This window comes from Triticum urartu, chromosome 2A, assembly GCF_056163025.1.
Source record: "Triticum urartu cultivar PI428250 chromosome 2A, HENAU_Tu73, whole genome shotgun sequence".
Lineage (NCBI taxonomy): Eukaryota > Viridiplantae > Streptophyta > Magnoliopsida > Poales > Poaceae > Triticum > Triticum urartu.
The window spans coordinates 183,636,115-183,708,203 of NC_141874.1; the positions used below are offsets into that span (position 1 = coordinate 183,636,115).

Genomic DNA, 72,089 nt, shown 5'->3' on the forward strand with positions numbered 1-72,089 from the left:
AAGAAGAGTAGTTTCATGTAAGAACATGGTGTGATAGACATATATAGTATGTATCAAAAACAGGAAAGCGTGTCATATTCACATGTATCATGTGTAAGCTAAGCAGATGCAGTTTACACTAATTAGGAGCAATACAAGCTAGACACCATATGCAACATGCAACCAGATATCACACTGCCAAGTTAGAGCAAGCACCTTGGATGGTGGAGTAGGGGAGCGGAGACTTGGAACTTGTAATGCACTAGCAGTACAAGGAGAATCCATACAGATGCTCCGTTTATGTTGCTGTAGAGGACCACCATCATCACCTTTCTTACTCTTTTCCTTTCTCTTTTTTGATTTTGCCTTGTCAAGTCAAACCCACAAGAAAAAGGAATAAAATTTGCTCTTCAGAACTCATTGATGCATGATACCGACGAGCACTACTTTCATGTAAGACATCTGCATGATGGGAGGATGGAATATGTATGAAAAAAGGACGGCATGACATATTGACATGTATGATGTATAAAGCGTAAACTAAGCACAAGGTGTTTGAACTAGTTAGAAGCAATGCAAGCTAGAAACCATATGAAAGATGAAACCAATATCACTCTGCCAAATTAAGAGGGTGGCCTAACAAATGTATTTGGCCAAATTAGAAGCAATACATTGCAATAGGCTAGAAATAATATGCAATATGCAACGAATAAAGGTGTCTCATCGTAAGTGATTGATGTAGGATACAGAAGAGAGGTAGTTTCATGTAAGAACATGGTTAACACATAGATGTAGTGTGTACAAAAAATAGGAAGGCATGTCATATTCACAGGTATAATGTGTAAACTAAGAAGATTCAATTAACCCTAATTAGAAGCATTACAAGCTAGACACCGTATGAAACATGCAACCACATATCACACTGCGAAGTTAGAGCAAGCACCTGCGATGGTGGTGTAGGGGAAGTGCGGTCTTCAAGTACAGAGCTACGTTAAATATCTTCAATTAGGCTTACTGGTTCTTGAGAATCATGTGGAGAGGATGAAACTGCACTCTTTATAAGAGTAGCGCGTCTCATACTAACCCACATGCGTGACTATCTCATCATTAGCGATAGATGCAGGATACACAAGAACAGTAGTTTGATGTAAGAACATGGTGTGATAGGCAGATGTAGTATGTACCAAAAATAGGAAGGCGTGCCATATTCACATGTATAATGTGTAAGCTAAGGAGATGCAATTTAACAAATTAGGAGCAATACAAGCTAGGCACCATATGCAACATGCAACCAGATATCACACTGCCATGTTAGAGCAAGCACCTGGGGTTGTGAAGTAGGGGAGATGAGATTTGGAACTTGCACTGTAGTAGGAGTAGCAGGAGAATCTGCAGAGATCATTTGTTTCGGTTGCTCCAGAGGACCACCATCATTCTGTGCCTTCGTTCTTTTAGATTTTGCCTTGTCAAGTAAACACACAAGAAAAAGGAATGAAATTCGCACTTCCAAATTCGTTGATGCATGATACTGACAAACACAACTTTTATGTATGAAAACCACATTGTAGGAGGATGGAATATGTACAAAAACGCTAAGCAGAAGGCATTTCAACAAATTGGAAGCAATGCAATCTAGACACCATATGAAAGATCCAACCAAAAATCACTCTACCAAGTTAGATGTGTCCCATTATAAGTGGCACTTAAACAGATTAGAGGCAATACATGTTTGAAATGATATGCAAGATGCAACCAATATTACATTGTCAACTTGAAGGTGTCTCCTCAGAAGTGATTGATGAGGGATACACAAGAAAAGTAGTTTGATTAAGAACATGGTTAATACAAAGACGTAATATGTACCAAAAACAGGAACGCATGTCATATTCACACGTATAATGTGTTAACTAAGCAAATGCAATTTACCCTAATTAGAAGCATTACAAGGTAGACACCATATGCAACATGCAACCATATATCACACTGCCAAGTAAGAGCAAGCACCTGCAATGGTGGTGTGGGGGAATTGCGGTCATCAACTAGAGAGCTACGTTAACTATCTTCATTTAGCCTTCCTGTTTCTTGAGAATCATGTGGGAGGATGACACTGCACTCTTTAAATGAGTAGAGCGTCTCACAGTAACCCACTCGGGTGACTGTCTCATCATAAGTGATTGATGAGGGATACAAAAGAGCATTAGTTTGATGTACGAACATGGTTAATAGACATATGTAGTATGTATCAAAAAACAGGAAGGCATGTCATTATCAAAGGTATAATGTGTAAAGTAAGCTGACGCAATTTAACCAAATCGGAAGCAATAAAAGCTAGACACCATATGCAACATGCAACCACATTTGACAGCGCGAAGCTAAAGCAAGCACCTGGGATGGTTGTGTGTGGCAATTGAGATCATCAACTCTAGAGCTACGTTTACTATCTCCATATGCTGGCACTGCACCCTTTAGAGCGCTGAGACGCTTAGTGGTTATGTTCGAATTACACTGGAGCGACTTCTGTCTTTTCTTTTTTGTATTCATCAACACTGCGTCAGAGTTTGAATACCCATGCATAAAAAACAATAGTGTGAGTATGGGTGAAGTGTGTGCACAAGTAGTACAGTGTAAAGGTAGCAGATAGCAGGTCGATGAGAAATAAATGATGGGAGACATATGATAGCTCTACAACATGCATGGCACACGAAATTACTAGATTCTAGGATTTTGAAATATGAGCATAGGGATGGCTGGGAAATGCAGATGCTCCTCCAGCACACCACAAGGTGTGGTCCTATGAAAATAACAGTCGACTGAAAACAAATAGGCCAGTCCATTTTTTCTGCATCGTCCGATGTACAAAGAACAGACAGATTGCCTTCATCTACCTCCAGCCAGTCAGTGTTACGATCTTCCTCGAAACGCCAGCGACCACCGGCCCAGTCCCCTACCTCCGCCCTCCCCTCGACCTCACCGCACTGCCGTGCTTGGCACCGCCCTAGCCATCCCTTCAAGCCCCGCCGACCTCCAGATCGGGCGCAAGCAGCTCCTGCGCCCCATACCCCTATGATAGACACCGATGCGTCGCTTCCCCGGCGAACATGTGGACTATGTGCTCTGCGCGCCTAAGCAGGTGCTGCTTCTTTTAATTGCGATTCGACTGACCCTGAATTGAAATCCAGACGGGCTACTGACCTCTAGCAAAGGTGAAATAGTAAATGGGAGGAAACCTTGTGCATTTAGTATCACAAAGAAGATGTAGTACGAAGCGCTCAACTAGTTTCTTTCGTGGGATGAATACGGTGTGAGCAGAGACGTAAGATTTGCACGAATAAGGGAAGAGGAGTACCTCCTTCTGCTGGCAGTGCTGTGTCCTCCTTCTGTTTTTCCAACAATCTTCTTGTGGTTCATTAGAAATGAGAAGTTGTGGAGGACGGTGGAGCCTTGGACGAACCCATGGCCAAGTTGTTGAGTGTGGTGCGGTGGTCGTTTGTCGGCGGCGGGGAACCAGATCCAAGGCGGTGAACGACGGTGTAGCGGGAACAGCTCCGGTGCGGTGGACGGTTGCGACAGTGGAGCGGCAGTGGTGAGGCACAGGACGGCGTGGTCGAAGTGGTTCTGGTACGGTGCATGTGGGCCTCGTGGAGGCAGCTTTGCCTCGGCTTCAGCTGCTAAGTCCTTGAGGGCGTTGCGGTTGCGTTGGACGACGGCGTCGGGGTACCGGCTCCAGCGTGATGGAGGAGGGCGGCGGTGGATTGGGCGCGATGGGGTGGAGGACGGAGGAGGCTGGGGTTTCGCGACTAGTGGAGAGGGCGTTTTGGCGCCCACGGAGTATGAATGGGGAAACAGAGGGAGGGGGGACTAAGGGTGAACAATGTTTCGGTTTGGGATGCGCTTGTTTGAAATTTGGGGAAAGTTACAAACTTTGCCCCCATCTAAAATTTTGGACATATTGCGGGTTGGGGGTAGGACAGTAATCTCAGGTGTCTCAAATGGTGGGCAGGATAGATTTTGGCCGAGCGCATGGGTGTTTAGGTGCCCACGGCGTATGAATGCTTCTAGGAGGCGGTTGAGACTAGCATGTTGGTGAAGTTACAAACCTACCCCGGTTTAGACCTTTGGACATCGGGCCGATAGGCTACACGTGCCAGAGTTAGGACAGTAATTTCCTACCACCAAACATTAGTCTCGCGTGGTTTCGGGGGACCAGAGGCTTATTTGGCGCTTCGTTCAATATTTGGGAGCAGAAGCATTAACGTTTTTGGTTCTCTTGAATTGAACTTTCAGGATTTCTAAAACTTCGCAAATCTTTACTCCTGAAAGTCCTAAAACTATGATTATTTTCAAATGGATGTGGTACATTTGAATATACATTGTACATGAGTATATATTAAAAAAATATGCAACTTACCTCAGTTCATGCGTGGTTCCAGATATAATCTCCTTGATTGCAAAAAAAATAGTTAGACATGCATATGAATATATAGCATGTTAAAACGCACAACAAAGATTGATGCCCCCTTTTAGATCTGATTTACAAATGTCGTTATCTCGGGTTCAAATAGATGAATGCACTTCCTATGAATTCAAATCTTCGAAACCCCCTTTATGTTGAATTCAACATGTATTCTATTTTGTAGCTAGCAATTTGGAATGTATCCATGTAAGCGATAAATGTATAAAGTGCTTCACACTAACAACATGGTGTGCACTAATTAATGTTTATATTTTTTGCGGGTGAATTAATGTTTATATATTAATTGCAAAAGCAATGCATTGCCTGTATTTCAAACCGATCTCACTCTATGGATTGATAATATGAAATAAACACATGCACATGTTAGAATTCAATAGAGTATGGGTGTCTGATAGACCAATTTTCGTTCATACGCAAATTGCAAAATTCATGATCTCATCCAAAAATAATAATGCCATTTATATTTTAATTTAATGCATAGAACTGCCTTTCACACGTAGATGCACTATGCCTCGGCCCGTTCTCACAAACGTGCAATATATCTCTATCTAACGCATAAGTGCACACACTTTATATACATCGGCATTTGTCTTTCACACATGCTCACAATCTCTCCTGGGGTGTCGGGGTGTCTCACGCACTCTCTCTCTCTCTTTCTGACTACTATGTGTTGGGGAACGTAGCAGAAATTTAAAATTTTCCTACGTGTCACCAAGATCTATCTATGGAGAGACCAGCAACAAGGGGAAGGAGAGTGCATCTACATACCCTTGTAGATCGCTACGCGGAAGCGTTCAAGAGAACGGGGTTGATGGAGTCGTACTCGTCGTGATCCAAATCACCGGAGATCCTAGTGCCGAACGGACGGCAACTCCGCGTTCAACACACGTACAGCCCGGTGACGTCTCCCATGCCTTGATCCAGCAAGGAGAGAGGGAGAGGTTGAGGAAGACTCCATCCAGCAGCAGCACAACGGCGTGGTGGTGGTGGAGGAGCGTGGTACTCCAGCAGGGCTTCGCCAAGCACCGCAAGAGACGAGGAGGGAGAGGGGTAGGGCTGCGCCAAGAAGGAGATGAACTCGTGTGTGTTGGGCAGCCCAAACCTCAAGTATATATAGGGGAAGGGGAGGGGCTGTGCCCCCACCTAGGGTTCCCTCCCTAGGGGTGGCGGCAGCCCCCTAGATCCCATCTAGGTGGCGGCCACAAGGGGGAGAGGGGGAGGCGCACCTGGGGTGGGCCTTAGGGCCCATCTGCCCTAGGGTTTGCCCCCTTCCCCTCTTGGAGGCGCCTTGGGACCTTGTGGGGGGGCGCACCAGCCCACCTGCGGCTGGTCCCCTCCCACACTTGGCCCATGAAGCCCTCCGGGGCTTGTGGCCCCACTTGGTGGACCCCCGGGACCCTCCCGGCGGTCCCGGTACGTTACCGATAAAACCCGAAACTTTTCCGGTGACCAAAACAGGACTTCCCATATATAAATATTTACCTCCGGACCATTCCGGAACTCCTCGTGACGTCCGGGATCTCATCCGGGACTCCGAACAACATTCGGTAACCACGTATATCTATTCCCTATAACCCTAGCGTCATCGAACCTTAAGTGTGTAGACCCTACGGGTTCGGGAACCATGCAGACATGACCGAGATAACTCTCTGGTCATTAACCAACAGCGGGATCTGGATACCCATGTTGGCTCCCACATGTTCCACGATGATCTCATCGGATGAACCACGATGTCAAGGACTTAATCAATCCCGTATACAATTCCCTTTGTCCAGCGGTACGATACTTGCCCGAGATTCGATCGTCGGTATCCCGATACCTTGTTCAATCTCGTTACTGGCAAGTCTCTTTTACTCGTTCTGTAACACATCATCCTGTGATCAACTCCTTGATCACATTGTGCACATTATGATGATGTCCTACCGAGTGGGCCCAGAGATACCTCTCCATTTACACGGAGTGACAAATCCCAGTCTCGATTCGTGCCAACCCAACAGACACTTTCGGAGATACCTGTAATGTACCTTTATAGCCACCCAGTTACGTTGTGATGTTTGGCACACCCAAAGCACTCCTATGGTATCCGGGAGTTGCACAATCTCATGCTCTAAGGAAATGATACTTGACATTAGAAAAGCTTTAGCATACGAACTACATGATCTTGTGCTAGGCTTAGGATTGGGTCTTGTCCATCACATCATTCTCCTAATGATGTGATCCCGTTATCAATGACATCCAATGTCCATGGTCAGGAAACCGCAACCATCTATTGATCAACGAGCTAGTCAACTAGAGGCTTACTAGGGACATGGTGTTGTTTATGTATCCACACATGTATCTGAGTTTCCTATCAATACAATTCTAGCATGGATAATAAACGATTATCATGAACAAGGAAATATAATAATAACCAATTTATTATTGCCTCTAGGGCATATTTCCAACAGTCTCCCACTTGCACTAGAGTCAATAATCCAGTTCACATTGATATGTGATTAACACTCAAGGTCACATCCCCATGTGACTAACACCCAAAGAGTTCTGGGTTTGATCATGTTATGCTTGTGAGAGAGGTTATAGTCAACGGGTCTGAACCTTTCAGATCCGTGTGTGCTTTACAAATCTCTATGTCATCTCCTAGATGCAGCTACCACGTCCTATTTGGAGCTATTCCAAATAACTGTTCTACTATAAGAATCCAGTTTACTACTCAGAATAATCTGGATTAGTGTCAAAGTTTGCATCGGCGTAACCCTTTACGACGAACTCTTTTACCACCTCCATGATCGAGAAAATTCCTTAGTCCACTAGTTACTAAGGATAACTTTAACCGCTGTCCTGTGATCCATTCTTGGATCACTCTTGTACCCCTTGACTGACTCATGGCAAGGCACACTTCAGGTGCGGTACACAGCATAGCATACTGTAGAGCCTATGTCTAAAGCATAGGGGACATCCTTCGTCCTTTCTCTCTATTCTGCCGCGGTCAGGTTTCGAGTCTTACTCAATGTTCACACCTTATAACACAGCCAAGAACTCCTTCTTTGCCGATCCATTTTGAACTCCTTCAAAATCATGTCAAGGTATGTGCTCATTTGAAAGTACCATTAAGCGTTTTGATCTATCCTTATAGATCTTGATGCTCAATGTTCAAGTAGCTTAATCTAGGCTTTCCATTGAAAAACACTTTCCAAATAACCCTATATGCTTTCTAGAAATTCTACGTCATTTCTGATCAACAATATGTCAACAACATATATTCATCAGAAATTCTATAGTGCTCCCACTCACTTCTTTGGAAATACAAGTTTCTCATAAACTTTGTATACACCCAAAATCTTTGATCATCATCAAAGCGTATATTCCAACTCCGAGATGCTTACTCCAGTCCTTAGAAGGATTGCTGTAGCTTTGCATACTTGTTATCATTTTTCCAGGATTGACAAAAACCTTCTGGTTGTATATCATATAACCTTTCCTCAAGAAAATCGTCGAGGAAACAATGTTTTGACATCCTATCTGCAAGATTTCATAAATAATGCAGTAATCGCTAATATAATTCCAACAGACTTTTAGCATCGTTACGTGTGAGAAAGTCTCATCGTAGTCAACTCCTTGAACTTGTCGGGAAACATCTTAACGACAAGTCGAGCTTTCTCAATGGTGACACTTACCATCATTGTCTGTCTTCCTTTTAAAATCCATATGTACCTAACAGCCTTACGACCATCAAGTAGCTCTTCCAAAGTCTACACTTTGTTTTCATACATGGATCCTCTCTCGGATTATATGGCCTCGAGCCATTTTGGAATCCAGGCCCACCATCGCTTCTCCATAGCTCGTAGGTTCATTGTTGTCTAGCAACATGACTTCCAAGACAGGATTACGTACCACTCTGAAGTAGTACACATCCTTGTCATCCCACAAGGTTTGGTAGTGACTTGATCTGAAGTTTCATGATCACTATCATAAGCTTCCACTTCAATTGGTGTAGGTGCCACAGGAACAACTCCCTGTGCCCTACCACACACTAGTTGAAGAGACGATTCAATAACCTCATCAAGTCTCCACCATCCTCCCACTCAGTTCTTTCGAGAGAAACTTTTCCTCGAGAAAGGACCTGATTCTAGAAACAATCCCTTATTGCTTTCGGATCTGAGACAGGAGGTATACCCAACTGTTTTGGGTGTCCTATGAAGATGCATTTATCCGCTTTGGGTTCAAGCTTATCTGCCTGAAACTTTTTCACATAAGCGTTGCATCCCCAAACTTTTAAGAAATGACAGCTTAGGTTTCCCTAAACCATAGTTCATACGGTGTCATCTCATCGGAATTACGTGGTGCCCTATTTAAAGTGAATGTGGTTGTCTCTAATGCCTAACCCATAAACTATCGTGGTAATTCGATAAGAGACATCATGGTATGCATCATATCCAATAGGGTGCAGTTATGATGTTCGGACACACCATCACACTATGGTGTTCCAGGCTGTATTAGTTGTGAAACAATTTCCACAATGTCTTAATTCTGTGCCAAACTCGTAATTCAGATATTCATCTCTATGATCATATCATAGATCTTTTATCCTCTTGTCACGACGATCTTTCAACTTTACCCTGAAATTACTTGAACCTTTCAATAATTCAGACTCGTGATTCATCAAGTAAATGTACTCAACATCTACTCAAATCATCTGTGAAGTAAGAACATAACGATATCCACTACACGCCTCAGCACTCATTGGACTGCACACATCAAAATGTATTACTTCCAACAAGTTGCTTTCTAGTTCCATTTTACTGAAAACGAGGCTTTCAGTCATCTTGCCCATGTGGTATGATTTGCATGTCTCAAGTGATTCAAAATCAAGTGAGTCCAGACGGTCCATTTGCATGGAGTTTCTTCATGCATATACACCAATAGACATGGTTCGCATGTCTCAAACCTTTTTAAAAAACGAGTGAGCCCAAAGATCCATCAACATGGAGCTTCTTCATGCGTTTTATACCGATATGACTTACATGGCAGTGCCACAAGTAGGTGGTACTATCATTACTATAGTATCTCTTTTGGCATGAACATGTGTATCACTACGATCGAGATTCAATAAACCATTCATTTTAGGTGCAAGACCATTGAAGGTATTATTCAAATAAACAGAGTAACCATTATTCTCCTTAAATGAATAACCGTATTGCGATAGACATAATCCAATCATGTCTATGCTCAACGCAAACACCAATCTCGATGGTAGAGGGAGCGTGCGATGCTTGATCACATCAAGCTTGGAAAAACTTCCAACACATATTGCCAGCTCACCTTTAGCTAGTCTCCGTTTACTCCGCAGCCTTTTATTTCGAGTTTACTAACATTTAGCAACCGAATTGGTATCTAATACCATGGTGCTACTAGGAGTACTAGTAAAGTACACATTAACACAATGTATATCCAATATACTTCTATTGACCTTGCCAGCCTTCTCATCTACCAAGTATCTAGGGTAATTCTGCTCCAGTGGTTGTTCCCCTTATTACAGAAGCACTTAGTCTCGGGTTTGGGTTCAACCTTTGGTTTCTTCACTAGAGCAGCAGCTGATTTGCCATTTCATGAAGTATCCCTTTTTGCCCTTGCCCTTCTTGAAACTAGTGGTTTCACCAACCATCAACAATTGATGCTCCTTCTTGATTTCTACTTTTGTGGTGTCAAACATCGCGAATATCTCAAGGATCATCATATATGTCCCTGATATATTATATTTCATCACGAAGCTCTAGCAACTTGGTGGTAATGACTTCGGAGAAACATCACTATCTCATCTGGAAGATCAACTCCCATTTGATTCAAATGATTGTTGTACTTAGACAATCTGAGCACAAGCTCAACAATTGAGCTTTTGTCCCTTAGTTTGCAGGCTAAGAAAATCATCGGAGCTCTTATACCTCTTGACGTGGGCACGAGCCTGAAATCCCAATTTCAGCCCTCAAAACATCTCATATGTTTCGCGACGTTTCAAAATGTCTTCGGTGCCTCAACTCTAAACCGTTTAACTGAACTATCACGTAGTTATCAAAACGTGTATGTCAGATGTTCGCAACATCCACAGACGACGTTCGAGGTTCAGCACACTGAGCGGTGCATTAAGGACATAAGCCTTCTATGAAGCAATGAGGACAATCCTCAGTTTACGGACCTAGTCCGCATAATTGCTACTATCAACTTTTAACTAAATTTTCTCTAGGAACATATCTAAACAGTAGAACTGAAGCGCAGGCTACGACATAATTTGCGAAGACCTTTTGACTATGTTCAGGATAATTAAGTTCATCTTATGAACTCCCACTCAGATAGACATCCCTCTAGTCATCTAAGTGATTACATGATCCGAGTCAACTAGGCCGTGTCCGATCATCACGTGAGACAGACTAGTCAACATCGGTGAACATCTTCATGTTGATCGTATCTTCTATATGACTCATGTTCGACCTTTCGGTCTTCTGTGTTCCGAGGCCATGTCTGTACATGCTAGGCTCGTCAAGTCAACCTAAGTGTTTGCGTGTGTAAATCTGTCTTACACCGTTGTATGTGAACGTTGGAATCTATCACACCCGATCATCACGTGGTGCTTCGAAACAACGAACTGTCGTAACGGTGCACAGTTAGGGGGAACACTTTCTTGAAATTATTATGAGGGATCATCTTATTTACTACCGTTGTTCTAAGTAAACAAGATGCAAAAACATGATAAACATCACATGCAATCAAATAATAGTGACATGATATGGCCAATATCATATAGCTCCTTTGATCTCCATCTTGGGGCTCCATGATCATCTTGTCACCGGCATGACACCATGATCTCCATCATCATGATCTCCATCATCGTGTCTTCTTGAATTTTTCACGTCATCTATTACTTCTACTACTATGGCTAACACTTTAGCAATAAAGTAAAGTAATTACATGACGTTTATGTTGACACGCAGGTCATAAATAAATAAAGACAACTCCTATGGCTCCTGCCGATTTTCATACTCATCGACATGCAAGTCGTGATTCCTATTACAAGAACATGATCAATCTCATACATCACATATATCATTCATCACATCCTTTTTTTTGGCCATATCACATCACATAGCATACCTTGCAAAAACAAGTTAGACGTCCTCTAATTGTTGTTTGCATGTTTTACGTGGCTACTATGGGTTTCTAGCAAGAACGTTTCTTACCTACGCAAAAACCACAACGTGATATGCCAATTGCTATTTACCCTTCATAAGGACCCTTTTCATCGAATACGATCCGACTAAAGTGGGAGAGACAGACACCCGCCAGCCACCTTATGCAACTAGTGCATGTTAGTCGGTGGAACCGGTCTCACGTAAGCGTACGTGTAAGGTTGGTCCGGGCCGCTTCATCCCACAATGCCGCCGAATCAAGATTGGACTAGTAACGGTAAGAATATTGAACAAAATCAACGCCCACAACTACTTTGTGTTCTACTCGTGCATAGAAACTACGCATAGACCTAGCTCATGATGCCACTGTTGGGGAACGTAGAAAAATTCAAAATTTTCCTACGTGTCACCAAGATCTATCTATGGAGAGACCAGCAACGAGGGGAAGGAGAGTGCATCTACATACCCTTGTAGATCGCTACGCGGAAGCGTTCAAGAGAACGGGGGTGATGGAGTCGTACTCGTCGTGATCCAAATCACCGGAGATCCTAGTGCCGAACGGACGGCACCTCCGCGTTCAACACACGTACAGCCCGGTGACGTCTCCCATGCCTTGATCCAGCAAGGAGAGAGGGAGAGGTTGAGGAAGACTCCATCCAGCAGCAGCACAATGGCGTGGTGGTGGTGGAGGAGCGTGGTACTCCAGCAGGGCTTCGCCAAGCACCGCAAGAGACGAGGAGGGAGAGGGGTAGGGCTGCGCCAAGAAGGAGATGAACTCGTGTGTGTTGGGCAGCCCAAACCTCAAGTATATATAGGGGAAGGGGAGGGGCTGTGCCCCCACCTAGGGTTCCCTCCCTAGGGGTGGCGGCAGCCCCCTAGATCCCATCTAGGTGGCGGCCACAAGGAGGAGAGGGGGAGGCGCACCTGCAGTGGGCCTTAGGGCCCATCTGCCCTAGGGTTTGCCCCCTTCCCCTCTTGGAGGCGCCTTGGGCCCTTGTGGGGGGGCGCACCAGCCCACCTGGGGCTGGTCCCCTCCCACACTTGGCCCATGAAGCCCTCCGGGGCTTGTGGCCCCACTTGGTGGACCCCCGGGACCCTCCCGGCGGTCCCGGTACGTTACCGATAAAACCCGAAACTTTTCCGGTGACCAAAACAGGACTTCCCATATATAAATATTTACCTCCGGACCATTTCGGAACTCCTCGTGACGTCCGGGATCTCATCCGGGACTCCGAACAACATTCGGTAACCACGTATATCTATTCCCTATAACCCTAGCGTCATCGAACCTTAAGTGTGTAGACCCTACGGGTTCGGGAACCATGCAGACATGACCGAGATAACTCTCTGGTCATTAACCAACAGCGGGATCTGGATACCCATGTTGGCTCCCACATGTTCCATGATGATCTCATCGGATGAACCACGATGGCAAGGACTTAATCAATCCCGTATACAATTCCCTTTGTCCAGCGGTATGATACTTGCCCGAGATTCGATCGTCGGTATCCCGATACCTTGTTCAATATCGTTACTGGCAAGTCTCTTTTACTCATTCCGTAACACATCATCCCGTGATCAACTCCTTGATCACATTGTGCACATTATGATGATGTCCTACCGAGTGGGCCCAGAGATACCTCTCCGTTTACACGGAGTGACAAATCCCAGTCTCGATTCGTGCCAACCCAACAGACACTTTTGGAGATACCTGTAATGTACCTTTATAGCCACCCAGTTACGTTGTGACGTTTGGCACACCCAAAGCACTCCTACGGTATCCGGGAGTTGCACAATCTCATGGTCTAAGGAAATGATACTTGACATTAGAAAAGCTTTAGCATACGAACTACATGATCTTGTGCTAGGCTTAGGATTGGGTCTTGTCCATCACATCATTCTCCTAATGATGTGATCCCGTTATCAATGACATCCAATGTCCATGGTCAGGAAACCGCAACCATCTATTGATCAACGAGCTAGTCAACTAGAGGCTTACTAGGGACATGGTGTTGTTTATGTATCCACACATGTATCTGAGTTTCCTATCAATACAATTCTAGCATGGATAATAAACGATTATCATGAACAAGGAAATATAATAATAACCAATTTATTATTGCCTCTAGGGCATATTTCCAACACTATGTACCACTCTTTTCACTAATCTCAGTTGGAAATACTATTTCTCTCACATGCATATATACACACGCACGGTCTCTACTAGCCCTCTATACGCACATATATGTGCCTACGTCTCTCCCGCATGCACATTATCTTTAGGCATCTCTTGCACACATCCCCCCAAAGACACACCTCTCTCTTAGTAGTTGGCAGATATGATTCCATCAGATCATCCGGTAGGATATCCCTAACTATTAGGCCGGATGGTAATACGAGGCAAGGTTTTACCCAAGTTCGAACCCTTGCAGTTGAGGAAAAAGCCTACTCCTGGTACTGTATACTAGTGATAGAGGTGTGTACAAAGTACACGTGAATACCATGCATTGTGCGTGTGTGTATACTATTGACGAACTAGCCCCCAGGCTTCTATAACATACTCGAGGCCTAGGGTTACAAATCATATATAGTCGGCTTATCACCAGTGGGGATAGAGTCCTCCACGACTCTGTTAGCTTTGTGTTGTACGCCGAGTCCTCCACATGGGTCTTCGTATAATGCGTCTCGGTCCAACCCATGTGGCGCAGGATGGAACCGACCCATGAGTCCTCATGTTGACCCCACCACAACTAGAAATGATGTGCCCACCCCAACTAGAAAATGATGTGCCCACCACACCAGACACGCAATCGGCCACTAATACATGAAAGTTAATTGCATGGTGCATCCAATTTTTTTCCTGCATTGTGAATGTTTATATTTTCTCCTAAAATATTAGTCACGGGAAAGAGAAACGAAGGGCATCTATCCTTGTCTCCACCGGACACCCCCTCTTTCTACACCACTTCAACGTACGCACACAAACTATCTCTCGACCCTCTAAAAGTATGCATGCCCATGACACTTTCACGCGTGACGGTGACTGTATTTCAAGAGAAAGCACTATACGGCCGGTGGACTTCAGAATATGCTCATTACGGTCACCGTATATATTCGCGTGGTGATCATACGGTATCTAGCTCACGATACGTCTCCATATTTTATTGATGACACTAACAAACATTGTATTTGATGCGTGCTCCGTATTTTGTTGAAGACACTTACGGTCATTGTATTTGAAGCGAAAGCACGATATGGTCACTGGACTTCAGAATAAGCTCATCACGGCCAGCACATACATCTGTGGTGCTAACCAACCTGTGGTTGGATGGTTAGGAGGACAGTGGTTTCTCGAGCCCACTAGGGTTAAAGTCCTAGTGCTCACATTTATCCTTGGTTAATTTCAGTATTTTTTCAGCGATATGCGTTCAGTGGGAGGAGACGTTCCACTCGACTATGAGGCACCTATGGTGACTTCGTAAAATCTCAAGATCATATGCTGGCTCACTCTCTCAAAGGTGCTCACAGGGGTAGGGTCTGTGTGCATGCGCTTATAGCGATGAGTGCTTGCGCGTATATATGAGCGCTTGCGTCTGTACCATGTTAAAAAATACATGTCGTGATTATACGGCCACTAGCTCACCTGTACAACTCCATATTTTGTTGATGACACAATCAATTGACTAGTCAAACGTTCCACGTGGTGCAACTAGTGTTGCATCATCGGGGCGCGTAACCGTGGGGCCCACTTGTCAGCGCGTATATGAAAGAAAGAAATGGTAGTTTGAGTTTGTATTGTGTTAATAAAATAAATTTTAGGGTGATCATACGGTCACTGGCTCACCATACATCTCCGTAATTTGTTGATGACACGATCAATTGACCAGTCAAACGGTCCACATTCGGCAGCGCACATTACCATAGGGCCCACCCGTCAGCGCGTATATGAAGGACCGAAATGGTAATAAATTAGTGGTCGGTGGGGATTCAAAGTTGTGAGACCTCTGGTTGGCAGTCGCCGGCGGTTGGGGGCGCGGTGATTGGGCGGTGGCGTGGGGATCGCCAGAGAAAAAGCTCGGCGGGGGGGAGCCTAGAGGGATGGCCGGGGCGGCGGCGGACCACCGGTGGGGAGTGGTATCGGGGCAGGCGGGGAGGCGTGGCCCTGTAGGCCAGCCGCGGGCAGCGGCGGCCGGCGGTTCGGCCGGCGATGGCTGGTGGCTCAGGGGGTGGAGGTTGAAGATAAACTGCAGGCCTTTGATTTCTTATCCAACGGCTGGAAAATCTACTGACCAGAGATGAAAAAGTTAGTCGACTGACGTGTAGCCTCACCCGGCACGTACACATGCACGCACACAACACTCGCACGAACACACGCACGCATGCAGGCATGCAACACTGACACATACACATAACGAACACACACACGGATGCAGGTGTGCAACACTGACATGTACACATGCACTCACGAACACACGCACGCACGCACACATGCATGCAACACTGAAACGTACACATGCACACACGCAACACTCGCACGCTTGCATGCACACCAGCGACACCGCACACGACGCAAGACACACGCTCAACCTATACATGCATGCACCCTTTGTTAAGGACATGGATTGTTACGGGTATTACTCAATCTTATCTTTTTTTGCAAGGTTTAATCAATCTTGTCCGTGATAAGCAGAACATTGATGTTTGTAGCGGTCTTTATGAATCACAACATATCGAACGGGCTATCAACATATATATGAAAATTTAAAAATTCTCTTACATTATATAGTAGGCTTATCTAGATGAAATATATAACATCACACTCAATGAACAATCATCGGTTTATGAAATGCCCGCTTCTGACTGCCCTGGCCCACCAAAAGTTCCTCTGCCGTGCGCTGCCTGCGTTGGGTCACTGACATGGAGGCCATGTACCCAAAGAGACCACATGTCAGTGGAAGAACGACGCGGTGTCTTACGTCAGAGTCGAGGGCGCCACTTGATGCATGCCCGGCTGAACATGCCTCCTTGCCGCATTCAAACGCCTCCATGAAACCCGTGTGGAAGCCGAGAAACCCACTCTGGACACACGTCCGTTCATGACCGGGCTGGTATTAAACACAACGCTGGCTGAGCTCCTCCCATCTGCCGTCTATCTAATCTCCTATTTAAACGAGGCCAAACGCCGTCCAAGAATCGCACCCCTCCGCCGCTCCCCTATCTCCTCCTTCACCATTTTGTCCACTCTTACAATGGCTTACGAAGAGTAGTTATCCTGCATCCTAAATGGCTGGGTGGCCCGCCGAGCCCGCTGGATACGAGCTATGTAGCTCGCTGATCCACCTCCCTCCCCACGCCCGACGGAGCCAGTTGCCGCCTCAAGCCGACGTGCGGTTCAGCAACTCGCCGCTCCAGGCCAGCTCGACGAGGAGCAGCGCACGGGCATCGTCGCTGTCGTCCATGCCGCCGCCTTGTACCGCGCCTCCCATGTCTGCGATCGTGTCTCCTGTTTCTATGTACGAGACTCCCATGCCGACGGCCACGCCATGTAAGTGGAGACAGAAGCCGGGTGCGCGGAGAGCGACGAGTCGGTGGCCAGCGCCCGCCGCCATCATCGATGTAACGCCCTGGTAGTTAAGCTACAGTAATCTCCCACTAATGATGCCACATCACCACGTTTACTGTTGTTAGACTCTCGTTGATTCGAAAACAGTTCAAATTCAAACTTAAAATAAAGTCAAAAATAAAAGTTTTCAAATGTCAAACTAAAATGTGCAAACTGTGGCAAATAAATCATAAGTTTTGTTGGTGAAGAAACCAAGTTTTTATAAAAGGTTGAAGTGTTCCAAAATGATTAAAACAGTGACTTAAACATTTATATAAATGCCTTTTATATTTTCTAAAATATCAAACTAAATTATTTGAGTCTCAAAATTTTTGTGGCAGAGGGTTAAACTAAAACACTAGTTTAGGGGTTGGTCTCATATTTTTACTACACTGAAGTAATGTGTGAATTAAGTAAAGTAAATAAATAGAAAAGTTAAAAGAAAAATAAAAGAAAAGAAAAACTAAAAACAAAACAAAACTCCCTCCTCCCCGGGCACATGGCCCAGCTGGCCTCACTGGCCGAGCCAGGCCCAGCCCACCTCCACTTGTCATGTTCCTCTTGCTACAGGAGGCTGGGGTGGCCGTGGCGGCCATCCACCGGCGGAGACCGTGCATGGCGGCCATCCCGCGCTCCCCCTCGGCTACTAGACCCCGGCGTCCCTCCTCTCGAACCCTACCCCCCCCCCCCCCCCCCCCCCCCGTGCTCCCACTCTCTCCCCCCTCCTCCAGATCCAACCGCGCCCGACGCCGTCGTCGCCATGGTTACCCTTGCCGGCGTGGCTACACTCCTCCCGGCGCCTGAGGACATGTCCTTCTGCCCCGCCGTGGTCTGCTTCGTCGCCTGGAACCACGAGACCCAGACGGAGAGCCCCACATCGCGGGGATCGAGCTCTCCTTCCTCCTTCGGACGTGGCCGTTCGTCAACGACTCCAGCACCGTCGATCCTCCCCGAGCCCGCCTTTGCACCCCTACAGGATCTCGGTGAGCCGCCCGTCCAACCCCTCTATCCCTCCCCTTCGTTTGCATGCCGTAGGCCGCCGTCACCGTCGTGCCCGAACTCCCACGTACGTGTACATGCGTGCAGCTGCTGCGCTGCTTGCTTGCCCCGCTGCTGCCCCTGCACGCCTGCCACTGCTGACCGCGTCCACGTGCCCCGCCGCAGCCACCCGCGCCGCACACGCCCTGCCGTGCGCCAGCCCGATGCTGCGCTTCCCGCGCGGGTGCTTGCCGATGCGGCCTGCTGCTGCTCTACTGCTGCCGCACTTGCTGCTTCCTGCCGCTTCTTGCGCTGCTTCTTCCGCTGTCGTTGCTGCCTGCGACGGCCACTGCCACGCTGCTCTGCTTGCCCTGCAACCGCGGCCTACCTCACACCTCGTCCCGCGTCGCTCACCGGCCCAGCCTCACGCCATGCAGCGCCGCGCCTCGCGCCCAACTCGTGTGCATGTTGTTGCTGCTCTACTGAATGTACTACTACTAGTTACTGTAGCTGGTACTAGCTAGCTTTGCTAAATCTACAATGACTAACCCTCTAGACAGCCCCTAAACAGTGGTTAAACAGTTGTTAACATTAGTGAAAATAATATGAGTAGAAAGTATACATGAAAAACTCCATTTTATCCCACTGGACCAAATCCCTTCGATGCCTGGATTAAATCCTACAAAAATCATAAAATGCTAAGTTCTGTTAAGTGAAAAACTGAAAAACAGCTTTATTTTTATAGCTACTTTAGTGCTGTTGATGATCAAGCTAATGAACTCTAATATGGATAAAAGTGATACTAACATGTAGATAGCACAAAAATGCTCAAAATTGATATAAGGCACAAAATCATACGAGCTACATAACAGTAGTTGTAGCCTTTGGAAAACAGCCAAGTGATGTTTAAAAAACTGTCGAATTCTTAGACTTAGCAAAATTTCAGGGATTTTTAGAATATTGCTAAAACTTCGATAATTCATAGAAAAATAATCGTAACTCAGATGAAAAAGTTTTATACATGAAAGTTTCTCAGAATGACGAGAAGAATCCGAATATGCGGTTCGTTCATCTGTCACATGCCCCTATCATAGTGAACATGCAATCGTCCCCCTCCGTTTCATCTGTCCGAAAATGCCTAACTTCGGGAAAATTCCCCGGATGTTATCCCCCTTCGTCGGTATCGTGTAGCACTGCATTAGAACACCCCTAGCACTGCTCATGCATAGTATTGCACTTGTTTGCTCTATGTTTACTATTTCTTCACCCTCTTCTCTCCGGTAGACTCTGAGACTGATGTTGCCGCTGTGATCGACTACGTCGACGACGACCCCTCCTTCTTTTCTGAGAAACCAGGCAAGCCCCCTGTCGATGTCAAAACCGGCGGATCTCGGGTAGGGGGTCCCGAACTGTGCGTCTAGGCCGGATGGTAACAGGAGGCAGGGGACACGATGTTTTACCCAGGTTCCGGCCCTCTTGTTGGAGGTAAAACCCTACGTCCTGCTTGATTAATATTGATGATATGGGTAGTACAAGAGTAGATCTACCACGAGATCAGAGAGGCTAAACCCTAGAAGCTAGCTTATGGTATGATTGTATGTTGTGATTATTGTCCTACAGACTAAAACCCTTCTGTTTATATAGACACCAGAAAGGGTTAGGGTTACACAAGGTCGGTTACAAAGAAGGAGATATCCATATCCGTACTGCCTAGCTTGCCTTCCACTCCAAGTAGATTCCCATCCGGACACGAGACGAAGTCTTCAATCTTGTATCTTCATAGTCTAACAGTCCGGCCAATGGAGATAGTCCGACTGTCCGGAGGCCCCCTAATCCAGGACTCCCTCAGTAGCCCCTGAACCAGGCTTCAATGACGATGAATCCGGCGCGCAATATTGTCTTCGGCATTGCAAGGCGGGTTCCTTCTCCGAATACATCACAGAAGAATTTGAATACGAGGATAGTGTCCGACCCTGCAAAATAAGTTCCACATTCCACCGTAGAGAGAATAATATTTTTGCAGATCTAATTTGCTGGCTTGTTTTGGCAGCATGACGTTATGTCATGGCCCGGTGATTATTCGAACCATTTCTTTTAACCAGCCCCGCACATAACCAGAGGCAGTTTCTCGACACGTCTTGTCAAAGCAGAGATCGTGTCCCCTTATTACGGGATTCTCATCAATACGGGCGTGGGTAACCCAACCGCGCCATCAATTGCGGCGCTTGGGGGATAAGCGAGTTTTACCAGGCAAGTGGGGACGCTTAGTTTCATCCGCCCATATAAAGGGATAAGGATCCACCTTTCTATCCACGCCTTCTTCCTCCTTTGCTCATCCGTTTTCGCACACTCGAGCTCTAGCGCCCAAGTCCGCACTTCCCACCTCGACCTTCTCCAATCATGTCCGGAGCGGGAGGCAAGTGGATGGTCTCCTCCATCACGGAGGGAGACATCAAGAAACTAAGGAGAGCCGGATACCTGCCCGACGACATCGCACACCGGCTCCCAGATGAGGGGTAGCTCATCCCCACCCCCAGGCCCCATGAGAGGGTAGTATTCCTCACCCATTTACTCCGTGGACTGGGATTCCCTCTCCACCCATTTGTCCGGGGGCTCATGTTATATTACGGCCTGGATTTCCACGATCTGGCCCCGAACTTCGTCCTCAACATCTCGGCGTTTATCGTCGTGTGCGAGGCCTTCCTCCGCATCAAGCCCCACTTCGGCTTATGGCTGAAGACCTTCAATGTCAAGCCGAAGGTGGTGGGCGGCCGCCAGGCGGAGTGCGGAGGCGCCATGGTGGGCAAGATGCCCAACATAACATGGCTCGAGGGCTCCTTTGTGGAAACCATAAAGGGGTGGCAATCGGGGTGGTTCTATATCACCGAGCTGCGCGATCCCGCATGGGTAGCGGCCCCCGAGTTCCGATCTGGCTTCCCCATGCGGCTCACCTCCTGGAAAGAGAAGGGTCTGTCCTGGGGTAATTCGAAAGAGCTGACCGGACTCCAAACATGTATTCAAAACATGGTGGACAAGAAGATCAAGCTTGTCAACATAGTCCAGGTTATGCTCATCCGCCGGATACTCCCGTGCCAACAACGGGAGTTCACCTTGTGGGAGTTCAATCCGGCGCAGCACCGAACTCTGAACAGGCTCTTCGACACGACTCATGAGGACGCCTAGAGGGTGCTGTTCAAAAGTGCCGAGGTCCCCCCCCTATTACCGAGGATCGCGGATTCAGCGCGAAGCGCCAAGCCAGTGCGGTAAACTGCTTTACCTTTCACAGGATACTTTTTATATAGATTGACTCTACGCGGGATCTAAACTCCCGTACCTTTGACAGGACTGGCAGAAGATGGCTGGACAGATCGACTGTCCGGCTCCTTTGCCCGAAGGCCCCGCAGAAGCTCTTCTGGTGAAGATGTTGACTCCGACCCCTTATAAGGTGCCAGAGAAGACCAAGAAGGCCAAGGGAGCTCGAACGAGTTCCCGACGCCAGACGTCGTCGGACTCACTGTTTGATGACTCTGCGGTGCACTCTTCCTCCGAAGACGAGGAGGAAGAAGATGCTCCCCCACCGACTGGGGGAGACAGAAAAAGGAAGGCCGCCCCAACTGGGGGGGCGAAGGGTCCAAGAAGGGAAGGACTCTCCTTCCGGACAGCTCCACCGCCGCCGACGAAGGCGAAGACGAGTGGTTGCCCAGGGCCAAGCCCCCGGGGAGATCGTAAGTATTCGGATACCAAAGTAACCCATAGGATTCCTTTGTCGCACTGCTTTCCCTAATCGCCGAACATAATTACGCAGGCCGCCATGAGCCAATATCGAGGTATCATCGGACGGCTCCCTGGGCTCGTCGGACATGGATAGCGATCCAGTCCCGACCGCCACCTCCCCTCATCCTGCCGACGACGCCGAGGTGTTGTCTCAAGAGGCACCAGATAGAGGGAAGACAGTCCCGGAGGCGCCTCAAGGTGACCTTCCGGACTCCGGGAGCCGCGGGGACGGAGCCCCCGAGAGCTCCGAGTTCGGCCCTCAGCCGAACACCGTGTCGGACCCTCCAGCGGTTCCGGGCTCGGGCAGGCGGTCTCCTTCTAAGAGGGGCCAGACGCCTGTGCCGGTGACCTCTGTCCATCCAGAGGCACCGGACAATCTGCTGGAAGCGCTTCGCAGCGCTTCCATCGACGAGGAGCACCGCACTATCATGAGTGCGGTGATCCAGAAGGTTCAGTCCGCCAAGAGCGGATTGACTGAAGCCTGTGCCAGCCTTTTAACAGGCTTTGAGGCAAGTGTTTTAAAATGTAGTAGAAATATTACCGCATAGACAGTAGCCCCTGATGCTTTGTTCGGTGTTCACAAAGAAAAGCTGAACAGAGGATCAAATAATATCGCAGGAGTCTAATATAAGTATGTCAATATTCATATGTAGGCTTCGCTGCTGGCGTCCGCCGCACTAACTGCGGAGGTCGCCGTACTGAAGCAGGACCTCGATGGGTCCAAGAAGGAGCTCGGCCTTGCCAAGAGGCAGCTCAAGGAGAACCAGGGTAAGTAGTACCCCGTCTATAGATATGTATATAAAAAAGGACGCAATTGCAAAATGACAGGATCATTGTATGTTTGCCAGGGGCCACGACTGAGGTGGTGACCCTGAAGCAAGCGCTGACCAAGGCCTAAGATACAACGGCCAAGGAGCGCACCGAGCGAGAGAAGCATGAGGCTCGGGTGGGCGAGGTGCAGCAAGAGCTCCAGGCTCTCGTGACGAAGCACGAGGCGTTGGAGCTTGACTTGAAGACGCGAGCGTCTGAGCTTGCCGCAGCCTGTGAGAGCGCAAAGAGTGCCAAGGCCGAGGCCCAGAAGGCCCTTCAGGAGATCGACGCGATGAAGAAGATAGCAACGGGTAAGGCTTTCTATATGCAAAGCAAGCATGTAAAAGTAAATTACCGATTACTTACCCTGATCCGGAGCTCTTCAGGAGCATTCGCAGATTTGCCCCACAGTGTGTCCGATGCCGCACAAGTTTACCAGGCTGAGGATGGAAGCTCGACGGAGATGCTGTTCTGGTCTCAGTATGCTGAGGCCGAACATCCGGTGCCAATGAGCGACCAGCTGAAGCAGATGGTCGAGCTACATAAGGCGGCCGATCAGTCCATGAACAACTTTATAGTCCGGTTGTGGCCTGGCGACGCCCTTCCGAACAGCTTCTTCGGCCTGGTGAGGCGGCTCATGGATGCCTGCCCACGGCTGGAGGTCGTCAACCGATCCGTCTGCATTGAAGGTGCACGCCGGGCTTTCGCCCGTGTAAAAATGCAGTGGGTTAAGCTAGACACCGTGAAGCTGATCAAGGAGGGGCCGCCGGAGGGCAAGGAGCACCGCCACCTCAAGATATACTACGAGGGTGTTCTGCCGGGTGCCCGTCTTATCGCGGATGAGTGTTTAAAAGATGTAATATTTGAATGAGACTTGCTCGTTTTATCCTGTATGTATGAAAACTTGTTTCGTATGAGCTATGCAATGCTTGTTTGAATTTAAAATATTACCTTCTGTTTGGCTGTTTATCCAATCTGAGAGATGGCTACTCCTCGGCTTCTGCCCCCATGCCATGAGTGCTGGGGTGTTCGGGATAAACCTGAGCACTCTTGTTCCCATATTTGGGTCCTTCGAGGGAGGTGCTCAGCACAACGAACAAGGCAACCGGACTAATAATGCTTTATCACTCTCACTTAGCCATAGAATTCTATAATTTTAAATTTTGGCGAAGCCCCTGGTATTGGGAAGGCAGAATTCGGGGCGCGATACACGCCTGTAAGCCGGACTGGGCCGGCCCCTCGCCCTAAGCGGCATAAGTCTTTAGGGACTCGAAAAAACCCTCGCCGAACAGCGACCAGTCTCTCGCCTTATCATGACAGTCAGTTTTAGCTTTCTCTACTGAGGTGCTCAGCCCGGCAGAACCGGGGCACAATCGCAGTAGTTCTCCTAGCGCTACCTTAGCCGATAGAGCGGAACGTAAGGTACCAAAACATAGGAGCCGGGCAAACCCAACATTTGACAAAAGACATGATTCGGAGCTGATGCATATAATGCTATAAGTTCGGGGTGCCGCACTTGGGAAAGTGTTCGGACTTTTCACACCGCATTGTGGGGTACGTAAGCCCCTGGTGTATTGGCCGTACCAGAGTGTACGGTTGCAAGGCATCATTAATGAGCACATAGATATATATATATATAAGAAGAATGCAATAATAGTCGTAATGTCATGCATTGTTTATTGAAAAATTGTGTTAAAGCGGAGTGATACAGATAGTGCGATAAGCAAAGAGTAGGACTATGTCCCTTCCAAGGGCAAGCTGAGGAATGATATGAAATCGAATATTTCGCTTGTTACTGTAATCAACCTGGGAATTCCGTAGGTGTCTGCCTCCTTGGTTGCTGCATCATGTGTTCGGCAATAGTGTTGTCGGACAGTGTTTCCAGAGATTAAGGTCCTGAAAGAACAAGAAAAATAATCAAACGAGAAGCCCCTAGTGCGGTTTAGGCCGCGTTTTCGGGCGTGCCGCAGTTGTGCCCCCCTCCCCACTTGTGCCCATGGTATTTTTAATGCGTAATTATGTACGCGCGGCACGAGTTTCGCTGCTGGGCTGGGATTGGGGTGGCCGCCGTATTGCTACGCGAGCTCAAATCGCGCCAGGCGGTCTATTTGCCAATTGCCCCGAGCGCGCTTGAAGGTGTCCGGGCTTTGAAACGCCGAACTGTTGATTGCCTTTAGAGGCTGCTTTGCGCTTCTGCTGCGAGGGCCGTGGTGTGCTCCTCTGTTCGAAGAGACCGCTCTGTGTTTCCATCGACTGTAATAACTCCGCGAGGTCCTGGCATCTTGAGCTTGAGGTATGCATAATGCGGTACCGCATTGAATCTAGCGAATGCGGTTCGCCCGAGCAGCGCGTGATAACCACTGCGGAACGGGACTATATCAAAGATTAACTCTTCGCTTCGGAAATTATCCGGGGATCCGAAGACCACTTCCAGTGTAATTGAGCCCGTGCAATGGGCCTCTACACCTGGAATGACGCCCTTAAAGGTCGTTTTCGTGGGTTTGATCCTTGAGTGGTCTATACCCATTTTGCGTACTGTGTCCTGATAAAGCAGGTTCAGGCTGCTGCCGCCGTCCATAAGGACTCGAGTGAGGTGAAATCCGTCGATGATTGGGTCTAGAACCAGTGCGGCGAATCTGCCATGACGGATACTAGTGGGGTGGTCCCTGCGATCGAAGGTGATCGGACAGGAGGACCGAGGGTTGAACTTTGGGGCGACTGGCTCCAATGCATATATGTCCCTGAGCGCACGCTTCCGCTCCCTCTTGGGGATGTGGGTTGCGTATATCATGTTCACCGTCCGCACTTGCGGGGGAAACCTCTTCTGTCCTCCAGTGTGCGGCTGCCGGGGCTCCTCCTCGTCATCGTTATGCGGCCCCTTGTCCTTGTTTTCGGCAATTAACTTGCCGGCCTACTTGAACACCCAACAATCCCTATTGGTGTGATTGGCTGGCTTGTCTGGGGTGCCGTGTATTTGACATGAGCGATCGAGTATACGGTCCAAGCTGTACGGACCAGGCGTACTTTGTTTGAATGGCTTTTTCTGCTGACCGGGTTTAGAGCCTTTGAATCCGGCATTGACTGCCGTATCTTCAGTATTTTCGCTGTTAATGCGGCGCTTATGCTTGTTGCGACATGACCTTCTATTGCCGTCCTTGGTATCTGAGGTACCATGGTTCTTTGATATGTTATTACTGCGAGCCAGCCAGCTGTCTTCTCCCGCGCAAAAGCGGGTCATGAGCATAATGAGAGCTGCCATAGATTTCGGCTTTTCCTGACCAAGGTGCTGGGCTAGCCACTCGTCTCGGATGTTGTGCTTGAAAGCCACTAAGGCCTCCGCATTCGGATAGTCGATGATTTGATTTTTCTTTGTAAGGAACCGAGTCCAGAATTGCCTGGCCGACTCTTCTCGCTGTTGAATTATGTGGATTAAATCATCGGCGTCTGGTGGTCGCACATAAGTGCCCTGAAAGTTGTCGAGGAATGCGGCTTCCAGATCTTCCCAACAGCTAATGGAGTCCGCTGGCAAGCTGTTAAGCCAATGCCGCGCTGGTCCTTTGAGCTTTAGTGGGAGGTATTTGATGGCGTGTAGGTCATCGCCGCGGGCCATGTGGATGTGGAGGAGGAAGTCCTCAATCCATACCACGGGATCTGTTGTGCCGTCGTATGATTCAATATTTACAGGTTTGAAACCTTCTGGGAATTGATGTTCCATTACTTCATCTGTGAAGCGTAAGGGGTGTGCGGTGCCTCTGTATTGGGCTATATCGCGACGCAGCTCAAATGGCTCTTGCCCGCTGTGTTCGGCCCGGCCGGATTTGCTTTTACTGTATCCGGCGTGATGTGTGTTGTCTCGCAGAGTGGTGCGCCCTCGTGATCCGTAGATCGATCTTGAATGCTTTGCCTTGTCCTCCAATATGTCTCGCAGGTCTGGCGTATCTCCCCATGCCTTTTTATTTGAATGGCGTTGGGGCGGAGGCTGAGCTTTTGGCTGGAATGCCTCTCTATCGCGGCCACGAGGTGGCCGATCAACCGTATCATACGCTTCTTCCTCCAGTCGGGGTAGTAACCTGCGCCTTGGGTAACTCTTGGAGGGGCGCTCGAGTTTATATTCCTCGGCCGCGAGGACTTCAGTCCATTTTTCAGCTAGCAGATCTTGATCAGCTTGAAGCTGTTGTTGCTTTTTCTTCAGGCTATTTGCCGTGGCCATACGCCGGCGCTTGAAGCGCTCTTGTTCGACGGGATCCTATGGGACGGCGAACTCATCGTCGTCGAGGCTTGCCTCGTCTTCAGAGGGGGGCATGTGATTGTCATCCTCCTCTCCGTCTGCCGGTCTCTCAGGAGAGCTGGCTCCTTCGTCCTCCTGCTCTAGATCTTGCTGGAGGGGATTGCTGTTGTCTTCGGCACTATCCGGAGTGTTATTATCTCCTGTGCCGGTATCACCACTTTTGCTTTGGCGGGACTTAGAGCGGCGCCGCTGACGTCGGCGCTTGGGTTGCTTCTTGGAGGGGTCATCCTCCGCTATCTCGTCGACATTGCCTTCGTTGGGTGTATCCACCATGTATATGTCATATGACGAGGTGGCTTTCCAGTGCCCTATAGGTGCTGATTCATGTTCGTCTCCTACATCGTCGTCCATACCGTCGATGTCTTCGGAGTCGAAGTCGAGCATGTCGGTTAAATCATCGACAGTGGCTACGAAGTGGGTGGTGGGTGGGCATTGAATTTCTTCGTCGTCCGCATCCCAATCCTGTTGGCCATAATCCGGCCAGGGCTCTCCTGAGAAAGAGAGAGACCTTAGTGAATTCAGGATGTCACCAAAGGGCGAGTGCTGAAAGATATCCACGGCGGTGAATTCCATGACCGGCGCCCAATCGGATTCGATTGGCAGGGGCGCGGATGGTTCGGAGTCAGAAAAAGAGTCCGACACCTTGGAGTCACGGGCTGCGCAGAGGATTATGCTGGTGTTCGGCTCGATCGCCGTTGAGACTGCAGCCCCTGAGGCGGTGTCCAACCACGCGTCCTCGATTGGCGCAGTTGGCTCCGAGCTAAGGGTCGGAGCTGATGCGGGCGCGGCCTCTAGGGTACTGTTCGGCGGCAGAGCTAGGTTATACCCATCGCGACAGTGCGGCGCGCCCGGCTGTGGCTCGAATCCGTTGAAGATCAAGTCTCCGCGGATGTCGGCCGTGTAGTTCAAACTTCCAATCTGACCTGACGGCCAGGGGCGTAGCTTTCAATCTGCTCCAGATGGCCAAGCGAATTAGCCCGCAGTGCAAAGCCGCCGAATACGAAGATCTGTCCGGGGAGAAAAGTCTCACCCTGGACCGCATCGCTATCGATGATAGTAGGAGCCATCAAGCCTAACGGCGACGACACAGAGGAACTCTTAATGAAAGCACCAATGTCGGTGTCAAAACCAGCGGATCTCGGGTAGGGGGTCCCGAACTATGCATCTAGGCCGGATGGTAACAGGAGGTAGGGGACACGAAGTTTTACCCAGGTTCGGGCCCTCTTGATCGAGGTAAAACCCTATGTCCTGCTTGATTAATATTGATGATATGGGTAGTACAAGAGTAGATCTACCACGAGATCAGAGAAGCTAAACCCTAGAAGCTAGCCTACGGTATGATTGTATGTTGTGATTGTTGTCCTACGGACTAAAACCCTTCGGTTTATATAGACACCGGAGAGGGTTAGGGTTACACAAGGTAGGTTACAAAGGAGGAGATATCCATATCCGTACTGCCTAGCTTGCCTTGCACGCCAAGTAGAGTCCCATCCGGACACAAGACAAAGTCTTCAATCTTGTATCTTCATAGTCTAACAGTCCGGCCAATGGAGATAGTCCGGCTGTCGGAGACCCCCTAATCCAGGACTCCCTCACCCCCCCCCTTTGATCATCCCGATATCGCCCATTCCATTCTCTCATGCTTGCATTAGATTTTGCTACTGTTATTGTTTGCTCCTATTCTTATGCATAGCTTGTTTATTGTAACCGGTTGTTGTTACCTACCTGCTTATCCTAAACTGCTTAGTATAGGTTGGTTAGAGATCCATCAGTGACCTCCACCTTGTCCTTTTTGCCCCGCTTTATGTTTGATGTCTCGATCAACATGATCGACGTCCAGGCCCCGACACCGCACATCACCCCCCTAGTTGTACGACTCTGCAGAGTTACTATCAAGTGCCGAGGGTGACACCTCATACATCACTCCTGATGAAATCTCTGTAGTGTAGCTATTCGGTCGTGGTCATCGAGGGTGATTTCCTCCTTAACCACTTCCGATACGACTCTGTCGTGCAACCCCTCAAGTGTGAACCTCGAGGGTGGTTCCTCTTATGTTCATCTTGATGATTACATCGAGTGGAATCCAACGAGGGTGGTTCCTCATGGTTTCCCTTGGTGTTAGACATACAGTTACTATGGTTACTATGAATTTACACTGAACCATGTTATTAAAGACGGGTTGGCCCTGAGAAGTACCCGCGCGAGCTTAATTGCGAGTGGTGTGGAGTCAGGTTGACCTGGAAGGTGCCCGTGAGATACTTACGAGGCGTGGCCGGGCATTCTTAGCCCTTGCCGCAAGTACTCGAGATGGGGCGACGGGGTCACATCTTTTGTGAGTCTCTTCTCGTGATCGCACTACCAACACACTAACGGTTTGGATATTTGATCCGAGGGGCCTCTGGCCTGATAGCACTAACCATCACATGGGCATAGTATGGGCGTTCTGTGTCGTATACATCAGCCGAAGCTTAATAGACACCAGCGACTGAGCGACGCACGCCGGGTTGGACTGCGTAAGCTCCTGCCTTGTTTAAGGAGGTAGCTAGGTCTGCTCACCGGCCGCGTACGCAACGTGCAGGAGTTCCCGGGGAGATGGCCCATGACCCCTGGGTGCATAGGCTTAGTCCGGCGTGCCGACCTCTCTATTAAGCCTAGGTCGAGTTGCGGCATATTGTTTGGCCGAGGCCGGGCATGACCTAGGAAAGTGTGTCTGGCCGGAGTTAATCGAGCGTGGTGGGTAAGTTGGTGCACCCCTGCAAGGAAGAAAACATCTATCGATATCCTGTCCTACGGTAACGGACACTTGGAGTTGTATCCCGATCGATACAACTAGAACTGGATACTTGAGATGAGAAATGGGTAGTATGGCTCGAGGATTGCTTTCTCGCAAGGAGTCGAGAAAGGATCTCTGGCCGAGGTTGATGACACTACTACTACTTTACTTTATGCTACTCTACCCCCTCTTGTTGCTACAAGATGGTGGTTTCCAGAAGATGCTAGTCTTTGATAGGACTAGCTTATCCCCTCTATTCTGGCCTTTCTGCAACCCAGTCCACATACACTGCCTTCCTTTGATAATGTTGCATATGTAGTGTAGATCCTTACTTGCGAGTACTTTGGATGAGTACTCATGATTGCTTTGCTTCCTCTTTTCCCCCTTCTTTCTTCTTTCTGGTTGTTGCGATCAGATGGTGGATCCCAGGAGCCAGATGCCACCCAGTCGACTACTACTACGCCGAGGGTGTCTACTACTACATGGAGACCGCTGACGACCAGGAGTAGTCAGGAGGCTCCCAGGCAGGAGGCCTTGCCTTTTCGATCGATGTTGCTTTTGTGCTAGCCTTCTTAAGGCAAACTTGTCTAACCTATTTTTGTACTTAGATATTGTTGCTTCCGCTGACTCTTGTGTATTCGAGTTGATGTATTAGAGTCCTCGAGGCCCATGGCTTGTAATATAAAGCTTGTATTATTTTTTTATTTGTGTCTAGAGTTGTGTTGTGATATCTTTCCGTGAGCCCTTGATCTTGATCGTACACATTTGCGTGTATGATTAGTGTACGACTGAATCGAGGGCGTAAAAAGTTGGTATCAGAGCCGACTGCTTGTAGGTAGCCCCCTTTTCCAACTCCTTGGCCGAAGTTGAGTCTAGTCACTTAAAAGCTTTTACTAACATTGGTTGTGTGTCTTATGGGACCACGTCGCCATAGGGTGGTATTAGGATCTTTTATTCCTCATCTATACTCTGGGACTCTATTCTCTCTTCTATTCGGGTTAAATGAATTAACTAACTACATTAGGTTCTCGTAACGGCTTTCCCCGGAGAGCCCCTTCATTCCAGATGGTTGCCTGCTTCACCAGAAGACTTCGAAGATACTCTCCGATCTACTACCGAGAACTTGTGTTCATTTCTTTTGTAATCCCTTAACACCGTTGAATCCTTATGGATAACTGCGTACCCTCGTCGTTCATGCTTCCATCCCTTCTTGTTATTACAAGATACCCGAAAGTATTCTCTGACTTTTGAGAATTCTCTGAACCTACTGCCTTGCAGTTCCTTTCCACCTGAACATACTTATGAATAATTCCTCACAATTCCGGGGATCCGTTCATCCCCAGTTGTTCATGTGATTCACAGAAATTCTTCAAAATACTATTTGATCTTCCAAAAATCCTCTACAACCTATTACTCTTGGAATTCTTGCATACTTGCTTTCTGGTTAATTCCATTTTTCTAGTGATATTCATTAAAATCCTTTGGGATTAACATTCTGATCTTGATGATTCAGCATGTGTGTGAATGCACACATTCGTCAATTAATCCTTGGGAATTTTCTTTCTAGCTCAGACATCGTTTCAAATATGAGCTGGTTCTTGCCCAATCAAGATTTGATCAGGTGCACCTCTAAGTCTATTCAACTTACTCATCTTTTGATCGGAGCCTCTGCTTCTGATCCTTCTTCTTGAAATCATAATTCCTTTGTACCCAAGCATCGGATCATTCAGACGTTTCTATAAGTTGATGCCTTTGCATCCCCTTCTTCATCTAATTGATTACTGATACTCACATCAGCTCTGTCGTGAATCGCCAGATCCATTGCTGGGTTGTTATCCGATAGTGTCCTTCACATCCAAAATCTTGTGAGTTTTTCCCTGATACATAATACCTTCGGTAAATTGTATCATCTGCTTGGACTTCGATACTCATCTTTTGAACTCATTTTTCTTTTGCTTGCTTGATGGTTGTATAGATTCATAAAAATGCCCCAATGGGTTGAACTTATGCCTTCCATAATCCGTATGAACCCGAGAGTTCTCACGAGTCTTACTCTTCTGGTACTTTGCCAGATAAATCTTCTGCGCTACAATTTCTTCGAAAACAAGGAGTGAATGAAAGGTTATGCATTGAAGAAATGGGAGTCGACCTTGAACCATTGTGTCAATGCCCATGGACCCGATGTAGAACTTACCATGGAAGCTGCTCGTAAAACTAATTATTTTTTCGGTACAAGCTCATCTTGTATCTATGAATTGATCCTTTGCAGTCGTGGTTCCGACCATATTTCCTCCTTGGTTCCATTACTGGGTATGTTAAAATACTTATCCTCTGCAAATCATTTCCCCCGTCCAACCTCTACTCCGATTTACCTTCCAACATTACACCTAGTACTTGATACTAGGAAGTTTTATACCCCATCACATCATTCCTAGCCTGATCGGCTATACTTTTATCGTGTCAACTTTTAACTGTGCTACCTGGTCCTTATGCCCGGAGCAACTTCCGACGATGAGCTAAGCTTACGTTGATCTTCCTCATCTTATCATTTCACCTCGAACAACAAGCTTGACTTCGAGCTTGTGTCGAATCCGTGGTTCTCATAGCCTTTCACTTCATCCTTCCTTTTCTGGTCAACGGCATCTTCATAGAGTCTCTCGACAAAATTTGTCGTGATCACCGTCAACACTTTGGCTTCTTCAGAGATGTCAATTGAATTCAAGATGAGAAATACCATCCTTGAACCTCGATGATTTGTGTCAGCATCGACAACATTCTTATCTTCTCCCCCAACACAAACTTGTTCATATTAATTTTGGGAATACATCCTTTTGACATGTTGATGAATTTCTACTGAACCCATCGACCACATCCTCATCTTTTCCCTGATCAAATTGCATGAGATGTTCTAGAAATTCCCGACGGATCCTTTGTGTTCCCAAGGTCTGACCTTTACCTGATGACCGTGTCAATGCTATCCCGAAGCATGGTTGTGGTACTCCGATCATCTACAAGAACATTGGGAGCGCAATGCTAACTGTTCTTGATCAGTTATCCAAACACCGTTGTATAGGTAAACCTCTTAAATTCCTTGCCCCTTTGTCTAAATGGTTTAATACTTGGAGCCCTATCATGGTCTGCCTTTCCTTGGGAAAGTTATACTCTAGTACTTGGGTATAATCACCTTTCCTTTCCATTGGTCTGGTTACCATAATAATCACATTTTCTTTTCCATTGTTTTGTTTCACCTTTCTTGTAATCTAACTTGTCTGAGCAGAGATAAATCCCTGCTTAAATAAGCACCTCGGTGTACAACTCTGTCAGTAAGAACCTGTTACTATTGTTGATGACATTCCGGTATCCACCGATGGACGAGAACTTTGCCTAATGGTCCGCCCCGTTCAACGAGCAGGAAAATGGTTCTCTTCGTCCCTCTCCCTTGGTACCAACGTTGTTGCCAACATAACTGATAGGCTATCCTCTGACATGTCTTGCTATCATGACCATGTAAGATGTCAACGGCCTTCCTACTTTTAACCACATAGTGGGCCCATAACCCACAGTTCCACATGATCGAAACCTGACTCTCCTGTACACCCATGTTGCCAAAGTTATTCCTCGCGCTTGATTTCGTATGTAATTCATGGGTCATCTCCCTAGTAATCTATAGTGGTATCAGATGCAATACTTATTCTCGTTGCTCTGGACCCCTTTCACACCTTTTTCAGGTATCGAACGATTGCCTACCCGCTTAAACTTCTCATGGTACCTCCATACTTTGCTCTCAAATTTTTCTTAAGTTTCAGTTCGAGAGTTACTTTCCGCCACCTTCCCTCGATGTTAGCTACCAGGTAGTCAACCTTGCAGAGGTCCGTTCTTCCGGAATAACCACCCTTTATCCTTTCGTAAGTACAGTGAAGATCCTGAAGGAAGGACGACAGCTTCATCATGATGCATTCAGGCATAGGAATGAAGACATCAATGCTATGGATCAACCTCTTTGAGAAGAGAAACCAAGACCGAGAAGATCCGTTAGAATTTCGTAACCAAAACTTTCCTCCTTACTCCACCTCTTAAATCTCGGGACGATATTTCTTGTAGTGGAGGAGATTTGTAACGCCCCAGTAGTTAAGCTACAGTAATCTCCGACTAATGATGCCACGTCACCATGTTTACTGTTGTTAGACTCTCGTTGATTCGAAAATAGTTCAAATTCAAATTTAAAATAAAGTCAAAAATAAAAGTTTTCAAATGTCAAACTAAAATGTTCAAACTATGGCAAATAAATCATAAGTTTTGTTGGTGAAGAAACCAAGTTTTTATAAAAGGTTGAAGTGTTCCAAAATGATTAAAACAGTGACTTAAACATTTATATAAATGCCTTTTATATTTTCTAAAATATCAAACTAAATTATTTGAGTCTCAAACTTTTTGTGGCAGAGGGTTAAACTAAAACACTAGTTTAGGGGTTGGTCTCGTATTTTTACTACACTGAAGTAATGTGTGAATTAACTAAAGTAAATCTTTCCCTATTATTTTTTTAATCTATCCCTAATAATAAAGTACGGATTGACTCCGTGGGTTCACCGTCATAATACGCTTTCTTTCTGTAAATTTACGTTTTTAGTTTGAATTTAAAACATATACACGAGGTGGTAATTCGGGAAACCACGTCGTGTGCATCAAACGATGCAAACAATGCTCGACCGTGCACTTTGGCCCAGTGAATCAGGCCCACATACCCGTACGCATCTGCCTCCTCAACTCGAACCCTCGCCTTTGCCCTTGTCGAGCCCTCGCCGCCGCCACACCTCAGCCCCCTCGCCGCCACGGCAGCACCTCAGCCCGCTCGCCGCCGCGTTCGCGCGTCAGCCCGCTAGACATCCTCGCCTCCGCGGTCGCACCTCTGCCCGCTCGCCGCCCCCGTCGCAACCCAACGCCCCCTCCAATGATTGCCGCCCGAACTACATCATCCTATAGGACGCCGGCCGCGGCGTCACGAAGTTGCTGGTATCGCCTAGTTCGCCGTGGGTGAAGGCGCCTCAGACGCAAGCGAAGCTGCAGCTTCCTCAACGTATGCCTCACCATGGGGCTCGTTGTGCTGCTGGCGGACAGCCGCGACCCCGCTGGTGTGGTGCGAGACTTCCAGATCACCCGGCGGCTGGGGTTGGAGGATGGCATTCCCACAACTCCTCATCGGGGGTGAGCGTGGCCTGGAGCAGCAAGCCCATAGCTCCCTCATCCATCATGCTAATCTCTTCTTGTTATTCATCCTGAATCTATGGTGCACATACAGTACATGCTTATGTATTGTCTCAATGATTATCCTTTTTTTTAGGATTCAACTTGCGTTTTGTGCAATTTCATATACTCAATCAATAAATTCTCAATTTTTTTGCAGGATTTGTGTTTGTTCGGATGCTTAGGTGCAGCTGCATCAAGGGAATTGGCCGACGGTGTGCAATACATAGACAAAGCAAAAGTCAGTATGGAGCAAATACGAGTTCGGTTGCTCTTCTGTATGACTACTACATTTAAATTTTGATAGCTATTTCTCTAAATGTAGCCAGGGCACTGGATTCATTTGCTTTTGTTTTCTTTTTTCAGGACAATTTCACCTTGATTTTGTTGTTAGTGACCGATTGAGGCGTCACTCCCACCACGGTGGGGACGGCAACCTTCCCCCTCCAGCCGCTGTGGTCGTAGCGTACCGCTCCAATGCCATCTGACACAACCGTCTTGTGGTGGAGGAGGGCCACCTCGAACACATTGGGAAGCGGTGAGCGTGGGCTTCGCCACATGTTCTGCCGAGTCATCGATGTCAGTTTCTAGGTTTGTGAGTGCACTGTCTGTTGCTTCTTTTTACGATGTCTGTCAACACAAGCACAGCGTGTTCCAAGTATGAACGGAGAGAGTGCTCCCATTGGGTTCTACATGTGGACATTGTGGCCGGTGAGGCATAACTGGAAGTTTCTCTGATGGTCGACAACAAGGTACCCCACTGCTCTGAATTTTTACATGGTTAATGTGAGTTGAATCATCAAAGGTCTGCGCGTTGGTAATGGTTGAAAAATTCATTGCATTTGAGAAAACTGATCAGTCTATCAGTTCTCTAATAATACATATTACAGAATGTACCTTTCTGTCCGATCGTAGGATCACTGCACAACAGGCTTTGGAGCAGGCTCTGATTCACGGAGAACTCCCCAGCAACCTCATCTTTTGTGGATATTGAATCACTGCACAATCCAGTAAGCCTCCAATTGATAAACAAAGTCAATTTTCGGTTGGTAGTTTGCATGACAGGGTTCTAGCTAATTTATAATTGTGCGTACAACAGACTACCTCTGCCTGAAGATTTGAGGTGTGACTCAAATTTCGTGCTGTTAGAAATCAACAATGGAGATTTCAGTTTTTTTCATGTATATTCGTACGAATTTCAAGTTTAATGGATCATTAAATTTTATTCTATAATCAGATCTTGGTATGTTTTCAAATTTTTCAGAGAAGAAAGAAGTCTAGAGGCGTGGATGTATGTTTTTAGGGGGGAATCAAGTCTGCAGAATATACACTAATTTGAGGAATTCAGATGTTACCCTTGGTCATACAGGGAAAGTGTGAAGCACTCTGGCCAATTTTCCGCATTTCTCATCCAAGAAGCCGTTACATTTATGATCTTTTCTATAGAATAAGGAAGGATATATCTAAGGAGCTGTATGAATTTTGCCTGGACCAGGATTATGTAGACCATAATCTCATTACAAAGTGGAAAAATGTTAGGTGCCTCAGCTTTATATCATTTGAGCTAGGGGCCAAGACGGGTGAGGTTGATTTGGCTTGATCATGCCAAAGAAATTTACTTCTTTTTTGGAAAATGAAAGCATGTTTTAGAAGTTCAGGGTTAAGTTACCAAATCTGAGCTTTATAGCAAAGTAGAGGATCAAGAAAAGCAGAGTAGGATAATAAAGGTTCACATAGATGTAGTAATATGTCACTATCAGCTAGCTCAAGTATGTATGACTGTAGGAGCTCAGGAATACTCTTACTATGTCTTTGATTTTGTTAAAGACCCAATATATGATGAGGTGCCGCCTCTCCTGATGCCGAGCTATTTAGAATTTGGTATTTCACATTTTTTTCTCTGGCCAGTAAATTTCACAAACATAACTGCAGGCCATCTGCTCCTGCGCAATGAAACTGTTTCAAAATTCATATTGTGTTTGACACCCTGAACCACTTTATTAGATAACAGATTATAACTTCCACTTCTTTTTTATGCTGGACCATGATGAATCAACAATTTATTAGATAAAAAAATTTAATCCCTGGAGAAAATCAGAGTATTTATCGACTATATATGCTCTATGGATGTTGACAAATTTGATTGTAGGGGCTAGCAATGCTTCATTTCAAGATACTGTAATAACTCTTGCTGGTTAGTTACCTCTGATCCTAGCAAGTGAAATTAGAACTAATACATGTACATGATTGTTGTTTGAGTCGCACAGATTGACACATGTATGAATAAGTTTCAGTATTAGATTGGTGTACTGATCATGGCTATGTTGTGGAAGAGTTCTTGCAGGCAGTGTTCGAAAGTAGCATACTTCCATTCTCTGTAAATTGGTACTAGATAAAAAGGATGTTCCATTTTCTGTAAATTGATAGAAAATGGATGCAGGTGTGACCTTGGGGAAGAAAGAGTCGGACGACACATGAAAGACTGAGAGGACCAGGGATTCTTCTTTGCTGGTGGTAAGGTGGAGACCTTGCTTAGGGAACATGTTGCGTACATCCTCGCTGCTTTTCTTCTTTCAGTTTTAGATACTTTCCAGCAGGCGTGTACCTATCTTGCTATGTACTGAATTCTTTGCAACTATGTACAAAATTCTTTGCAACTACCAGAGCAGGTTTTTCGGAAAAAATTGCGGTGTTTTCTCTGCAGCGAAGCACAAACGTCCCGCAGTGCAACACACATACTCTTTTGTTATTGGATGTAATAAATGGTGCTTAATGATATTGCGTTGTATCACCTTTTTTTGCCCGGTGCAACGCACGGGCATTTTTACTAGTCTATCCCTAATAATAAAGCACGGATTGACTCCGTGGGTTCATCGTCACAATACGTTTTCTTCTCATGTCATAATACGCCTTTACAATTTGTATGGACAAAATCTCTCCCTAATAATAATAATAATCCCTTCCTAATAATAATAATAATAATAATAATCTATCCCTAATAATAAAGCACGGATTGACTCCGTGGGTTCACCGTTACAATACGCTTTCTTCTCATGTCATAATACGCTTTTAGAATTTGTTTCACCGTCACAATACGCTTTCTTCTTATGTCATAATACGCTTTTAGAATTTGTCGCGCCCTTTTTATATAAAACCCCTTGTGGTGTGGGGAATTCAACCCACAGTCCAGTAGAAGTAATAATAAAGAAACGATTCGGGAATCCTTTCCTTATCCCGACCGCGCCACCAACGCTCCCGTCACCAGCCACAGATTGCAATGGCGCCACCCCTCTCCAGCGAGTCGTCGATGGGATACATAGAGGAGGCGTTAGGAAAGAAGAAGGGCAGGGAGAGCGGGGTTGACCTAGGTCCCGGCGGACGTGATGCCGGGGTCCGTACGCCCGCTACCTATTCGACCCCATGCAGGCTGTCTCAAGTGGTAGAACTAGGGAAGAAGAAGGGCAGGGAGAGCATCAACAGCCAATGGAACAAGACGAACGGGACTTGGCCGAGGATTAACCCTACGAACGGAGAGCCGAACAAACATGGGATGAGTGAAGACACCCACGGCGTCGGCTGATCAAGGGGAACCCCGCCGATGAGCCCGCTGGAGACCCCCACCGCCCACAAGGCGGCGTGCATCCACCCTACCGCCGATAGGACGAACGCGGTCATCAGTTCGTCGGTCGGCTAGACTACCCTGACGATGAGCGCCATGAACGCGGCCAAAAGCACCACCACGACGACCGTCAAGTTGTGCACCAGATTGATGTGCCCCTCCGCGTCTTGCCTGCTGTGGGGGGACAGTAAATTACAAGATGTGCTCCTGTACTGATTGATTATTTGCTTAATCATAATTTTGTGATGAATCATCGAATAGTGCCTTAAGATTCAAAGACTTTAATTTTTTAGCCTTTTTCGATTAATTATATCTGCACCTTTGTTCATGGACGGGAGGTGCTTTTGATCTTCTAATTACATCCTCCGGGTTAGGTTTTTGTGTTGTTGGTCAAAGGTCTGTATATGAACGACTTAGATTTGCTTTTCTTCATGCACATTGTTAGAGTAATATCCATGCACTTCTTTTTCTGAATTGCCTTCATGCATCAGCGTATATGTTTCTTGTGATTTTCCACAACTTTTGTTCTTGCTATTTTTTGTTCATGCATCAGCGTATATGTTTCTTGCTATTCTGGATAATTGAAGAAGTGGTTAAAATTCTGTACATGGAGTTTATGTTGTCCAGAGATTGTGTCCTGATATTAATTTTTTAGTCCAACATTTGTTCAGTTGGATTGTTATGAACTTGTGAAGAACCCATTGTTAAATTTTGATTTTGTTTACAGCTGTCATTACTAATTCTCATCACTGATGGTTGTTTGTAGTTAAGATTTTTTGCTAATCCATAAGATTTTCTGCTAATTCTCATCACTAATTTTGTTTACAGCTGTCATTACTAATTCTATTAAATCTGAATTTCATTGGTGAAGCACGGTTGGAAAACAAAAATCATGGATAAAGCTTAGTGATTCACAGTGAAGAGTTTCTGCTAATCCATCAGCTAATGCATGCTAATCTAAGCATTACATCCTGTGAAGATATTTATTCTATGAGTCTTGCAGCCCTTTGTTGTTGTTGAAGCTAGTTGTGTGATGCCCTTTCTGTTTCATGTGATTCGATGCATATATAGACAGATTATATGTTGCCAGGACTTGGTACTTGGACCTTCATAAGATGGCGCAAGGGGAGCTATGGGGATAGATTGACAGCAATATCTGCAAGCATCTCGTCAAAAAAAATACTATAAGCAGGAAATTAAAGTACAAAAACTACTTTGCATCGCCTTGGCTATAAGAACGCCTTGACTCCCCCGGCCGAAACCCCTAATCGATTGCTTCCCATGCTCGACATTGTTGTCGCCGTTTTGCCGACTTCGCCAGAATCTCGTCGTTCGACTTTGCCGGAATTCTGTCCGCCTGTTCTCCACCCATGGTACATGGTTCAGTGCCTTCTGTAGATTGATGCATATAAAATTATCTACTATTTTTTCTATAATTTCACCATCAAAAGATGTTCTATTTGTTTGGTTACTAGTTGTTTTAGTTGTGCCCGTCGATCATGATAGCCAATTGGTTTCCTATAAACTCAAGCTTCCTCTTTATCATGATTATCAAAATACCTCCATCATGAAGAACAAAGACTATTTGTGATTTTTTTGTATTATCCTTTAGTTGCTTGTTGTGACCTAAAGAATTGGCAAGCATTCATATGTAGCAGACAGTCCTGTATGTTGATACATGACAGGTGTATGTGTTGGGTTACATAGTAATTTCAAAAAAAAATCCTACGCTCACGCAAGATCATGGTGATGCATAGCAACGAGAGGGGAGAGTATGATCTACGTACCCTTGTAGATCACAACGGAAGCGTTTGGTTGATGTAGTCGTACGTCTCCACGGCCCGACCGATCAAGCACCGAAACTACGGCACCTCCGAGTTCTAGCACACGTTCAGCTTGATGACGATCCCCGGACTTCGATCCAGCAAAGTGTCGGGGAAGAGTTCCGTCAGCACGACGGCATGATGACGATCTTGATGTACTACCGTCGCAGGGCTTCGCCTAAGCACCGCTACAATATTATCGAGGACTATGGTGGAAGGGGGCACCGCACACGGCTAAGTATATGATCACGTGGATCAACTTGTGTTCATGGGGTGCCCCTTGCCTCAGTATATAAAGGATGGAGGAGGAGGAGGCCGGCCAAGGCAATTGGTGCGGCCAGGATGTGGAGTCCTACTAGGACTCCAAGTCCTAGTAGGAGTCCACCAAGAGGGGAGGAAGGGAGAAGGAAGTAGAGGGGAAGGAAAGGTGGCCGGCCCCCTTTTCCCTAGTCCAATTCGGACTAGAGGGGAGGGGGGGCGCAGCAGCCCCTTGGCCCTTTTTCCTCTTCCCACTAAAGCCCATCAAGGCCCATTGCTTCTCCCGTAACTACCCGGTACTCCGAAAAATACCCGAATCACTCGGAACCTTTCCGATGTCCGAATATAGTCGTCCAATATATTGATATTTACGTCTCGACCATTTCGAGACTCCTCGTCATGTCCCCGATCTCATCCGGGACTCCGAACTCCTTCGGTACATCAAAACTCATAAACTCATAATATAACTGTCATCGAAACCTTAAGCGTGCGGACCCTACGGGTTCGAGAACAATGTAGACATGACCGAGACACGTCTCCGGTCAATAACCAATAGCGGGACCTAGATGCCCATATTGGCTCCTACATATTCTACGAAGATCTTTATCGATCAGACCGCATAACAACATACGTTGTTCCCTTTGTCATCGGTATGTTACTTGCCCGAGATTCGATCGTCAGTATCTCAATACCTAGTTCAATCTCGTTACCGGCAAATCTCTTTACTCGTTCCGTAATACATCATCCCGCAACTAACTCATTAGTTGCAATGCTTGCAAGGCTTCAGTGATGTGTATTACCGAGAGGGCCCCGAGATACCTCTCCGACAATCGGAGTGACAAATCCTAATCTCGAAATACGCCAACCCAACATGTACCTTTGGAGACACCTGTAGAGCACCTTTATAATCACCCAGTTACGTTGTGACGTTTGGTAGCACATAAAATGTTCCTTCGGCAAACGGGAGTTGCATAATCTCATAGTCATAGGAACATGTATAAGTCATGAAGAAAGCAATAGCAACATACTAAACGATCGGGTGCTAAGCTAATGGAATGGGTCATGTCAATCAGATCATTCAACTAATGATGTGATCCCGTTAATCAAATAACAACTCTTTGTCCATGGTTAGGAAACATACCCATCTTTGATTAACGAGCTAGTCAAGTAGAGGCATACTAGTGACACTCTGTTTGTCTATGTATTCACACATGTATTATGTTTCCGGTTAATACAATTCTAGCATGAATAATAAACATTTATCATGATATAAGGAAATAAATAATAACTTTATTATCGCCTCTAGGGCATATTTCCTTCAGTCTCCCACTTGCACTAGAGTCAATAATCTAGATCACATCGCCATGTGATTTAACATCAATAGTTCACATCTTTATGTGATTGGTTCACATCTCCATGTGACTAACACCCAAAGGGTTTACTAGATTCAATAATCTAGTTCACATCGCTATGTGATTAAGACCCAAAAAGTGATCATGTTTTGCTTGTGAGAGAAGTTTAGTCAACGGGTCTGCCACATTCAGATCCGCATGTATTTTGCAAATTCCTATGTCAACAATGCTCTGCATGGAGCTACTTCTAACTAATTGCTCCCACTTTCAATATGTATCCAGATTGAGACTTAGAGTCATCTGGATCAGTGTCAAAACTTGCATCGACGTAACCCTTTACGACGAACCTTTTGTCACCTCCGTAATCGAGAAACATATCCTTATTCCAGTAAGGATAATTTTGACCGTTGTCCCTTGATCTACTAGTAGATCACTATTGTACTCCCTTTCTTAACTCAGTGTATGGTATACAATAGATCTGGTACACAGCATGGCATACTTTATAGAACCTATGACTGAGGCATAGGGAATGACTTTCATTCTCTTTCTATCTTCTGCCGTGGTCGGGCTTTGAGTCTTACTCAACTTCACACCTTGTAACACAGGCAAGAACTCTTTCTTTGACTGCTCCATTTTGAACTACTTCAAAATCTTGTCAAGGTTTGTACTTATTGAAAAAAACTTATCAAGCGTCTTGATCTATCTCTATAGATCTTGATGCTCAATATGTAAGCAGCTTCACCGAGGTCTTTCTTTGAAAAACTCCTTTCAAACACCCCTTTATGCTTTGCAGAATAATTCTACATTGTTTCTGATCAACAATATGTCATTCACATATACTTATCAGAAATGTTGTAGTGCTCCCACTCACTTTCTAGTAAATACAGGCTTCACCGCAAGTCTGTATAAAACTATATGCTTTGATCAACTTATCAAAGCGTATATTCCAACTCCGAGATGCTTACACCAGTCCATAGATGGATCGCTGGAGTTTGCATATTTTGTTAACACCTTTAGGATTGACAAAAACTTCTGGTTGCATCATATATAACTCTTCTTTAAGAAATCCATTAAGGATTGCAGTTTTGTTATCCATTTGCCAGATTTCATAAAATGCGGCAATTGCTAACATGATTCAGACAGATTTAAGCATAGATACGAGTGAGAAACTCTCATCGTAGTCAACACCTTGAACTTGTCGAAAACCTTTTGCGACAATTCTAGCTTTGTAGATAGTAACACTACTATCAGCGTCCGTCTTCCTCTTGAAGATCCATTTATTCTCAATTGCTTGCCGATCATCAGGCAAGTCAACCAAAGTCCATACTTTGTTCTCATACATGGATCCCATCTCAGATTTCATGGCCTCAAGCCATTTTGCGGAATCTGGGCTCATCATCACTTCCTCATAGTTTGCAAGTTCGTCATGGTCTAGTAACATGACTTCCAGAACAGGATTACAGTATCACTCTGGTGCGGATCTCACTCTGGTTTACCTGCGAGATTCGGTAGTAACTTGATCTGAAGTTACATGATCATCATCATTAGCTTCCTCACTAATTGGTGTAGTAGTCACAGGAACAGATTTCTGTGATGAACTACTTTCCAATAAGGGAGAAGGTACAATTACCTTATCAAGTTTTTTACTTTCCTCCCACTCACTTCTTTCGAGAGAAACTCCTTCTCTAGTAAGTTTCCGAATTTAGCAACAAAAGTCTTGCCTTCGGATCTGTGATAGAAGGTGTATCCAATAGTTTCCTTTGGATATCCTATGAAGATTTACTTCTCCGATTTGGGTTCGAGCTTATCATGTTGAAACTTTTTCACATAAGCATCGCAATCCCAAACTTTAAGAAACGACAGCTTAGGTTTCTTGCCAAACCATAGTTCATATGGTGTTGTCTCAACGGATTTAGATGGTGCCCTATTTAACGTGAATGCAGCTGTCTCTAATGCATAACCCCAAAACGATAGTGGTAGATCGGTAAGAGACATCATAGATTGCACTATATCCAATAAAGTATGGTTATGACGTTCGGACACACTATTATGTTGTGGTGTTCCATGTGGCATGAGTTTGTGAAACTATTCCACATTGTTTTAATTGAAGACCAAACTCGTAACTCAAATATTTGTCTCCGCGATCAGATCGTAGAAACTTTATTTTCTTTGTCATGATGATTTTCCACTTCACTCTGAAATTCTTTGAACTTTTCAAATGTTTCAGACTTATGTTTCATCAAGTAGATATACCCATATCTGCTCAAATCATCTGCGAAGTTCAGAAAATAACAATACTTGCCGTGAGCCTTAACACTCATCGGACCACATACATCAGTATGTATTATTTCCAATAAGTCAGTTGCTCGCTCCGGAGAACGGAGTCTTAGTCATCTTGCCCATGAGGCATGGTTCGCAAGCATCAAAGTGATTCATAATCAAGTGATTCCAAAATCCCATCAGCATGGAGTTTCTTCATGCGCTTTACACCAATATGACCTAAATGGTAGTGCTACAAATAAGTTGCACTATCATTATTAACTTTGCATCTTTTGGTTTCAATATTATGATTATGTGTATCACTACGATCGAGATCCAACGAACTATTTTCATTGGGTGTGTAACCATATAAGGTTTTATTCATGTAAACAGAACAACAATTTATTCTCTTACTTAAATGAATAACCGTATTACAATAAACATGATCAAATCATATTCATGCTTAACGCAAACACCAAATAACACTTATTCAGGTTCAACACTAATCCCGAAAGTATAGGGAGTGTGCGATGATGATCATATCAATCTTGGGACCACTTCCAACACACATCGTCACTTCACCCTTAACTAGTCTCTGTTTATTCTGCAACTCCCGTTTCGAGTTACTAATCTTAGCAACTGAACTAGTATCAAATACTGAGGGGTTGCTATAAACACTAGTAAAGTACACATCAATAACATGTATATCAAATATACTTATGTTCACTTTGCCATCCTTCTTATCTGCCAATCACTTGGGGTAGTTCCGCTTCCAGTGACCAGTCCCTTTGCAGTAGAAACACTTAGTCTCAGGCTTAGGACCAGACTTGGGCTTCTTCACTTGAGCAGCAACTTGCTTGCTGTTCTTCTTGAAGTTCCCCTTCTTCCCTCTGCCCTTTTCTTGAAACTAGTGGTCTTGTCTACCATCAACACTTGATGTTTTTCTCAATTTCTACCTTCGTCAATTTCCGCATTACGAAGAGCTTGGGAATCGTTTCCGTTATCCCTTGCATATCATAGTTCATCATGAAGTTCTACTAACTTGGTGATGGTGACTAGAGAATTCTGTCAATCACTATCTTATCTGGAAGATTAACTCCCATTTGATTCAAGCGATTGTTGTACTCAGACAATCTGGGCACATGCTCACTAGTTGAGCGATTCTCCTCCGTCTTTTAGCTATAGAACTTGTTGGAGACTACATATCTCTCAACTCGGGTATTTGCTTGAAATATTAACTTCAAGTCCTGGAACATCTCATATGGTCCATGACGTTCAAAACGTCTTTGAAGTCCCGATTCTAAGCCATTAAGCATGGTGCACTAAACTATCAAGTAGTCATCATATTGAGCTAGCCAAACGTTCATAACGTCTGCATCTGCTCCTGCAATAGGTCCGTCACCTAGCGGTGCATCAAGGACATAATTCTTTTGTGCATCAATGAGGATAAACCTCAGATCACGGATCCAATCCGCATCATTGCTACTAACATCTTTCAACACAATTTTCTCTAGGAACATATCAAAATAAACACAGGGAAGCAACAACGCGAGCTATTGATCTACAACATAATTTGCAAAATACTACCAGGACTAATTTCATGATAAATTTAAGTTCAATTAATCATATTACTTAAAAACTCCCACTTAGATAGACATCCCTCTAATCCTCTAAGTGATTACGTGATCCAAATCAACTAAACCATGTTCGATCATCACGTGAGATGGAGTAGTTTCATTGGTGAACATCACTATGTTGATCATATCTACTATATGATTCACGCTCGACCTTTCGGTCTCCGTGTTCCGAGGCCATATCTGTATATGCTTGGCTCGTCAAGTATAACCTGAGTATTCCGCGTGTGCAACTGTTTTGCACCCGCTGTATTTGAACGTAGAGCCTATCACACCCGATCATCACGTGGTGTCTCAGCACGAAGAACTTTCGCAACGGTGCATACTCAGGGAGAACACTTCTTGATAATTTAGTGAGAGATCATCTTATAATGCTACCGTCAATCAAAGCAAGATAAAGATGCATAAAAGATAAACATCACATGCAATCAATATAAGTGATATGATATGGCCATCATCATCTTGTGCTTGTGATCTCCATCTCCGAAGCACCGTCATGATCACCATCGTCACCGGCGCGACACTTTGATCTCCATCGTAGCATCGTTGTCGTCTCGCCAATCTTATGCTTCCACGACTATCGCTACCGCTTAGTGATAAAGTAAAGCATTACAGCGTGATTGCATTGCATACAATAAAGCGACAACCATATGGCTCCTGCCAGTTGCCGATAACTCGGTTACAAAACATGATCATCTCATACAATAAAATTTAGCATCATGTCTTGACCATATCACATCACAACATGCCCTGCAAAAACAAGTTAGACGTCCTCTACTTTGTTGTTGCATGTTTTACGTGACTGCTACGGGATTAAGCAAGAACCAATCTTACCTACGCATCAAAACCACAACGATAGTTTGTCAAGTTGGTGCTGTTTTAACCTTCGCAAGGACCGGGCGTAGCCACACTCGGTTCAACTAAAGTTGGAGAAACTATCACCCGCAAGCCACCTATGTGCAAAGCACTTCGGGAGAACCGGTCTCGCGTAAGCGTACGCGTAATGTCGGTCCGGGCCGCTTCGTCCAACAATATCGCCGAACCAAAGTATGACATGCTGGTAAGCAGTATGACTTATATCGCCCACGACTCACTTGTGTTCTACTCGTGCATATAACATCAACACATAAAACCTAGTCTCGGATGCCACTGTACATGGATTTTATGTTGTCCAGAGATTGTGTCCTGATATTAATTTTTTAGTCCAACATTTGTTCAGTTGGATTGTTATGAACTTGTGAAGAACCCATTGTTAAATTTTGATTTTGTTAACAGCTGTCATTACTAATTCTCATCACTGATGGTTGTTTGTAGTTAAGATTTTTTGCTAATCCATAAGATTTTCTGCTAATTCTCATCACTAACTTTGTTTACAGCTGTCATTACTAATTCTATTAAATCTGAATTTCATTGGTGAAGCACGGTTGGAAAACAAAAATCATGGATAAAGCTTAGTGATTCAAAGTGAAGAGTTTCTGCTAATCCATCAGCTAATGCATGCTAATCTAAGCATTACATCCTGTGAAGATATTTATTCTATGAGTCTTGCAGCCCTTTGTTGTTGTTGAAGTTAGCTGTGTGATGCCCTTTCTGTTTCATGTGATTCGATGCATATATAGATAGATTATATGTTGCCAGGACTTGGTACTTGGACCTTCATAAGATGGCGCAAGGGGAGCTATGGGGATAGATTGACAGCAATATCTGCAAGCATCTCGTCAAAAAAAATACTGCAAGCAGGAAATTAAAGTACAAAAACTACTTCGCATCGCCTTGGCTATAAAAATGCCTTGACTCCCCCGGCCAAAACCCCTATTCGATTGCTTCCCATGCTCGACATTGTTGTCGCCGTTTTGCCGACTTCGCCAGAATCTCGTCGTTCGACTTTGCCGGAATTCTGTCCGCCTGTTCTCCACCCATGGTACATGGTTCAGTGCCTTCTGTAGATTGATGCATATAAAATTATCTACTATTTTTTCTATAATTTCACCAACAAAAGATGTTCTATTTGTTTGGTTACTAGTTGTTTTAGTTGTGCCCGTCGATCATGATAGCCAATTGGTTTCTTGTAAACTCAAGCTTCCTCTTTATCATGATTAACAAAATACCTCCATCATGAAGAACAAAGATTATTTGTGATTTTTTGTATTATCCTTTAGTTGCTTGTTGTGACCTAAAGAATTGGCAAGCATTCATATGTAGCAGACAGTCCTGTATGTTGATACATGACAGCTGTATGTGTTGGGTTACGTAGTAATTTCAAAAAAATTTCCTATGCTCACGCAAGATCATGGTGATGCATAGCAACGATAGGGGAGAGTATGATCTACGTACCCTTGTAGATCGACAACGGAAGCGTTTGGTTGATGTAGTCGTACGTCTCCACGGCCCGACCGATCAAGCACCGAAACTACGGCACCTCCGAGTTCTAGCACACGTTCAGCTCGAAGACGATCCCCGGACTCCGATCCAGCAAAGTGTCGGGGAAGAGTTCCGTCAGCACGATGGCGTGGTGACGATCTTGATGTACTACCGTCGCAGGGCTTCGCCTAAGTACCGCTACAATATTATCGAGGACTATGGTGGAAGGGGGCACCGCACACGGCTAAGAATATGATCACGTGGATCAACTTGTGTTCATAGGGTGCCCCTTGCATCAGTATATAAAGGATGGAGGAGGAGGAGGCCGGCCAAGGCAATTGGTGTGGCCAGGATGTGGAGTCCTATTAGGACTCCAAGTCCTAGTAGGAGTCCACCAAGAGGGGAGGAAGGGAGAAGGAAGTAGAGGAGAAGGAAAGGTGGCCGGCCCCCTTTTCCCTAGTCCAATTCGGACTAGAGGGGAGGGGGGGCGCAGCAGCCCCTTGGCCCTTTTTCCTCTTCCCACTAAAGCCCATCAAGGCCCATTGCTTCTCCCGTAACTACCCGGTACTCCGAAAAATACCCGAATCACTCGGAACCTTTCCGATGTCCGAATATAGTCGTCCAATATATCGATCTTTACGTCTCGACCATTTCGAGACTCCTCGTCATGTCCTCGATCTCATCCGGGACTCCGAACTCCTTCGGTACACCAAAACTCATAAACTCATAATATAACTGTCATCGAAACCTTAAGCATGAGTCAATTGCTTGCACCAATAGTTAGAAAGTCTTGTGCAAAGTTTTCAAACAAAAGATTATTATTAATAATTACTGGAACACCTCCTCTATTATTGCTCTTGATTTTAGTATTATCCGATTACTGGATCAATAATCAGCCTTGTATGTTGGCATAGGCTCAAGCAAGCCTCTGTATTTTGCCTTTATTAGGAGTTGGTGAGGCGCAAGCGACTAAATTGGTTTCCTGTGAACTCAAGTTTTTTTAATAATTATCAAAACCTTGACTGGTTCAATTTTTATTTTCTCTGCAATTGTTCCTTGTGTATGCGCAGATGTAGATGCTATTTTTTACAGTTTCAGAACACCTATGCATGCCAATGTGACAGTGTTTTTCCATTAATCCATCCATGCGCCGAACTGACAATTTTGTTACTCTGTTCACGTTGCAATCACAACGAGCAACAAATGTATGCACTGAACTACTGGAGTAAGGTAGTGAAATACTTCTTGCTTGCGTGAGTTGAATTTTGGAACACAGGAAGAACATACAACAGAGTGTATGCACTACAGGTATGCTATTACTTAAAGCCTTATTGCTTGTCTTGCAATGGAAGAGTACATTTCCTTGCATATAGAACTTACAAATGGACTTCAGAGTGAGTATTTCTTCTAGCAGCTTATAGATCATCTTTGCAATTTTGTTGTCTCTGAAGCATGAAGTTAAAAGGGAATAAATCACTTTCTTTTAAACGGGTTCCATTCTGAATATAAATTAGCATATGCAGGCCCTAGACCACTTCTTACATATGAATAAGTGACAGGTGGCTCTTTTCTTCCGTTGCAACGCACGGGTTTTTTTGCTAGTAATAATAATCTATCCCTGATACGAAAGTACGGATTGACTCCGTGGGTTCATCGTCACAATACGCTTTCTTCTCATGTCATAATACGTTTTTATAATTTCTATAGAAAAAATCGTAATATAAACGAGGTGGTACTAATTTGGAGTCCGCACGTAAACAAAAGCTTCCTCTGTTTATTCCCTGCCGTATATGATGTGTATTAGGCCTGCCCTACGCTCTTTTGGGCCTCATCCACGGTCAGTCTAGCACTCTTCCGATCCCAAAAAGACCAACACGTCAAGCTGCACAATACATAGGGTCAAGTGGGCTTCTAATCAGCCTTTTCATGTTGGTTTACTCATTAAAAATATAGCGCCAGATGACCAGCACTCCTTGCCTGCGTGCGTTTGCCTGCCGCTACCTACATGCATGCCTGGCTCGCGTGTGTGTGGTGCGCTATGTGTGTGGAAAATGTTTCGTTCAGGAACTTTGCAAATAAATTCATATAGTTTACGGTATTCAATCTGTGGTCCTTTTTAAAGTGAGAAAAAAACACGAAAACACACACTCGAACAGGCGCTCCTCTCTCCCTCGCCTCCGATCCCAGCCGCCAGGAGGCGCCCCGCGCGATGCTCGATCCGGTCCCACGCCAGCCATCCGGGCGTGACGTCGATGGATCTGGCGGCGGGAGCAGCGTCTTGCTCCGATGGCGACGGCGCCCTGCTGATCCAGAGAAGAAAGAGACAGGGCGTGAGGGAGAGAGGAAAGAGAGGAGGAAAGGAGAAGGAGAAGGGGGCACAAGGTGAGGGAGGAAGTCGGTGGGGGTGGCTTGGACCGGCTCAGCAAGGAGATCTTCTCCATCCTTGAGTCCAACTTCGTCCGCAGGCGCTGGAGCCGACAGGGGCGTGCTCAGCCAGGCGTGTGCGCGTGCTCTCCATCGACGGGGGACGCTCGCCGCGGCCGTGTTGGTCAGGCTCGAGCACCGCTGCAGGAGCTGTCCGGGAGCCCCGAGGCCCGCGTCGCGGACTACTTCGACATGGCGGCAGAGTCCGGTGCCAGCGAGTTCTTGGCGGCCGCGCTGTTCGCTCGATGAAAGAATAAAAATAATACGAAGACCAAATACAACGACGTATTTGCCTTATGGCAAAGAAGCCGACAGCAGTTGGTGGCGCGATGGAGGCTGCGTGGCTGTATGAGCACACACCAGGTATGCAGATGCAGAACAAAGTAGAGCTCTCATAATTTTTTATCCGAGGTGTATTTTTTTTGGTACGATCTTGATTTCTGGATGGCACCACTTCGCAGGCAGCAGGCTCTAGCCACGGCAGCAGGAAAACGGACGGCAACATCCTGTCATACATGCAGGATTCTGCATTTGGATAAAAGGAGTCCGGTAGATGTCAACAAAGGAGTGAAATAAGCATCTGTACTTTCCTTATTTTTGTGCAAATGAAAGGCTTGCGGGGACTATATTTCCATGGCCTAATGGAACGGAATCTGATAAATCGATCTTGGTTACCAATCTCTCCTATGTAATTAATGAAGGACATGGCATTGGCAGGAGCTAGCCTACGCACAGTGTGCACGGTGAGCAAATCCCTCTGTTTCTCAGCGGTCAAATATTTCTTCTTTTGCTACTGTGTGAATCATTAGTTTTGTTTTGTTATGGCTACAAGCACTCCTGGCATCAGAAGATGGCTATATTGGCGAAAAAGACTGGTGGTCTGTGTTTCACTTTTGGACATCTATGTGAGCAGCTTCCTCCTGCTTTCATTTATCAGCTCACAACACATGGTTGGTGTTTGTGTGATTACTCAAGTTACAGCGATGTATTACATTAGGATCAAATAGCTAAAGTTTAAATACTCATAGGTGGACATTGCTGTCAATTTTTAAGTTTTCACTGCAAACATGATAAAATTCATATTGTACCCACTATGATTCCTCTGACTCATATTCATATTTCTAATTTCATGGATAAAAGTAGGCATGACATAATATGTCTTGTTCATTGTAACATTTTTTAGGTAGGCATTTATTCTTTTAGATAGTTGTTGTATTTTAGGAGGGTGTGGGATATTTTCCCCCATTTAACTAGCTTACAGAATAATTTTTTATTTATGTCTCAATTTAACCAAAATTTTGCTACCATAAGGGCATGGCATAATTTCGTTGTAACAATTCTTCAGGTAGATATTTACCGGTTTAGATGTGTTCTGTTCTTTTAGAAGAGTGTGAGGATAATTTATTTTATTGTGACAAACATGAGGAGTTTGCGGAACCAGCGTGCTAGAATGTGATGGTCAAACTCATCGCCTGTGATTCATGCTCGTCATGAAAGGTGGACAATGTGACCACGAGTGGCAACGAGTGCGATAATCCGGGTGGGTTGCTTGGACCATGCGAGGATTTGTTTTCCCCGTTACAACGCACGGGCATATGTGTTAGATGATGACTAATAATAATCTATCCCTAATTTTTTAATAATAAAGTACGGATTGACTCCGTGGGTTTACCGTCACAATACGCTTTCATTCAGTCGTATTATGTTTTTACGATTCGTATAGACAAAATCATAATATAAACGAAGTGGTACTAATAACGGATCACGCCACGATTTCCTTAGTTGCCCACGATCCTCTTCCTGTTTCCCACGCACGGGCGCACCATCACGCCACGATTTCCTTCGTTGCCCAAAAAAAGCCACGATCCCCTTCCTGTTTCCCACGCACGGGCGCACCCCTGACGCCGCCGCCTTCCTCCCGGAGTCCGCGGCCAAATTCTACGCCGGGAGCAGCGGATCCATCTCTCCGACGCCTCCTCTCCCTCGAGTCTTGACCTTTTCGGCAGCCTTCCTCCCGTCCCAAGTTCAGGAGATGCATGAGGACGACGATGGCGGCGAGGCGCCTCACGCGCGCGAACATCGCCACCCTACACCCCGGTCGTGCGCGCTGCTCTGTGAGGTTTAAGCACCGCGCCCGCTGCGCTCCGCTGTCTCATTGAGGAGTACCACAGCTGGCCCATGCCAGCCGAGCGTTTCTCTCCCCGACTGCTCCTACGTTGACCTGCACACATCCTCTGCTTGGCTAAGTCCCACCGCCTACAACCGTCACCATCGTCAGATCTGCTCCAATATGCGCGCCCTGGTCTTTACTTCCCTGACCCAGTGGCATTGCCATCGTCAGATCATGTTGCAGAAGGCTCTGCTTCTTTGTTGCTCCAGTGATGGATATTGCTGAACTAAGCAAACCTCTAGGTGTAAGACACCATCTGAACGATTATCTGCTTCATAATGTCCATGTACACAACAAACAGTCTCAATTTGCAGGTCCCAGTGAACTGCAGCGCCTCAAAAGCTGTCAAGCAGTTGGTTTCCAAGATTATTGTGCCAGCGGACCGTTCATGTAGAGGAGTGAGAGCACCAGAAACAGCCTCAGTTTCCCCTTCCTTGGCATCCGAGCACTGTCGGAGTTCAGTTCCCAGCAAGAACAACACTTGTCCCGAGCTATTTTGAGTCACGACACGACGCCACTGGTCATCTGGCATGTGCTCGGGAGGAAGAAACAGTCCATGTTCAGTTTAACATAGCCATCAGCTGACCTTTTTTTTTCATTGCAGAGCACGATCCTTGTTCCTGATCGAGTGCAAGATTGGCACTTGGCCCATTTGCTGCTTTTCTTTGTCATCAGTGGCAAGTGGCAACACACGCTTTATCTCAGTAGGACAATAGCTCTGAATAAAAATAACAGATGCACCGATCATTTTCTTCAGGAGTTTTAGGCTCTGTGCTATGGACTATGGTGAGGTAACATCCTAAAATACACACCTTGTGATTGTTACCATCAAGCAATCTCTACTCTTGTGGTTTCCTTTTTTGAGGAATTGGCAGTTATCTGCCTATTAATTTAGAGGAAAAGATGTTACAACGTTAGCATTACAGGATTAGGCTGAACCTAAATTTGCAGCGCTAGCAAAGAAGAAAACTAAAAGTAAAATTCGTCAGGCTCGGGAGGGGTGTCATTTTCACAATCAGAGCTCCAGTGCATGGTCGTTGTTGGCATGAGGATGTCTTGTTTGATTAGGTGCAAGACGTTTGCTCTTGTGGTTTCCACTGTGTTATGGATCAGGACGAATTAATAAACTTAATAAAGGAAATACATGGTTATTGTTTTCTGATTGCTCTTCACTTTCTTTGAACTCCATACGTTTTCCTCTTTTTCTTATGTCCTGCTTAGTTAGTATGCAAGCAGAAGCTTTCTTCTCTATGCTGTTACTTCTTACTGATTTTTTTATAGATCCTCAAATTTTTATTTCATTAGCCAGCAAATAATAATTGGTGGATCTCATTTTCCATTGTCCAGTTTGTGCTTTTGTGGATTATCTCATTAAACAACTTGCATGCCGTTCAATGTTGCAACTCTCCTGACTTCTGAAAAAATACTACAGAGCTAAAAACATTCTTCTACGTTCTCTCGAGGTACAACGATTACTACTACTGGCAGAACTAATAAAAGGGGGAGGCCTCGATGGAGGCGCCTGAGCGGAATGAAGTGCTCATATGGGATACTCCATAACTTCAGTCCATCAAATATCGGTAACATATTTCTATCACACAAGAAATTGCTAATCTATATCCTTCATTTTTTTAGAGATGTGATAATACTTTTAGTCATAATGTGTTGCACTAAAAGTTCACTTGACTCCACGTAAATAATTTGACAGATGAGAGAGGACAAGTTATTCCTAAACAAAGTGTGGAATTTGTGCAATCATGAAATCTTTACTGACTAGGGTTCTGAACGTAGGGCCCATTAGACAAAACATGACTTAGAGTGTTAAAATATTTGGCTGCATATTCGTTAAGTCTGAAAATGAGACATATTTAGGAGTTTCCAAAAGAGGCGCAACATACACAAACTTCAGAGCCGCCTCAAAGTAAAGGCATGTACTGCAGGTGGATTGTGGTCAGAACATATAAAAGAAGTTGATATAATGGGTAAATAATGCTCAGAAAACATTTAAAAAGAAATGGGCATCAACAACCTTCAGATGATTCGACATATGCTTTAAGTCTCGAGCTTCCTAAGAGAAAAATGCAACCATACTATTATCCTGCCTAATTGGACTTGCAGTCTCTGAATTATTGGAAATTGCTTATTTCATACTGCCATGTTGATCGCCAATTTCAACACTGGATCACCTCAACTGTGCTTTTATTTTTGAAGCATCAGATTTTACTGGAGTGGACTGGACCTCTGATTTTCCTTCTTTCAGATCGTCATAAATTAGGCTATTTTTCGTGGCAACTCTGAGTTACATCAACTGCTTCACATTTTTTTTTCGCTCCTGCTTGTCATGAGTACTGAGAATATGTGTTTATCAACTTAGCGATAAACCCACTTTTCTTGGTTGCAAGAATAGCTTGCCAGTACTTTACAACAATCTTATTTGTTGTCCTGGTCACTTGGAAAGCATGTTGTGTTCTCCATGTGGTGAGGTTTTCCCACAATTAGGAAATAGAGCGGCATGGAGGACTGGAAGGACGCGGAGGGGCACCGGGCCACCGGCAGTAGAGAGGGCGAGGAGCAGCTCGAAGTGGGATGCATGCGTGCGTAGAGAGGGAGTTGCTTGCATATTTTGTACTTTTGGTGATTTTTGTCAGGGATAGTAACTTGAGTGATTGCAGTAAACATACAGATTATAGACTAACATTTCTTCTTAAATATCTCGTTAAAGTTCTGTACTAAAGACTACAGGGCTGCACTTGGTCATTCAACACTGAAGGTCAATGTTTCACTTAGGCCACTTGGGTTCTGAACATGCAATAAAAGGAAGAAAACTTAGCAAGGGTTCCAGATCTTGCTTCAAGAAAAATGTTGACAATATGCTTTGACGCACCATTAGCTCTGGCAGGAAAAAGAATCTGATGGAATCGCAGGATTTCTTCAATCACATCATTAGTAGATGGCAAAGCCTTGAGGCTACCACTGGGAATGAAGCAAAATCATGAAGATGACTGGTTCAGGAAATAGCAAGACTTGCACCATTGACTTTGCTTGCTATTGGCATGAATTTAAAATTCTGGTTTCAGTCTTTCAGTTGATGCAGGACTCGAGTGTGAGAAATTGACTCAGAATAATGACCCTAAGTCGAAGAAATCATCACAGTGAGGACGAGCTTGAGGTTGCAGTGGCGGAACCAAAAGTGATGATCACGAACCGAGTCTACATATATGCAACCCACAATTAAAAGTATTGAATTAGCATTTCTAATTTTTAAGTTCAATTAGTGATCAATTTTATTTGATTTCAACTCATAAGGTTGGTTGTACACTATTTATAATCATTACATGTATTATGTTATGTTATCAGTGACTTGATTTCAAGGCCGTAATTTTATTACCCATTGCAACGAAAATGTTGGCGAACAGATAACAAAAGCTATCCGGACTGATGGCAGAAAATTATTATGGTAACGATAAACTATACTATGTTTTAGGGAACTATATAACAAAGCCGTTTACTGTGGTAGAAAAAAGTAGTACAGTCAATCCTGTACCTTTACAACCGAGAAACAGGGGATATGCTGTGGAAAAAACGGCATATGATAAAAGCACAGACTTAAAATGAATGCTCATGTTTCTTGAACTGAACTTCAACACTTGCATGCTTCTGAACTAAATTTTGAAGACATGCAGGCAACTTCGTTTGAAGCATCGGGTTGACTTGAGGCCTGACACCGGTGAGGTCAGAGACGACAGTTCATCGCGGTGGCCGTTGACAATGGCCAGGAAGCCAGGTTGCCCGTCTACCATCTTCATATGTTGCTTCATATGTTGTCCATCTCCCCCTCTGCTTTTCTACGTACGTCTCTCACCTCCATTTATTTCCCTTTATAGAAAAAACTAGCATGTCTCTCTCCCTCGCGTGAGTGTTGAATCAGTCGTGTGAAATTTCTATGCCCAATACGTGCCCGGGGGTCGCCGCCACTCCGTGTCTACCGCAACGTCAACCCTCCCATTTCTGCACTGTCGCCACCACCGGCCGGTAGCCCGTGCAGCCACCTCAAGTGTCCTCCACCGCCCATGCCATGTCCCCTATGTGACGCGCGATCTGCCCCATGGGGCGAGGAAACCAGAACCTCAGCCGCCATCTCACATGCGATGGCGTGCACCTCAGTGTGCGGTGAGAATGATGCATTTTCCCGATGGGACATCTTTGTTCAGCAAACTTTATGCTCTTACAAGGATAGTTTACAAGATCGTGGTATTATTGTAACAGCAGTAGCCATTGAGACATCAGGTGATCCTTATGAGCAGAACCATCATGACAAACAAACGGGTCAATAGAATTCATAAAGCTGCAGTTAATTTGCTCTATTCAATATGCTTGCAGTTTCAATGAAAATTGTTAACTAGACTCCCATGAGTGCGGTGGTGTATTATTCTGCAAAAAGTAGTTTTTGTCGCCTTTTAGTGTTTTCATTAACATTCATGGTCATATATGCTGCCTGACAAGATGCGAGTTATCAGCCACTTAGTTCTTATCTTTATTTCCATCACATTTGGACAATTAATTAGCTTTCGTTGAATCATGCTTCTGGATAATGAATAAAATGATGTACCGGTTTGGGATACTTCTTCATCAACCTATGTTCCACTCAACATTCTTCTTTTGGATTACTTCTTCACCAACTTATTCTCCACTGGCTTTAAAAAAAACTTATGCTCCACTCTACATTAATATCATGGAAAAATAGTTGCTATAGTGACCTTGTATATAGTTGTTTTAGCGGGCATGAGTGTTTGCATTTTTTTTACCCGTTGCAACGCACGGGCCATTTTGCTAGTAACCTAAAAAACTTTTGTTATGTTTATCCCTCGCGTGAGGAGGGGGCAGAGGCGCGAGCCTGCTGGCCGGATCCGAAGTGAGCCAGAGCAGATGACGACAAAGGAGGAGGGGTCGGAAACGGCAAAGGAGGAGGGTCGGAGGAGGCTGCTGGCCGGATCTGGAGCACAGGACAGCGACTAGGCGGGCCAGATCGGACGACGGCAAAGGAGGAACTCGAGGATGAAGCAGGCAGGTGACGGATGCTTCTGGGCAGTCCGAATCATCGGGGTTCTCGAAGAGAGGGAGGCGGTCGAGGCCAGTGCTGGAGATACTGCCGACGCGGGCATGCTGGGTCGCAACGGCAGGTGTCGGTGCGCAGGTTCCGGCGACTGGACGCGGGCGTGACGGTGGCAGTTCTAAACTCTATGGTTGCGGCGCCATTGTTGTTGTTCTGAGTTTTCCTGTTCGACACAGAAGAGAGAGGGTGAGGAGAGAGATGAGACCGGTGCTAGAATTGGGAGGGAGAAGCGGGGAAGAGCCGGCTCACCGGCGGGGTCCTGCTGCTGTTGCTGTAGATCGCCAGCGGGGCTGGCTGGCTCGACCCACTCGGGTTCGAGCTGCCGGAGAGGAGCGACTGGGAGGCTGCCTGCTTCTTCGTGGACGAGGGCGCGAGGAAGCGCTCTCGGGAGCAGTGGGATCTGGGAGAGAAGGGGGCTGCGCTGTGTAGCTGTTTGCAGGTCTCTCGATGGGGAATTGATCTAATCCAGCAGACTGGGGGTCCCACGCACCGCTACCTCATCTCTCCTGGTCCAGTCATTTTCTTTCCACTGATCCCCATCCACATACGACCTCTCTCCTCTCCATAGCACTAGCACCCGTACCCACGCTATATTTTCACCTGGTTTATAGCAAGGGTGTTTGCTCCCTAAAGCATGAGTATGTGATTTTTCTCCCGTTGCAACACACAAACATTTTTTCTAATAAAGCACGGTGCGTTTCTCCATTTTTTTTGATCCGTTCTCTCATATTATATTATTTTTTTATCCAAGGTGGTACTAATAAAGTATTTTTTCCTTAAAAAACTTTTGTTATGTTTATCCCTCGCGTGAGGAGGGGGCAGAGGCGCGAGCCTGCTGGCCGGATCCGAAGCGAGCCAGAGCGGATGACGACAAAAGAGGTGGGGTCGGAGACGGCAAAGGAGGAGGGGTCGGAGGAGGCTGCTGGCCGGATCTGGAGCACAGGACAGTGACTAGGCGGGCCAGATCGGACGACGGTAGAGGAGGAACTCGAGGATGAAGCGGGCAGGTGACGGATGCTTCTGGGCAGTCCGAATCATCGGAGTTCTCGAAGAGAGGGATGCGGTCGAGGCCAGTGCTAGAGATACTGCCGACGCGGGCATGCTGGGTCGCAACGGCATGTGTCGGTGCGCAGGTTCCGGCGACTGGACGCGGGCGTGACGGTGGCAGTTCTAAACTCTATGGTTGCGGCGCCATTGTTGTTGTTTTGAGTTTTCCTGTTCAACGCAGAAGAGAGAGGGTGAGGAGAGAGATGAGACCGGTGCTAGAATTGGGAGGAAGAAGCGGGGAAGAGCCGGCTCACCGGCGGGGTCCTGCTGCTGTTGCTGTAGATCGCCAGCGGGGCTGGCTGGCTCGACCCACTCAGGTTCGAGCTGCCGAAGAGGAGCGACTGGGAGGCTGCCTGCTTCTTCGTGGACGAGGGCGCGAGGAAGCGCTCTCGGGAGCAGTGGGATGTGGGAGAGAAGGGGGCTGCGCTGTGTAGCTGTTTGCAGGTGTCTCGATGGGGAATTGATCTAATCCAGCAAACTGGGGGTCCCACGCACCGCTACCTCATCTCTCCTGGTCCAGTCATTTTCTTTCCACTGATCCCCATCCACATACGACCTCTCTCCTCTCCATAGCACTAGCACCCGTACCCACGCTATATTTTCACCTGGTTTATAGCAAGGGTGTTTGCTCCCTAAAGCATGAGTATGTGATTTTTCTCCCGTTGCAACACACAAACATTTTTTCTAATAAAGCACGATGCGTTTCTCCATTTTTTTGATCCGTTCACTCATATTATATTATTATTTTTATCCAAGGTGGTACTAATAAAGTATTTTTTCCTAAAAAACTTTTGTTATGTTTATCCCTCGCGTGAGGAGGGGGCAGAGGCGCGAGCCTGCTGGCCGGATCCGAAGCGAGCCAGAGCGGATGACGGCAAAGGAGGAGGGGTCGGAGACGGCAAAGGAGGAGGGGTCGGAGGAGGCTGCTGGCCGGATCTGGAGCACAGGATAGCGACTAGGCGGGCCAGATCGGACGACGGCAGAGGATGAACTCAAGGATGAAGCGGGCAGGTGAAGGATGCTTCTAGGCAGTCCGAATCATCGGGGTTCTCGAAGAGAGGGAGGCGGTCGAGGCCAGTGCTGGAGATACTGCCGACGCGGGCATGCTGGGTCGCAACGGCAGGTGTCGGTGCGCAGGTTCCGGCGACTGGACGCGGGCGTGACGGTGGCAGTTCTAAACTCTATGGTTGCGGTGCCATTGTTGTTGTTCTGAGTTTTCCTGTTCGACACAGCAGAGAGAGGGTGAGAAGAGAGATGAGACCGGTGCTAGAATTGGGAGGGAGAAGCGGGGAAGAGCCGTCTCACCGGCGGGGTCGTGCTGCTGTTGCTGTAGATCGCCAGCGGGGCTGGCTGGCTCGACCCACTCGGGTTCGAGCTGCCGAAGAGGAGCGACTGGGAGGCTGCCTGCTTCTTCGTGGACGAGGGCGCGAGGAAGCGCTCTCGGGAGCAGTGGGATCTGGGAGAGAAGGGGGCTGCGCTGTGTAGCTGTTTGCAGGTCTCTCGATGGGGAATTGATCTAATCCAGCAGACTGGGGGTCCCACGCACCGCTACCTCATCTCTCTTGGTCCAGTCATTTTCTTTCCACTGATCCCCATCCACATACGACCTCTCTCCTCTCCATAGCACTAGCACCCGTACCCACGCTATATTTTCACCTGGTTTATAGCAAGGGTGTTTGCTCCCTAAAGCATGAGTATGTGATTTTTCTCCCGTTGCAACACACAAACATTTTTTCTAATAAAGCACGATGCGTTTCTCCATTTTTTTGATCCGTTCACTCATATTATATTATTATTTTTATCCAAGGTGGTACTAATAAAGTATTTTTTCCTAAAAAACTTTTGTTATGTTTATCCCTCGCGTGAGGAGGGGGCAGAGGCGCGAGCCTGCTGGCCGGATCCGAAGCGAGCCAGAGCGGATGACGGCAAAGGAGGAGGGGTCGGAGACGGCAAAGGAGGAGGGGTCGGAGGAGGCTGCTGGCCGGATCTGGAGCACAGGACAGCGACTAGGCGGGCCAGATCGGACGACGGCAGAGGATGAACTCGAGGATGAAGCGGGCAGGTGACGGATGCTTCTGGGCAGTCCGAATCATCGGGGTTCTCGAAGAGAGGGAGGCGGCCGAGGCCAGTGCTGAAGATACTGCCGACGCGGGCATGCTGGGTCACAACGGCAGGTGTCGGTGCGCAGGTTCCGGCAACTGGACGCGGGCGTGACGGTGGCAGTTCTAAATTCTATGGTTGCGGGGCCATTGTTGTTGTTCTGAGTTTTCCTGTTCGACACAGAAGAGAGAGGGTGAGAAGAGAGATGAGACCGGTGCTAGAATTGGGAGGGAGAAGCGGGGAAGAGTCGGCTCACCGGCGGGGTCCTGCTGCTGTTGCTGTAGATCGCCAGCGGGGCTGGCTGGCTCGACCCACTCGGGTTCGAGCTGCCGGAGAGGAGCGACTGGGAGGCTGCCTGCTTCTTCGTGGACGAGGGCGCGAGGAAGCGCTCTCGGGAGCAGTGGGATCTGGGAGAGAAGGGGGCTGCGCTGTGTAGCTGTTTGCAGGTGTCTCGATGGGGAATTGATCTAATCCAGCAAACTGGGGGTCCCACGCACCGCTACCTCATCTCTCCTGGTCTAGTCATTTTCTTTCCACTGATCCCCATCCACATACGACCTCTCTCCTCTCCATAGCACTAGCACCCGTACCCACGCTATATTTTCACCTGGTTTATAGCAAGGGTGTTTGCTCCCTAAAGCATGAGTATGTGATTTTTCTCCCGTTGCAACACACAAACATTTTTTCTAATAAAGCACGATGCGTTTCTCCATTTTTTTGATCCGTTCACTCATATTATATTATTATTTTTATCCAAGGTGGTAGTAATAAAGTATTTTTCCTTAAAAAACTTTTGTTATGTTTATCCCTCGCGTGAGGAGGGGGCAGAGGCGCGAGCCTGCTGGCCGGATCCGAAGCGAGCCAGAGCGGATGACGGCAAAGGAGGAGGGGTCGGAGACGGCAAAGGAGGAGGGGTCGGAACAGGCTGCTGGCCGGATCTGGAGCACAGGACAGCGACTAGGCGGGCCAGATCGGACGACGGCAGAGGATGAACTCGAGGATGAAGCGGGCAGGTGAAGGATGCTTCTAGGCAGTCCGAATCATCGGGGTTCTCAAAGAGAGGGAGGCGGTCGAGGCCAGTGCTGGAGATACTGCCGACGCGGGCATGCTGGGTCGCAACGGCAGGTGTCGGTGCGCATGTTCCGGCGACTGGACGCGAGCGTGACGGTGGCAGTTCTAAACTCTATGGTTGTGGTGCCATTGTTGTTGTTCTGAGTTTTCCTGTTCGACACAGAAGAGAGAGGGTGAGAAGAGAGATGAGACCGGTGCTAGAATTGGGAGGGAGAAGCGGGGAAGAGCCGTCTCACCGGCGGGGTCCTGCTGCTGTTGCTGTAGATCGCCAGCGGGGCTGGCTGGCTCGACCCACTCGGGTTCGAGCTGCCGGAGAGGAGCGACTGGGAGGCTGCCTGCTTCTTCGTGGACGAGGGCGCGAGGAAGCGCTCTCGGGAGCAGTGGGATCTGGGAGAGAAGGGGGCTGCGCTGTGTAGCTGTTTGCAGGTCTCTCGATGGGGAATTGATCTAATCCAGCAGACTGGGGGTCCCACGCACCGCTACCTCATCTCTCCTGGTCTAGTCATTTTCTTTCCACTGATCCCCATCCACATACGACCTCTCTCCTCTCCATAGCACTAGCACCCGTACCCACGCTATATTTTCACCTGGTTTATAGCAAGGGTGTTTGCTCCCTAAAGCATGAGTATGTGATTTTTCTCCCGTTGCAACACACAAACATTTTTTCTAATAAAGCACGATGCGTTTCTCCATTTTTTTGATCCGTTCACTCATATTATATTATTATTTTTATCCAAGGTGGTAGTAATAAAGTATTTTTCCTTAAAAACTTTTGTTATGTTTATCCCTCGCGTGAGGAGGGGGCAGAGGCGCGAGCCTGCTGGCCGGATCCGAAGCGAGCCAGAGCGGATGACGGCAAAGGAGGAGGGGTCGGAGACGGCAAAGGAGGAGGGGTCGGAACAGGCTGCTGGCCGGATCTGGAGCACAGGACAGCGACTAGGCGGGCCAGATCGGACGACGGCAGAGGATGAACTCGAGGATGAAGCGGGCAGGTGAAGGATGCTTCTAGGCAGTCCGAATCATCGGGGTTCTCAAAGAGAGGGAGGCGGTCGAGGCCAGTGCTGGAGATACTGCCGACGCGGGCATGCTGGGTCGCAACGGCAGGTGTCGGTGCGCATGTTCCGGCGACTGGACGCGAGCGTGACGGTGGCAGTTCTAAACTCTATGGTTGTGGTGCCATTGTTGTTGTTCTGAGTTTTCCTGTTCGACACAGAAGAGAGAGGGTGAGAAGAGAGATGAGACCGGTGCTAGAATTGGGAGGGAGAAGCGGGGAAGAGCCGTCTCACCGGCGGGGTCCTGCTGCTGTTGCTGTAGATCGCCAGCGGGGCTGGCTGGCTCGACCCACTCGGGTTCGAGCTGCCGGAGAGGAGCGACTGGGAGGCTGCCTGCTTCTTCGTGGACGAGGGCGCGAGGAAGCGCTCTCGGGAGCAGTGGGATCTGGGAGAGAAGGGGGCTGCGCTGTGTAGCTGTTTGCAGGTCTCTCGATGGGGAATTGATCTAATCCAGCAGACTGGGGGTCCCACGCACCGCTACCTCATCTCTCTTGGTCCAGTCATTTTCTTTCCACTGATCCCCATCCACATACGACCTCTCTCCTCTCCATAGCACTAGCACCCGTACCCACGCTATATTTTCACCTGGTTTATAGCAAGGGTGTTTGCTCCCTAAAGCATGAGTATGTGATTTTTCTCCCGTTGCAACACACAAACATTTTTTCTAATAAAGCACGATGCGTTTCTCCATTTTTTTGATCCGTTCACTCATATTATATTATTATTTTTATCCAAGGTGGTACTAATAAAGTATTTTTTCCTAAAAAACTTTTGTTATGTTTATCCCTCGCGTGAGGAGGGGGCAGAGGCGCGAGCCTGCTGGCCGGATCCGAAGCGAGCCAGAGCGGATGACGGCAAAGGAGGAGGGGTCGGAGACGGCAAAGGAGGAGGGGTCGGAGGAGGCTGCTGGCCGGATCTGGAGCACAGGACAGCGACTAGGCGGGCCAGATCGGACGACGGCAGAGGATGAACTCGAGGATGAAGCGGGCAGGTGACGGATGCTTCTGGGCAGTCCGAATCATCGGGGTTCTCGAAGAGAGGGAGGCGGTCGAGGCCAGTGCTGAAGATACTGCCGACGCGGGCATGCTGGGTCACAACGGCAGGTGTCGGTGCACAGGTTCCGGCGACTGGACGCGGGCGTGACGGTGGCAGTTCTAAATTCTATGGTTGCGGGGCCATTGTTGTTGTTCTGAGTTTTCCTGTTCGACACAGAAGAGAGAGGGTGAGAAGAGAGATGAGACCGGTGCTAGAATTGGGAGGGAGAAGCGGGGAAGAGCCGGCTCACCGGCGGGGTCCTGCTGCTGTTGCTGTAGATCGCCAGTGGGGCTGGCTGGCTCGACCCACTCGGGTTCGAGCTGCCGGAGAGGAGCGACTGGGAGGCTGCCTGCTTCTTCGTGGACGAGGGCGCGAGGAAGCGCTCTCGGGAGCAGTGGGATCTGGGAGAGAAGGGGGCTGCTCTGTGTAGCTGTTTGCAGGTCTCTCGATGGGGAATTGATCTAATCCAGCAGACTGGGGGTCCCACGCACCGCTACCTCATCTCTCTTGGTCCAGTCATTTTCTTTCCACTGATCCCCATCCACATAAGACCTCTCTCCTCTCCATAGCACTAGCACCCGTACCCACGCTATATTTTCACCTGGTTTATAGCAAGGGTGTTTGCTCCCTAAAGCATGAGTATGTGATTTTTCTCCCGTTGCGACACACAAACATTTTTTCTAATAAAGCACGATGCGTTTCTCCATTTTTTTGATCCGTTCACTCATATTATATTATTATTTTTATCCAAGGTGGTACTAATAAAGTATTTTTCCTAAAAAACTTTTGTTATGTTTATCCCTCGCGTGAGGAGGGGGCAGAGGCGCGAGCCTGCTGGCCGGATCCGAAGCGAGCCAGAGCGGATGACGGAAAGGAGGAGGGGTCGGAGACGTCAAAGGAGGAGGGGTCGGAGGAGGCTGCTGGCCGGATCTGGAGCACAGGACAGCGACTAGGCGGGCCAGATCGGACGACGGCAGAGGAGGAAATCGAGGATGAAGCGGGCAGGTGACGGATGCTTCTGGGCAGTCCGAATCATCGGGGTTCTCGAAGAGAGGGAGGCGGTCGAGGCCAGTGCTAGAGATACTGCCGACGCGGGCATGCTGGGTCGCAACGGCAGGTGTCGGTGCGCAGGTTCCGGCGACTGGACGCGGGCGTGACGGAGGCTGTTCTAAACTCTATGGTTGCGGCGCCATTGTTGTTGTTCTGATTTTTCCTGTTCGACACAGAAGAGAGAGGGTGAGGAGAGAGATGAGACCGGTGCTAGAATTGGGAGGGAGAAGCGGGGAAGAGCCGGCTCACCGGCGGGGTCCTGCTGCTGTTGCTGTAGATCGCCAGCGGGGCTGGCTGGCTCGACTCACTCGGGTTCGAGCTGCCGGAGAGGAGCGACTGGGAGGCTGCCTGCTTCTTCGTGGATGAGGGCGCGAGGAAGCGCTCTCGGGAGCAGTGGGATCTGGGAGAGAAGGGGGCTGCGTTGTGTAGCTGTTTGCAGGTCTCTCGATGGGGAATTGATCTAATCCAGCAGACTGGGGGTCCCACGCACCACTACCTCATCTCTCCTGGTCCAGTCATTTTCTTTCCACTGATCCCCATCCACATACGACCTCTCTCCTCTCCATAGCACTAGCACCCGTACCCACGCTATATTTTCACCTGGTTTATAGCAAGGGTGTTTGCTCCCTAAAGCATGAGTATGTGATTTTTCTCCCGTTGCAACACACAAACATTTTTTTCTAATAAAGCACGGTGCGTTTCTCCATTTTTTTGATCCGTTCACTCATATTATATTATTATTTTTGTCCAAGGTGGTACTAATAAAGTATTTTTTTCTAAAAAACTTTTGTTATGTTTATCCCTCGCCTGAGGAGGGGGCAGAGGCGCGAGCCTACTGGCCGGATCCGAAGCGAGCCAGAGCGGATGACGGCAAAGGAGGAGGGGTCGGAGACGGCAAAGGAGGAAGGGGTCGGAGGAAGCTGTTGGCCGGATCTGGAGCACAGGACAGCGACTAGGCGGGCCAGATTGGACGACGGCAGAGGAGGAACTCGAGGATGAAGCGGGCAGGTGACGGATGCTTCTGGGCAGTCCGAATCATTGGGGTTCTCGAAGAGAGGGAGGCGGTCGAGGCCAGTGCTGGAGATACTGCCGACGCGGGCATGCTGGGTCGCAACGGCAGGTGTCGGTGCGCAGGTTCCGGCGTCTGGACGCGGGCGTGACGGTGGCAGTTCTAAACTCTATGGTTGCGGCGCCATTGTTGTTGTTCTGAGTTTTCCTGTTCGACACAGAAGAGAGAGGGTGAGAAGAGAGATGAGACCGGTGCTAGAATTGGGAGGGAGAAGCGGGGAAGAGCCGGCTCACCGGCGGGGTCCTGCTGCTGTTGCTGTAGATCGCCAGCGGGGCTGGCTGGCTCGACCCACTCGAGTTCGAGCTGCCGGAGAAGAGCGACTGGGAGGCTGCCTGCTTCTTCGTGGACGAGGGTGCGAGGAAGCGCTCTCGGGAGAAGTGGGATCTGGGAGAGAAGGGGGATGCGCTGTGTAGCTGTTTGTAGGTCTCTCGATAGGGAATTGATCTAATCCAGCAGACTGGGGGTCCCACGCACCGCTACCTCATCTCTCTTGGTCCAGTCATTTTCTTTCCACTGATCCCCATCCACATACGACCTCTCTCCTCTCCATAGCACTAGCACCCGTACCCACGCTATATTTTCACCTGGTTTATAGCAAGGGTGTTTGCTCCCTAAAGCATGAGTATGTGATTTTTCTCCCGTTGCAACACACAAACATTTTTTTCTAATAAAGCACGGTGCGTTTCTCCGTTTTTTTGATCCGTTCACTCATATTACATTATTATTTTTATCCAAGGTGGTACTAATAAAGTACTTTTTCCTAAAAAACTTTTGTTATGTTTATCCCTCGCGTGAGGAGGGGGCAGAGGCGCGAGCCTGCTGGCCGGATCCGAAGCGAGCCAGAGCGGATGACGGCAAAGGAGGAGGGGTCGGAGACGGCAAAGGAGGAGGGGTCGGAGGAGGCTGCTGGCCGGATCTGGAGCACAGGACAGCGACTAGGCGGGCCAGATCGGACGACGGCAGAAGAGGAACTCGAGGATGAAGCGGGAAGGTGACGGATGCTTCTGGGCAGTCCGAATCATCAGGGTTCTCGAAGAGAGGGAGGCGGTCGAGGCCAGTGCTGGAGATACTGCCGACGCGGGCATGCTGGGTCGCAACGGCAGGTGTCGGTGCGCAGGTTCCGGCGACTGGACGCGGGCGTGACGGTGGCAGTTCTAAACTCTATGGTTGCGGCGCCATTGTTGTTGTTCTGAGTTTTCCTGTTCGACACAGAAGAGAGAGGGTGAGGAGAGAGATGAGACCGGTGCTAGAATTGGGAGGGAGAAGCGGGGAAGAGCCGGCTCACCGGCGGGGTCCTGCTGCTGTTGCTGTAGATCGCCAGCGGGGCTGGCTGGCTCGACCCGCTCGGGTTCGAGCTGCCGGAGAGGAGCGACTGGGAGGCTGCCTGCTTCTTCGTGGACGAGGGCGCGAGGAAGCGCTCTCGGGAGCAGTGGGATCTGGGAGAGAAGGGGGCTGCGCTGTGTAGCTGTTTGCAGGTCTCTTGATGGGGAATTGATCTAATCCAGCAGACTGGGGGTCCCACGCACCGCTACCTCATCTCTCCTGGTCCAGTCATTTTCTTTCCACTGATCCCCATCCACATACGACCTCTCTCCTCTCCATAGCACTAGCACCCGTACCCACGCTATATTTTCACCTGGTTTATAGCAAGGGTGTTTGCTCCCTAAAGCATGAGTATGTGATTTTTCTCCCGTTGCAACACACAAACATTTTTTCTAATAAAGCACGATGCGTTTCTCCATTTTTTTTGATCCGTTCACTCATATTATATTATTATTTTTATCCAAGGTGGTACTAATAAAGTATTTTTCCTAAAAAAAACTTTTGTTATGTTTATCCCTCGCGTGAGGAGGGGGCAGAGGCGCGAGCCTGCTGGCCGGATCCGAAGCGAGCCAGAGCGGATGACGGCAAAGGAGGAGGGGTCGGAGACGGCAAAGGAGGAAGGGTCGGAGGAGGCTGCTGGCCGGATCTGGAGCACAGGACAGCGACTAGGCGGGCTAGATCGGACGACGGCAGAGGATGAACTCGAGGATGAAGCGGGCAGGTGACGGATGCTTCTGGGCAGTCCGAATCATCGGGGTTCTCGAAGAGAGGGAGGCGGTCGAGGCCAGTGCTGGAGATACTGCCGACGTGGGCATGCTGGGTCTCAACGGCAGGTGTCGGTGCGCAGGTTCCGGCGACTGGACGCGGGCGTGACGGTGGCAGTTCTAAACTCTATGGTTGCGGTGCCATTGTTGTTGTTCTGGGTTTTCCTGTTCGACACAGAAGAGAGAGGGTGAGAAGAGAGATGAGACCGGTGCTAGAATTGGGAGGGAGAAGCGGGGAAGAGCCGGCTCACCGGCGGGGTCCTGCTGCTGTTGCTGTAGATCGCCAGCGGGGCTGGCTGGCTCGACCCACTCGGGTTCGAGCTGCCGGAGAGGAGCGACTGGGAGGCTGCCTGCTTCTTCGTGGACGAGGGCGCGAGGAAGCGCTCTCGGGAGCAGTGGGATCTGGGAGAGAAGGGGGCTGCGCTGTGTAGCTGTTTGCAGGTCTCTCGATGGGGAATTGATCTAATCCAGCAGACTGGGGGTCCCACGCACCGCTACCTCATCTCTCCTGGTCCAGTCATTTTCTTTCCACTGATCCCCATCCACATATGACCTCTCTCCTCTCCATAGCACTAGCACCCGTACCCACACCAAGTGACACAGAAGATTGTTTTTAACAGGGTAAGGGATCCCAAGGACCGAGAAGCTGCATTAGAGTTAGAGATACTAAGAGAAGTACAGCTGCACCCTATTTCGTCCCTAAACGTTCAAAACGCATGCCCGGTCCGGTCAGTGTCCGGTCAAAGAAATGACCCAATCGAACCCTTCATTTTCTCTTAAATCGTCTAGACTGACCGGCGTACCTTAAACCAGGACCAAATTGCAGCCAAGTGATAACTTTACAGTTAGAATTCAGAACTTGATTGTCTTCAAGGAGACAGTTCATTTGTGTACATACAAACCATTCATGATATAATTCTCATGTATAATGTTATCAAGAACAAAATGATTCATTTTTTTATATCACGTGTCCACCAACTTATTCATGGTTTTGCTATAACCAACAATTTGCTTCCAATTTCTTTTGCAATTTGATCGAACTACCAATGCTTATATATGTGCTGCCCATAGTGATGAATGGAGCAAAAGCTGTCTTCAGTGAGACAAATTTTTTTGTGTATATACAAATTATTCATGGTATAATGCTCATGTATAATGTCCGGAAGAACTAAATCATGTATTCTTTTATCATGTGTCCACCAACTTATTCATGGTTTTGATATAACCAACAATTTGTTTCCAATTCCTTTTGCAATTAGAAAGAACTCCCAATGCTCAACCTCGATGAATTTTGACTACAATAATATGTTTCTGCATGAGATTAACTACTCGGAAGTATCCCTCTATTGTGTGTATTCCGTGTATACTGATAGTTTCCCTCTATTGTGTGTATGCTGAATTTTATAATCGATCCTATTTTGTGTCGCAATTCGGGGACTTAATGAAGATATCCTCCTATTTGCCTACTATCAACACTAGAAGTAAAAACGAGTAGAAATGTGAGGGGTGGTGCAAGGAGTATCCCTTGCAGGCTGCCCCCATGTCAAGTTCGATGAGGTTAGAATTTTAAAGTTTTAAATATTCCATTGCTCTGGCGTGGCTTTGTGACATGTGTGTCGTGTCATGGCCGAGCTGATCGCCTTGGATTGAGCAATGTTCACACCCATTGTGATTAGATGGACATCATGCCACCGTCAACAATGAGGACAAGAATAAGTAATACTTTTATCCCGTTGCAACGCACGGGCCCTTTTGCTAGTCTTTCCCTAATCTTCACGGGCGATTAAAGCACGGATTGACTCCATGGGTTCACCATCACAGTACGCTTCTTCACGTGAATTTACGCTTTTAAATTGAATTTAAAACATATACGCAAGATGGTACTATATATAATCTATCTATATATCCCTGCCCGGCGATGATTTTCGTCCGTTGCCTGTGCCAGGCTATATGCTGTGGCTCAACTTTGCCGGCCCATCTACTGTATGAAAGAACGCAAAAAATAGATGGCAGAAAGCAGGATCGAACTCACAACCTCTGGTACGAACCTAATACGTTGCGACCAGTAGAGCTAGGATGTGTTCATGCTTTAACAGAGGGTTTCCTTGAATAGTCCCATCTCGACTTCTTCTATCAAACCACACCAGTTAATATACCTGCAGCTAGGATTTGTTCGTGCTTTGACAGAGGGTTTCCTAATCTTGAAATAGTCCCACCTCGACTTCTTCTATCAAACCACACCAGTTAATATACGTGCAAAACTTGCACATCCCCAGAAGCTGGCTGCAAGATGATTCCTACGAGAGAACGGACGTGCGTACGCAGATTGATATGGATGTGAAGAAATCACATGAAGGAAGAAAACTTGCTCGGATGCACGGAGACAGAGGCCGAGGTCGGTCGAGCAGGGGATTTTAGTGGGATTCGTTATGTGACAAAATAAATTTGGGAAAAGTTTGGGGACCATGCTCGAAGTAGAAAAGACATGGGATTTTTTAAAAGCTTTGTTTTGTAAGGGAAAAGGAAAATCACTTCAATAAAATATAAAGAAGCCTCAAATAATTTTTTTAAAATGTTCACAGTTTTTTATTTGGTGTGTAATATTTAACATCATGACAAAAAATATTACCTACTAATAAGGGCATTGTTTTTGCCCGTTCGTCTGGGTCTTGAGTCGTGGTTATTATCGAGGGTGTATGGTATTTCTTTTTTCCCGTCGCAACGCACGAGCTCTTTTGCTAGTATTATATATATATATATATATATATATATATATATATATATATATATATATATATACTAGCACAAATGCCCTTGCGTTGCAACGGGAGACATTGTTACCTATCTCATCCCTCGACCTATTTCCTTCCATCCTCATCTCCTTGTCCATGTCGGTTATCAACATCTCCTAAGCCCCACTGTCCTCCTTCCCGCCTTTAGTGAACCATCATGTGTATCTCAGGCAGTAAGCTTATTCGCATTAATTAATGCAGCCTTCCATTGAAATGTGATGTTTCATCATGTATGTTGCATGCTCAGACGGGATAACCAATAACCAGAAAAAGATAAATTGTTTTGCGAAAGAATTTTTGGACCCATAAAAAGCGGGATTTGCGTTTGTGACCATTCTCGAGCATGCGGAGCTGAAAACAAAAGAAGAGCACATAGTTGTCGTGGTCATTGCATGCATAAGATGGTGTGGAGAAAGAGATTGAGAGTATGTTTTAGTAACATCAAATAGAAGGCATGCATTAAGGTAATACCTGTAATCAGCTAGCAAACAACATCAATAGCCTAGCAGCAAGTCACTTGTTTCTTTTTTTTTGATATTAATTATGCAGCAAGCATGTAGTGTGTCCCGTAGGTTTCCTTTTTAATTGGCCGCCAGTTAGCCTGAATCCCGTTTACTTAGCAATGCAAGTATGATGGATGCAGAAAAAAAATCATTAAAAAAGTATGATGGATGCA

The 72,089-nt window shown here is 46.9% G+C and overlaps 1 long non-coding RNA gene across 3 annotated transcripts; it reads left to right on the forward strand.

The window, feature by feature from the left end:
- The first annotated feature begins 34,563 nt into the window (after nt 1-34,563).
- Nucleotides 34,564-37,068, forward strand: LOC125536605 (uncharacterized). Of its 3 annotated transcripts, none has more exons than XR_015616016.1 (4): nt 34,564-35,163; nt 35,258-35,375; nt 35,464-36,107; nt 36,362-37,068. It is a non-coding gene; the product is annotated as an uncharacterized LOC125536605 (long non-coding RNA). The 3 variants fall into 3 exon arrangements; XR_015616015.1 differs by having other exon boundaries at nt 34,564-35,058; XR_015616017.1 differs by having other exon boundaries at nt 34,564-35,058; nt 35,258-35,359.
- Nucleotides 37,069-72,089: the final 35,021 nt, after the last annotated feature.